The following is a 72,089-nucleotide window of genomic DNA, read 5'->3' as shown; positions in this document are numbered from 1 at the left end:
ATATGATGAAAAATGATGATGCATGCATGAGTTTTTAGTTGATTTTGCTGCTGTGTTTTTGTGGTTAATTTGTGTGATTCAAAGCTTGATTATTGATGTTGATTGAGCTGTGTTGAAAGCATCTTAGTTAGGTTGTTCAAGCTTGTAGTTTTTATGTGAAAAAGTTATGAATTTTGGAAAGAAATGTTATATTTTGTTTCTGTGAATTGCTGGATGTTCTTGTATGTTTTCAGAGGTGTTATTATGCTTAGTTAAGTAGAATTAACTAGGCTAGGATGCATGTTAGTGGATTTAACCAAGTTTGAGTTTTTGAACTCAAAGCTTGGTCTTTAATGGTGAATTTTGAATATGTGTTTTCTGGGTGAATTTGATGCTTTGGATTTGTTCTAGGGGTAGTTTAGAACAGGTCTGGAAAGTTTGGGACCAATTGGGGTTGAATTGGTCGAGTTATGGGATTTTTAGTTGGCTGCCTGCGAGGAACCGGAATTCCGGTTGTGCATCCGGAATTCCGGATGAGGGTTCAGAAATTCCCAGAACCGGAATTCCGGTTGGGCAACCGGTCTACCGGTTGGGGGATTTTTCAGAACCCTAGTTTTCCTCGTTTTTGGGTTTTTAGGGGTATTGCCATGCTTTTTATCGATAGGGAAACTTTTAGTTTCAAGTTTTAGTCCCCGGGAAGTGATTTAGCGTGTCACTTATAGCGTTGTGATTTTTATGGTTTAGGAGCCAGTAATCCGCCGTTCAGCTTCAGTTCCAGTCAGGTTGACCGGCACACCTGAAATCGGAATCCAGGTAAGATTAGTATAACAGTATGCATATGTAGATTACATGTTTAGCGTGCATGTAGGAAGCCTGCTAGATTACATTAGATATGTATTTAGGCTTCGAACCATCCAACCCTGTCACGTCGGTACAGGCTGGAGTATGACCAGCAGCCGGAGTATGACCGGTTCGACCGATCAGGCTGACACTTGGTTGGTGGTTCAGGGCTATTGACCTATCCCGTCGGTACAGGCTGGAGTATGACCAGCAGCCGGAGTATGACCGGTTCGACCGATCAGGAGGATACTTGTCAATAGTACCGTCCCCTGAACGTTCAAAACTCAGTACCATGTTGGACATGGCAGTAGTGCTCAGTACCATGTTGGACATGGCAGTAGCGGGACTCAGTATCGTGTTGGACACGGCAGTCAGTTTTATGTATGATATTATTATGCTTTTCTTACTGAGTCTGTCGACTCACAGTTTATGTTCATGTGTAGGTAAAGGCAAGGCTATAGCTGATGGACCGTGAGCGAGCTTATGAGATTGTACATGTCGGGGCGGTTAGGCCTGGAGCGTACGATCCTCGGGACAGCACGGCTGAGATTTTTGTAACTGTCGTTAGACGACTTTATTTTGATGTAAAAGTTAAACAGTTAAAACGTTTGTAAATGATTTTATAAATCGGGATCCCGAGACTTTTATAATATGGTTTATAAGTTTAATGAAAAAGCAAAATTTTAATTAATCACGTTTTTCCATAAACCTCGTTGATTAGCAACGAGCTGCACAGTACGTTTAAAAATCACGTAACACGCCTAAGATAGTTAGGGTGTTACACCCTAACTCTCACACAAGGCCCAAAAGAGAGGAATTTAACCTTAAAATGAACAATTGTTATTAATTGAATAGGCCTAAATACTAATTGGGCCTAAATAAAATCTATCAAGGTGTGACATTTTATTTAGCAACCTAGTCCATTTTAATTACAAAATTAAATGGGCTACCTATATGCATCTAAGCCCAAACCAAACATATAGGCTCACGCAAGCACATTGATTTGGATGGATAATATCATGTTACTAGGTTTATACACAGATGAAAGAAGAATGCAAAATTTACCTGTTACAAATTATTTGTTTGACCTATTGACAATTGAACCATGGGTTAAAATCAGATCATTGGATCTGTCAATAAGTTAACCATGGCAATTTAGATCAAACAATAATAGGTTTTATAAAACTTGTTTTAATAATCAAACAATATAAAACACACAAACATGTAACAAGTTGGATAGTTGGATATAGGATTTACTTAATTTTAAATTAATTAATTAATTTAATAATTTCGAAAAAAAAATCAGAATATAAAACAAATAAATAAATTAAAAAATTTAAAATTAAACCTATAAATTTGAAAAATTAGGTTTCAACTAACCTAAATATCCTTTTCAAAAAGAATACTAACAACTTTTCCAATTTCATGTTATTTAAAATAAAATTAAATATTCAATAAAATAAAATGATAATTTAATATCATTTTTCTAATTTTACAATTTAATTTAAATAGAAAATAACAAAACTTAAAAGTTAGCAAAATGTCTTACTTCAATTTAAAATTTTTTGATTAAAATAATCTTATTTTAAATTTCAAATAAGGTCAATTTTTCAAAAAAAAATTAAATAATTTAAAATATTAAATATTTGACCTTAAATTTAAAAATAAGATAAATAATCAAATTTTAAAAAATAAGATGATTAATTAAGCAAAAAGATAGATTTTTACCTATTTTCAAGCTTCAAATTTCACTAATATCTTAATTAATTTAAAAATACTAATTAATTGAATTCTGATAATTATATTCGCAATATGAAAAATAAAAATCTAAATACAAAATTATACAAAAATTTCGAAATTAATTTCATGAAAAAGCATGAAAAATGAAGAAAATTGGAAAAATTGGATTTGATGCGGATGGTATGCAGTGCATACCATCCGCGCGCGTAGGGATGGGAGCATGGCCGAGAAACCTCGGCCAGAGAGGCTGCCAGCAGCCTCGTCCGTGCACGGAGGCCCAGATTCAGACAAAAAACGGGGCTTCAGACCGAGAAAACTCGGACAACCCCATGTTTGAGGTGCGCGTGACCGAGTGATCACTCGAATCCGCGCGCGTATAAGGTGACACAACCCCTATCCTTTTTTAAAACTTCAAAAAATCATAACTAATTCAAATGAAATCGAAATTGAGTTCTGTAAAAAAGTGAATTGCTTAATTTTTTCCAAACTATCCAACAAAAATAATTCGAGAAAAAAATTCAAATTATTTTCGTAAAAAATCTACAAACATCAATCATCAAAAACACATATATCAACATGAATCACGTCCAAATCATACATATATCATTTTAAGTCCAAATTTCTTGAAAGTAAATCAATTACAATGGCTCGGAGGCCAGTTGTTGGAATTATTTTACAAGGATCTACATTTACTAAGAAGTATGTTAGTAACATCCTAAACATAAACTTCTAAAACGATATGAAATAAACACATATAAAGTTTCAGGAACCTTACAGTGGTTGCAGCAGAATATAATATCTCCTTCCACTCAGATCTCTAACCCTTGTATCCTTTCTGTAGCATAGTATCACCAAGATCTGAGTCTGAATCTCCTTCTCTTGAAACTGGATTCTTCACAGCCTTACACACTATGATTGAGTACCACTTGATGTGTGTTGGCACTCACTCTTTTCACTATATGGCTTCAGTTTTGAAGAGAGGAAGAGAGAGAGAAGGTTTCGAATAAGAGGGTGAAGGTGGCTCAAATTTTTACTGAAGGAATGAGTTGCATCATCTTTTTCTTTGAATCCATCACTACCTATTTATAGGAAACCACTTAGGGTTAGGCTAGTTTTAATTAGCATTAAAAAAATGAAAAAATAAAGTGGCAAAACCCTTCCCAGGTGGACGGCCATGGATTGTGGGTCCCACTTTGCAATTTTGCCATTTTTCTAATTTTTCATCTTATTTTCTCAAAAATGCAATTTTTCCAATTTAACCACTTAAATGCCAATTCTAATTATTTAATAATTAAAATTAATTATTAAATAATATTGCCATTTAATATATTTATTAATTAGACCTAACAAAGTCTCTTAATTAACAAATAAACCCCAGAATCTCTTTTCTTCACAATTAAGCCCTAGCTTAGTGAAAATTCGTAAACTAGACAAAGTCTAATTTAGAATTATAATTGGTTAATCAAAATCAATTAACTGAGTCTTAGAGGTAGTATTGTCTTAACTAGTATGGGGACCATGGGCCTATATATCCGAGCTTCCAATAAGTAGATCTAGAATTTATCAAGTTAACTCACTAACTTATTCATTCCTCATGGCATCCACCATAGAACTTGGAATTTCACTCTCAGTTATATAAAATGCTATATATGTTCCACGATATAGATACGCTATTAGTTATCCATTTTTATAATCTCAATAATCAATGATCCTCTATAGATGATTTACATTGTATAGGGATTAATTTACCGTTACACCGTTTGAAGTATTTTATCCTTAAAATACTTAGCCACCTATAAATGATATTTCAGCAGTGAACTAACATAATCACTAAAATGAGTACTCAACCATTTATCTCTGTTTAGCCAAGCTCAAAAGAAATCATCATTTCACTTCTATGTCCAGATAGAAGCTATGAATTCCATATCTATGATTAGCGCTCCCACTCAATTGCACTACCAAGTTCCCAAATTGTACGTATTACCCTGACCAAAAAGTAGGCTTAACTAACAAATCAACGAATATGAATAATACTCTTGAGATTGAACCTAACCATGTCAGGATTAAGATCATTTGATCTAGGACAATTAGGTGATATTGAATTGAATAGATATTACGGTAAAATTATCATATCTAATCCAAGTTCAATATCGGTCCCTTCCAATGCATACTCCATGCTGTTGGAATTTATTTTACCAGGATCTTAGATCTACTCACAAGTATGTTGATTAACACCCTAAATATGAACTTTCTAAAACGATGAAATAAACACATATAAAGTTAAGGAACCTTACATTGGTTGCAGCGGAATATAATGACTCCTTCTGTTCAGATATCTAGCCCTTGATTCCTTTCTGTAGCAGAGCATTATCAATATCTGAACCTGGATCTCTTTCTCTGATTCTTTGATGCTGAAACTCCTTCTTGCTGAAAGTCTTTCTTCACAATCTTCCTCACTATGATTGAGGTATCACTTGCTGTGTGTGGGCACTATTCTCACACTAAGATTTTCGAAATTGAAGAGGGAAGGAGAAAGAGAAGGGTTGGCCAAAGATAGGGAGAGAGAAGGCTCAGTTTTTTCTGAATCAGAAGTGTGGAAAATTTAGTGTGTTTTTCCTAAAGCCTTCACTATCTATTTATAGCATTCCACTAGGGTTAGGTTTGAATTATTTGGCATTAAAATAATGAAAATATCAGAGGGAAAAACCCTATAAAAGTGGCAGGCCCTACATAGTGGATTTGGGCCTCACTTTTTGCAATTTTGCAGTTTTATCTTTTCTGCATCTGATTTTCTCAAAAACGTCAATTTTCTAATTCAACCATTTAAATGCCAATTCTAACCATTTAATAACTATAAATAATTATTAAATAATATTGTCATTTATCATATTTATTAATTGAACCATACAAAGTATCATAATTAACAAATATGCCCCTAAAACTCTTTCTTTACAATTTCGCCCTTACTTAGTGAAAAAATTCACAAATAGACATAGTCTAATTTGAGAATTATAAATGATTAATCAAAACCAATTATATGAGTCTTACAAGCAATATTATCTCAACTAGTGAGGGGACCATGGGTCTATATAACCGAGCTTCCAATAAGTAGATCAAGAATTTATTACTAAAATTCACTAACTTATTAATTCTTCGTTGAATCCACACATAGAACTTAGAATTGCACTCTCAGTATATAGAATGCTCTATATGTTCCACCATATAGACACATCATTAGTTATCCATTGTTATAATCCTAATTTGATCAATGATCCTCTATATGAATGATCTACACTGTAAAGGGATTAGATTACCGTAACACCCTACAATGTATTTATTCCTTAAAACACTTGACCCCGTATAAATGATATTTCAGCTTATGTGAAATGAGTACTCCACCATTTATGTTCGTTTGGTCAAACTCGAAGGAGATCATCCTTTGCTTACTATTCGCCAGATAGAAGCTATAGATTCCATGTTTATGATAGCACTCCCACTCAATTGCACTACCGTGTTCCCAAAATGTACGTATCACCCTGACCTAAAAGTAGGCTTAACTAACAAATCAAAGAACACGTATAGCCTTTCAAGATTGAGCCTAATCATAACAGGATTAAGAACATTTGATCTAGGATCAACTAGGCGATATTGACTTGAATAGATATTACGGTAAGTTTAATAAATCTAAGTCAAAGTTCAATATCGGTCCCTTCCGATGCATACTCCATGCATCCAACCTGAGCTTTACTTTAACCAATGCTCTGGAAAGAACATAGCACTTCTCCAAATGCAAGTAAACTCTGTTGTAGATTATCATATCTGTAAAACCCTATGTCTGATAAATCTAGGAAACTTTATTCACATAGTCATGTTTACTTTCCAATGTGTTGACGGCACAATAAACAGGATCAAGTATGTGAAAAGGGTTTCGTATGAATTTATACATTATGTACATATAATCATGAAATAAATCATGTGAACCATGCAACATTAAATGTTATTTCTGATCTATATTAATAAGTAAATCTGATTATGTTGAAATGAGTTTTATTTAGGGCATAAAACCCAACAAACTCCCACTTGCACTAACATAAAACAAAATGTGCATTTCAAATAATCTCAACACCTTGATATACAAATCAAGTGTAGTAGTAGTAAACTCCTCGTAATAGGATCTGAAAGGTTGAATTAAACACAACCTTTTCTCCACCATTACTCTTCCTTTAATCACAAAATCATTGATAATGTGAAATTCCTCTCTATATGTCTTACTCTCTTGGGATACTGGATTCTATACCTTTGGCAACTACTTTTGGTTAATCAGGAAATTAACACTAGTAGTTTAAGGCAATTTGGAATGGTGCCAAAGATGTATAGAACTTTCCTTAGACTGAATAAGTACCTTTCCTGTAACTTTAACATTCAGTCCCTCTCTGGTAGACCTAGAGACTTCAGATAGGTTTTTACACTTCTCCAAAATCACTATTCCACCCCGAGAGTAACCACCATCTTATCAGAAAGATTTACTAGCACAAAGGCAAATTTCGAAATCTGATATGGTGTAGTCTAAGAGTTTTAAACACACCCTTATAGACTAACATATAGTTCCTCTTCTTAATCTTAGGATTTACTTGATTGTGTTCCAATGTTCTTCTCTGGATTAATCGATACCTACTCATTACTCCCACTCAACAACAGTGTCCGGGTCTAAGGCATACAAAAGCATATCTAAGACCTCTCACTGTTGATATAAGAAATTCTTTCATGGCTTTATTTTTTCTGGAATAGTTGAGACTTTTCCTTAGATAAATAAAATCTATGTCTAAGAAGTTGTGAAGCTTCTATAGATTGCCATTAGAAAGAAAATGCTTCAGCATCTTACTAAAGTAAGTTGCTTGCATTAGAGTAAGTAATTACCAGGTATACCACAAGCCATAGGTTTAGATAAACTCAAACCTATAATACTAGGAACATGAAGTTTTGTTAAGTCCATTGAATGGACTTATAAACGAAAATTTCCTTTTATGTCCTTGTAATAGAAAACTTAAGGTTATTCCATGTGAATGGATTAAACCATAGTTCTATTAGCTTTCTTCTTAGTTTCTTATCTTGACATTCCATTACTTGTTTAAACTCACAATGGATTTTAATCACTAGTATCTCCCAAGAAGGTGAGTTCCTTGAAACTCTCCCACTACGACAAGGTACCGTGAATTATGTCTAAGAAAACGAAATGGTATTAACCTCTTTGGTTGTGACAAGACAACAGAGGCAGTGGGATCATCATATGTCAAATAAGATGATAGAACACTTTTGGAATCAAGAAATAAATATCTCCTTTATTTGCTACTTTATTTTCAGACTTAGTCATTTTCTTAGAAAAGTAGTATATGTTTAAACAAACACTTTCTTATCTATTGACTATGGGATGGTCCACCCCTAATCACTTAGAACACCTAACAAACCATGGTTAACAGTTCTAGCTTTTCTTAAGATTTTGATTAGGTCATCCTGTTGGAAATTATTTTACCAGGATCTAGATTTACTAACAAGTATGTTGGATTAACAACCTAATATGAATTCTAAAACAATGAAAATAAACACATATAAAGTTAGAAAACCTTACAGTGGGTGCAGCGGAATAATATGACTCCTTCCGTTCAGATCTCTAGCCCTTGATTCCTTTCTGTAGCAGAGCATCACCAAGATCTGAACCTGGATCTTCTTTTCTCCTTCTTTGATGTAGAAATTCCATAGTCTTCCATACTATGATTGACATACCACTTGATGTGTGTGGGCACTACTCATCTCACAAGCATTTCGAATTTTTCTCTCTTTTTCTCTCTTAATTTCGTGGCTTATGGCTTCATATGATGTGCAAGAGAAGAGAACAAGGGCTGCTATATATAGGGAGAAGGGAGAGCACAACTTTCCAAATAAAACAGTTTCCTTAATTACTGTGTAATCAATTAACTGCCTTACTTAGTGTGATCCACCACTTTCCTATTTTTGCTAGGCTTTGATTAGCAATTACATGGCAATTAAAATTGAAAATAATAATTGGGAAACAAGCAAAGAGGTGCCGGCCATAGGGTGATATGGGCCTCACTTGGATTTTGCAGTTTCCTCAATTTTATTTTAATTTCTCCAAAAATGCCATTTTTCCAATTCTAATCATTTAAATACCAAAACTAATTATTTAATAACTAAAATAGATTATTAAATAATATTGTCATTTAAAATAATTATTAATTAGACATACAAAGTCTTTTAATTAATAATTAAACCTAGAAACCCTTTTCTTTACGATTTCATCCTTAAACTGTGAGAATTCATAAAGTAGACATAGTCTAACTTTTAGAATTATAATTGATTAATTAAAATCAATTAACTGAGTCTTACAAGCAGTATGGTCTCAACTAGTATGGGACCATGGGTCTATATGACCGAGCTTCCAATAAGTCGAACCGAATTTACCAAGTAAATTCCCTAACTTATTAATTCCTCATTGAATCCACACTTAGAACTTGGAATTGCACTCTCAGTCATATAGAAACGCTCTATATGTTCCACGATATAGACACGTCATTAGTTATCCATTGTTGTAACCCTAATGTGATCAATGATCCTCTATATAGATGATTTACACTGTACAGGATTAAATTACCGTAACACCCTACAATGTATTTTATCCTTAAAACACTTAACCCTGTATAAATGATATTTCACCTAAGTGAAATGAGATCTCCACCATTTATCTTCGTTTGGTTAAGCTCGAAGGAAATCATCCTTTACTTCTATTTGCCAAATAGAAGCTATAGATTCCATATTTATGTTAGCGCTCCCACTCAATTGCATTACCGTGTTCCCAAAATGTACGTATCACCCTGATACAAAACTAGGCTTAACTAACAAATCAAAGAACACGAATAACACTCTTGAGATTGAGCCTAACCATATCAGGATTTCGATCATGTGATCTAGGATCAACAGGTGATATTGAATTGAATAGATATTACGGTAAATTTCAACATATCTAATCAAAGTTCAATATCGGTCCCTTCCGATGTATACTCCATACATCCAATACAGGTAAACTTTGCCAATACCCTCGAAAGGACATAACACTTTTCCAAGGTGTAAGAATACCTATCGCTGATTATACCATGTCAGTCTAAATCCAGTGTTCTGACAAATCAGGGAATAAACTTTTGAACATATAATAAAGATTATATTCCACTGTGCTGACAACACTATAATCTTTAAACCAACTCATATGTTCTGGACTTAAAAAGAATTCATACATTATATACCTATAATCATGAAATAAATCATGTGAACCATGCAACATAAAATGTTATTTCTGATCTTTATTAACAAGTAAATCTGATTATATGAAATGAGTTTTATTTAGGGCATAAAACCCAACAAACTCCCACTTGCACTAATATAAAACAAAAAGTGCATTTCAAATAATCATTAACACCTTGATATACCAATCAAGTGTAATAGTAGTAAACTCCTCGTAATGGGATCTGACAGGTTGAATTAAACACAACCTCTTCTCCACTATTACTCTTCCTTAATCACAAAATCCTTGAAAATGTGAAATTCCTCTCTATATGTCTACTCTTTTGGGATACTGGATTCTATACTTTTGGGCAACTACTCTTTCGTTATTCAGGAAGTAACCCTAGTAGTTAAGGCAAGTTGGAACACTGCCACAAATGTATAGAACTTTCCTTAGACTGAATAAGTATCTTTCCTGCAACTTTTAACATTCAGTCTCTCTCTGGTAGACTAAGAGATTTCAGATAGGTTTTTACACTTCTCCAAAATCACTACTCCACCCCCAAAGTAATCACCATCTCATCAGCTGACTTTCTAGCACACAGGCAAGTCTCAAAATCTGATGTGGTGTAGTCTAAGAGTTTCAAAACCACCCTTATTGACTAACATATAGTTCCTCTTCTTAATCTTAAGATTTACTTGATTGTCTTCCAATGTTCTTCTCCTGGATTAATTTGATACCTACTCATTCCTCCCACTCAACAGCAGGTGTCTGGTCTAAGGCATACTAAAGCATATCTGAGACCTCTCACTGTTGATTTAAGAAATTCTTTCATGGCTTTATCTTCTCTGGAATAGTTGAGACTTTTCCTTAGATAAATAAAATCTATATCTAAGAAGTTGTGAAGCTTCTATAGATTTCCATTGGAAAGAAAATGCATCAGCATCTCATGCTTGCATTAGAGTAAGTAATTTCCAGGTGTACCACAAGCCATAGGTTTAGATAAACTTAAACCTATAATACTAGGAACAGGAAGTTTTGTTAAGTCCATTGAATAGACTTATGAACGAAAATTTCCTTTCATGTCCTTGTAATAGAAAACTTTAGGTTACTCCATGTGAATGGATCAAACCATAGTTCTCTTGGCTTTCTTCTTAGTTTCTTATCTTGACAATCCATTACTTGTTTAAATTTACAATGGATTTTAATCACTAGTGTCTTCCAAGTCATAAGAAGGTAAAGTTCCTTGAAACTCTCCCATTACGACAAGGTACCGTGAATTATGTCTAAGAAAACTAAATGGTATTGACCTCTTCGGTTGTGTTAAGACAACAGAGGCAGTGGGATCATCTTGTAACGAATAAGATGATAGAACACTTATGGAATCAAGAAAAATATCTCCTTTATTTGCTACTTTATTTTCAGACTTAGTCATTTTCTTAGAACAGTAGTATTTGTTTAAACAAACACTTTCTTATCTAATGACTATGGGATGCTCCACCCCTAATCACTTAGAATAGCTAACAAACATGCAAACCAGGGTTAGCAGTTCTAGCTTTTCTTGAGATTTCGATTAGGTCATCCATGAATCTAGTAATGATTTACATTAAGTATACAACCATTACATCATTCTGAAATTATATTTCCATAGAAGGATTTAGGCAACGACTAGTAACTAATCATCAATATGCAACTCGAATTTTTGGGGAGGTAAGTTTGGATATTATTCAAAATCAAATTAATGATCTTTGAACTGCATATCTGCTAACTTTTTCTCCACCCCTATCAGTTCGCAAGATCTTTAACCACTTTCCATTGCTAGAAATTCATGAAATTTTTCAAAAATTTCAAATTTCTTTTGCATAAGGTAAAATCTAGAGTGATCGTTTTAAGAATACAACGAAAACTCATATCCACCCCTGAATGTACATCCATCTGCGAATGAGATGAAATTACTTTCAGTGGATATAGGCATATTAATTCTTTGCAGAGAATGATTTTGTCAAAACCACTATGAACAAGATACAAATGCCTTAGATTTATAAAATATGTGGTTGTATCTTTTGATGACTTAAGTTTAGTTACATCAAAGAGTTCTTAGAATAGTGCAAGTGGATTCTGGTCACAGAATACTAAACTCATACAGTTTAAATCCATTGATAGAAAATGGTTATGAAACACTTGTGAAAGTGTAACTGTATAATTAGTAACTCTTTCTTGGACCACCACTACTAATCTAACTCTATGATTTGCCTATACAAGTAGGAGATATCTAAGATTGAGGATCTATATCATTTAGGGATAGAATTCCGGGAATATAATCATATGCGTCATCTAATTTCTTAAGAGAAAATAAGACTTTATATGATTTATAGACCATTCATCCAATGATATGTCATTAAGCTAATTCGAAATGAATAAGCTAAGAGGAATTAGGATAATTTCGTTTTAAATAAGAATCCAACGATGCTCCGATTAGCGAGAGTCAAAGTAATCTTATTTATGCAATCTTCTTGTTTCATATTGTAAAACACTAGTCTAAGGTGTCATTAATTGATGAATAGCTAGATGTTGCATATACAATATTTATCTTTCCAGATCTAACACTATTATGTTAGTCTAATGGTGAAAATCCATTAGGGATTTATCTCATTAGAAAAACAAATCAAGTTAGACCAACAATGAAGATTCGAAATTAAACTACAATTTAATAACAGAAAATAACATGGTTCAATACAAATTCATACACAATTCAGAAATTATGAAGCACATAGTAAGTAGGAATGACAAGTGAAAATACTAAAACATACAATCCTAAATAATTTCCAAGGTTTTCAACAAACTGATATCAGTGTCCCGTTTAGGCGAGAGTCAAAGCTATCATTCATTGAATAGAGTTGTCAGCTCATCTAAAATGTCAAACATTCTAGCAACCTTTTATTCGATCAAGATGTGAATCCGCGTTGTCCCATTTAGGCGAGAGTCAAGGCTATTCTATCTTATGAGCTTCCACCATTGTTTCATATTCTTGCAAGTCTTATACAGTCGCCACCATTAGGGTGGTCATAAACTATATAAAAAAACTTACAAGATTACTTATCTTTCGAGATTAAACGGTGCTAACTTGCTAATGAACGTTCCTCCATTAGGGAGGATTACTCACTAAAATAATAGCTATGTAAAACCAACAATGGAGATCGAATATCCTTATAATAAAGCTCATTATTTAATGAAGGGTTGTATTTTCTTCTAATATTTATTTCAATCCATTTATTTTAAATATATATTTATTTAATTAAAATTTCCAATTTAGAATGAAAAATTCTAAATATAAATTTTAATGTAATATTTATAAATTATACTTAGATAGATAAATAACGTGAATTATTTCCATCTTAGTAATAATTTCCATAAATATTTAGAAAATTATTCAATTTAAGTTGTTTCAAAATTAATTTGAATTAATTTACAACTCAAATTTAATTTTTCTATAAATATATATTGCATTTTCGAAAATGCTTTAAAATAAAATAAAATAAATCCTGGAAAATTACTCTAATTTTATGTTGGCCCAAAATTAATTAATAAAAATTAATTTTCAACAAAAAATATAATTTTTCTATTTAATTAAATATCTAAGAAAAATTTCAAATATTTAAGTATCATGATTAAAAAATCAACTTAAATATTAATTTTCTATTTAATTAAATACACTAGAAAAATACTTTAAGCAAAACAGATAATAACTATCTAGACTTTTCATAGACTAATTAATTCAATTTCTAATTATTATATATTTTAGTTCATTTATTTTAATTAAACATTAAATGAAAAAATCAATGATTTAAGTTGGTCCAAAATTAAATAAATAATTTTCAACTTTAATCTATTTTTCAAATAAAATTCGAAATTTCTACATTAAAGAAATGTAATTTCGAAATTTTGGGAAATGATTAATAAAATAAAATAAAATATATTTTGAAAATTATTCAAACTTAAGTTATTCTGAAATAAGATTCCAAACTTAAAATAATTTTCAACTTTAATTAAATAACATGAAAATAACAATATTTAAGTATCATGATTAAAAATCAACTTAGATATTGAATTTTCAATTTAATTAAATGTATTAAATTCAAGAAACAAATAATTAAGTAAAGAGGAAACTTAATTATTAATTCTAGTTTAATACTAGGAAAATATACTAAACTTAGATTGTACCAAAATTAATTAGGAAACAATTAATTTCACAATCTATGATATTTTCCTATTTAATATTAGAAATAATAACTAGTACTAGAAATAACTATCTAGAATATATCATTGACTAAGTGTTTTTCTAAAATTAACTTTAAAATATTACATGAAAAATAAATTTCATATATTTTAAAAGTTAATTATGTTGCTAATTCAATTTTAATTAGGTTAGACTAATATAATTAACCTAATACAATTATTTAAATAAGGTAAATGGGCCTTCACAATTGGGGTAGTTCATGTGAGGGGGAGCTGGGTTCAGTATGTCGTACCCACTTCTATGGCCCCCAACTCTCACACAAGGCCCAAAAGAGAGGAATTTAACCTTAAAATAAACAATTGTTATTCATTGAATAATCCCAAATCTAATTGGACCTAAATAAATTTCCTTATGTCAAAATTTATTTTAGCAACCTAGTCCATTTACTTAGTAAAAACTTAAATGGGCTTCCTATATGCATCTAAGCCCAAAAGCAAACATATAGGCTCACACAGGTCAAATGATTTGGATGGACCCTATCATGTTACTAGGTTTACACAGATGAAAGAAGTACAAAATTTACCTGTTACAAATTATTTATAAGATCTATCGTCAATTAGACTATGATTAAAATCAGATCATTGGATCATGATCTGTCACCAAGTTAATCATAGCAATTTAGATCAGATAAATAATAGGTGTGTTAAAAAAAAGTTTTTGAATAAACAATATAAATAAACAAACATTGTCCATGTAACAGATGTGAATCAAGATATTAATATAATTAAATTATTATTCTTAAACTAACCAAATAAAGGAAACTAATTTTAAAATATCTAGGTTTATTTGAATCAAAATTAAATATCTAATAAGATCAATGATTTGAAAGGAAAGAATCTTCAATATCACTTTCAGATCTTATAATTTAATAAAATAAACCAACTTTAAAATAGATTTGGTTAGATAATTATTATTTTAGGAATAAAATAATAAATGAATAATAATTACCATAATTATATGTCAAAATATCTCAAATTAAGCAATATTCAAATCTCTACAAAAATATCTATGTTATTTAAATATTTAAGATACGATTTATAAATTTCTAATAAGGAAAAAATGATATATATATATAGAAAAAATATCATTTTTAAACTTATAATTTATAAATAATTAAATATTTAACAAAATAACAAATTTTGAATTTGAAAATATTACGGTAAGTATATCTATAAAAATATCTATGTTAATTTCAAATTTATTAATTATTCAATTTGCCATATAAGATAATTTTAATATAATATTTTAAATAAAAAGACAAAGTTATCTTTTAATTTAAAATATCTTAAATATTAAAATATCCAATCTTATAATTAAATAACAAATAAATATTAAAGAAGTTAACAAATTTTTAAATCTGACCATAATAGGAAATATTTAAAATTGGAAACATTCCAAAATAGAAATATTTAAAATTGGAAAAAATTCTAAATTAAAAATATTTAAAATTGGAAACATTCCAATTTAGAAATATTTTAAATTGGAAAAATAAATTTTGGGAAACAATCCCATGAAAAAATTGGATTTTTGGGGAAAAACCCCAAAAATTCGCAATTTGGGAAACTGCCAACCAGGAGGCTGCATGCAGTAGCCCAGGAGGCTGCCAGCAGCCCCTTACGCGCGCGCAGCATGGGCACCCAGCCGAGAAACCTCGGTAGATGCAGGGTGCATGGGCGGGTAACCTCGGCGCACGCAGGGGAGACACGGGCGAGGCATACGGGCGCTGGCAGGGTGCACTCGGACGTGTCACGCGCGTGCGATTGAGCACCCTGCATACCCGAAATCCCTATTTTCCAAAATTCATATCTTTCTCAATTTTTATCGGAATCGAGTTCCGTAAAAAACAAAATTGCTTAATTTTTCACAAGGAATCCAAATAAAATATTTTCAAAAATTGAAAAAAAATATTTCATGGAAAAATTTCGTACAACATTAACATTCATCACATAAGCACATAAACCAACATGAAACCATCCAAATCAACACAGAAACATGCAATCATCGTTTTAATTCATATTACATGAAAGTAAATCATTACCATAGCTCTGGTGCCAGTTGTTGGAAATTATTTTACCAAAATCTAGATTTACTAACAAGTATGTTGGATTAACAACCTAATATGAATTCTAAAACAATGAAAATAAACACATATAAAGTTAGAAAACCTTACAGTGGGTGCAGCGAAATAATATGACTCCTTCCGTTCAGATCTCTAGCCCTTGATTCCTTTCTGTAGCAGAGCATCACAAAGATCTGAACCTGGATCTTCTTTTCTCCTTCTTTGATGTAGAAATTCCATAGTCTTCCATACTATGATTGAGATACCACTTGATGTGTGTGGGCACTACTCATCTCACAAGGATTTCGAATTTTTCTCTCCTTTTCTCTCTTAATTTCGTGGCTTATGGCTTCATATGATGTGCAAGAGAAGAGAACAAGGGCTGCTATATATAGGGAGAAGGGAGAGCACAACTTTCCAAATAAAACAGTTTCCTTAATTACTGTGTAATCAATTAACTGCCTTACTTAGTGTGATCCACCACTTTCCTATTTTTGCTAGGCTTTGATTAGCAATTACATGGCAATTAAAATTGAAAAATAATAATTGGGAAACAAGCAAAGAGGTGTCGGCCATAGGGTGATATGGGCCTCACTTGGATTTTGCAGTTTCCTCAATTTTATTTCAATTTCTCCAAAAATGCCATTTTTCCAATTCTAATCATTTAAATGCCAAAACTAACTATTTAATAACTAAAATAGATTATTAAATAATATTGTCATTTAAAATAATTATTAATTAGACATACAAAGTCTCTTAATTAATAATTAAACCTAGAAACCCTTTTCTTTACGATTTCATCCTTAAACTGTGAGAATTCATAAAGTAGACATAGTCTAACTTTTAGAATTATAATTGATTAATTAAAATCAATTAACTGAGTCTTACAAGCAGTATGGTCTCAACTAGTATGGGACCATGGGTCTATATGACCGAGCTTCCAATAAGTCGAACCGAATTTACCAAGTAAATTCCCTAACTTATTAATTCCTCATTGAATCCACACTTAGAACTTGGAATTGCACTCTCAGTCATATAGAAACGCTCTATATGTTCCACGATATAGACACGTCATTAGTTATCCATTGTTATAACCCTAATGTGATCAATGATCCTCTATATAGATGATTTACACTGTACAGGATTAAATTACCGTAACACCCTACAATATATTTTATCCTTAAAACACTTAACCCTGTATAAATGATATTTCACCTAAGTGAAATGAGATCTCCACCATTTATCTTCGTTTGGTTAAGCTCGAAGGAAATCATCCTTTACTTCTATTTGCCAAATAGAAGCTATAGATTCCATATTTATGTTAGCGCTCCCACTCAATTGCATTACCGTGTTCCTAAAATGTACGTATCACCCTGATACAAAACTAGGCTTAACTAACAAATCAAAGAACACGAATAACACTCTTGAGATTGAGCCTAACCATATCAGGATTTCGATCATGTGATCTAGGATCAACAGGTGATATTGAATTGAATAGATATTACGGTAAATTTCAACATATCTAATCAAAGTTCAATATCGGTCCCTTCCGATGTATACTCCATACATCCGATATTGGTAAACTTTGCCAATGCCCTGGAAAGGACATAACACTTTTCCAAGGTGTAAGAATACCTATCGCTGATTATACCATGTCAGTCTAAATCCAGTGTTCTGACAAATCAGGGAATAAACTTTTGAACATATAATAAAGATTATATTCCACTGTGCTGACAACACTATAATCTTTAAACCAACTCATATGTTCTGGACTTAAAAAGAATTCATACATTATATACCTATAATCATGAAATAAATCATGTGAACCATGCAACATAAAATGTTATTTCTGATCTTTATTAACAAGTAAATCTGATTATATGAAATGAGTTTTATTTAGGGCATAAAACCCAACACATCCATGAATCTAGTAATGATTTACATTAAGTATAAAACCATTACATCATTCTGAAATTGTATTACCATAGAAGGATTTAGGCAACGACTAGTAACTAATCATCAATATGCAACTCGAAATTTCTGGGGAGGTAAGTTTGGATATAATTCAAAAATCAATTTAATGATCTTTGAACTGCATATCTACTAACTATTTCTCCACCCCTATCAGTTCGCAAGATCTTTAACCACTTATCTTAATGATATTAACCATTGCTAGAAATTAATGAAAATTTTCAAACATTTCAAATTTCTTTGCTAAAAGGTATAATCTAGAGTTATCGTTTTAAGAATACAACGAAAAACTCATATCCACCCCTGAATGTACATTCATCTACGAATGAGATGAACTACTTTCAGTGGATATAGGCATATTAACTCTTTGCAGAGATTGATCTTGTCAAATCCACTATGAACAAGATACAAATGCCATAAAAAAAATGTGGTAGTGTCTTTTGATGACTTAGATTTAGTTACTTCAAAGAGTTCTTAGAATACTGCAAGTGGATCCTGGTCACAGAATACCTAACTCATATTCCATACAGTTTTAATCCATTAATAGAAGATGGATATTAAACACTTGAGAAAGTGTAACTGTATTGTATTCTGGAATTAGAAATATAAGAAAATTTCTGTTTGGAATCTAAAATTAAAGTCAAAGACTTGAATTTATACCAAATATTATGAGTAATTCTATCTTGGACCACCACTACTAATTTAATTCTAAGTCAGATTTGCCCATACAAGTAGGAGATTTCTAAGATTGAGGATTTATATCAATTGGGAATAGAATTTCGGGATTATAATCATATAGGTCATTTAATTTCTTAAGAGAAAATATATAATGACATGAAATGATTTATAGACCATTCATCCAATGATATGTTTTGAAGCTAATTCGAAATGAATAAGCTAAGAGGAATTAGGATAATTTCGTTTATAAATAAGAATCCAACGATGCTTCGATTAGCGAAAGACAAAGTAATCTTATTTATGTAATCTTCTTGTTTCATATTGTAAAAATACTAGTCTAAGGTGTCATCAATTGATGAACAGCTAGATGTTGCATATACAATATTTATCTTTCGAGATCTTACACTATTATGTATGTCTAATGGTGAAAATCCATTAGGGATTTATTTCATTAGAAAAACAAACATGTTAGACCAACAATGAAGATTCGAAATTAAACTACAACTTAATAACAGAAAATAACATGGTTCAATATAAATTCATACACAATTCAGAAATTATAAACATATAGCAAGTAGGAATGACCAGTGAAAATACTAAAACATACAATCCTAAATAATTTCCAAGGTTTTCAACAAACTGATACAGTGTCCCGGTAGGCGAGAGTCAATGTATCATTCATTGAATAGAGTTATCAGCTAATCTAAAATAGAAACCATTCTACCAACCTTTTATTCGATCAAAATAAGAATCCAACGTTGTCCTGGTAGGCGAGAGTCAAGGTTATTCTCATTTTATGAGCTTCCACCATTGTTTCATGTTTTTTGAGTTTATCTCTAAGTAGTCACCGTAGGGGAGAGTCTAAATAGAGATGAAAACTCACAAAACACTTATCAAATGAAATCTTACGGTGTTAAATGCGTTCAACGAATAACCATCCATAGGGGGACGAAGTCTAGCGTCTTGAGGTTATATTGAAAACATTTAACTATTGTAAGACCAACAATAGAGATCGAATATCTTATTAATAATCAAGCTCATTATTTAAAGTGAGTGGTATTTTCTTTGATTCTCTTTATTTAATCTATTTATTTTAAATATATATTTATTTAAAATTTCCAATTTAGAAAAATTCTAAATATAAATTTTAATTTAATATTTATAAATTTTACTTAGATGGACATGAAAATAACATGTATTTCTTCCATCTTAGTAATAATTTCCAATAAATATTTAGAAAAATATTCAATTTAAGTTATTACAAAATTAATATAAATTAATTTACAACTCAAATTTAATTTTCTATAAATATATATTGCATTTCAAAAAATTAAAGTATTTAAGAATACAATTTTTGAAAATACATGTTAAAATAAAAAATTAATCCTGGAAAAATTATTCTAATTTAATGTTGGCCCAAAATTAATTAATAAAATTAATTTACAACAAAAAATATAATTTTCCTATTTAATTAAATATATAATAAAAATTTCAAATATTTAAGTAAGATGATGAAAATCAACTTAAATATTAATTTTCTATTTAATTAAATACACTAGAAAAATACTTCAAGCAAAAAAAATATCACCTATCTAGATTTTCCTTTGACTAATTAATTCAATTTCTAATAATATACTTTAATTCAATTTATTTTAAATTAATCAATAAATGAAAAAAATCATTGATTTAAGTTGATCCAAGAATTAATTAAAATAAATAATTAATTTACAACTTAATCTATTTTTCAAGATAAAATTCGAAATTCCAGCATTTAAGAAATGCAATTACGAAATTTGATTAATAAAATAAAGAAAAATATATTTTGAAAATTATTTAAATTTAGTTGAAAAAATAAATTTCAACTAAAAATAATTTTCTATTTAATTAAGTGTCATGAAAAAAAAATATTTAAGTATGATGATGAAAATCAACTTAGATGTTTAACTTTCAAATTAATTAAATGTATTAAATTCAAGAAATAAATAATTAAGTTTAGAGAAGGCTTAATTATTAATCTCTAGTTTAATACTAGGAAAAATATACTTAAAATAAATTGTACCAAAATTAATTATATATAAATAATTAATTTCACAATGTATAATATTTTTCTATTTAATATTAGAAATAATAAGTAGTCTAGAAATAATTATCTAGAAAATATCTTATTTGACTAAGTATCTTTTCCACAAAATTTGAAAAAAATATCTGATTTAAGTTGTATTAGAAAAAATCTAGAACTTAAATATTTTCAAATTTAAATTTAATTAAATATCAAAAATTAAGTTGTAACCACTTAATTCAAAAATATTCCATTTTAAGTTAATATTCGAAAAGATATTAACTTAAAAAATATCTAAAATATTCCATTTTAAATTAATATTCGAAAAGATATTAACTTAAAAAATATCTAAAGAATCTTAATAACCAATGCCTAAAATTCCTCAACTTAATTTTGAAATTTAAATCCAAAAGATATTCAGATTTAAGTTGGTTAGTTGTAGATAACTAAATATCAACTTAAATAGGAATATTTAATGAAAAATTTAAATTAAGCTCCAGAAAGAATCTAGATGGTTATAATTCTATATTTAATTAAATACAAGAAAATACATATAGTTTAACTTAGAATAAACAATTCTTTAAACTATAATTTTCTTAAATTAATTTCAAAATAAATGAAATTAATTATGTTGCTAATCAATTTTATTAGGTTAAACTAGTTTAATTAACCTAGTACAGTTATTCAAATCAGGCAAATGGGCCTTCACAATTGGGGTGGTTCATGTGAGGGGGTGCTGGGTTCAGTATGTCGTACCCACTTCTATGGCTCCCAACTCTCACACAAGGCCCAAAAGAGAGGAATTTAACCTTAAAATAAACAATTGTTATTAATTGAATAGGCCCAAAAACTAAATGGGCCTAAATAAAATCTATCAAGAACTATGATATTTTATTTAGCAACAACAACCTATATGCATCTATAATAAAATTAAACACATAGGCTCACACAGGCACACTTTGGATGGGTCCTATCATGTTGCTAGGTCATACACATATGAAAGAAATTTGTAAATATACCTGTTACAAATTATTTACTTGACCAAGGGAGCCATCAGATCATTAGATCTGGCAAAAAGTTAACCATCGCTATTTGCAATCAAGCAATAATAGGTTTTGAAAACTTACACATAAGCTAAAACACATACTCCTGCAACAAGGTTAGCTGGATAGTTGGATGTAGGATTTATTTAATTTTAAATTAAATAATTAATTTCGAAAATAATTAATTAAATAAAAAATTTTCGAAAATTTAAAAAAAAATTTGAAAAAATTCGAAAATTAAAAAAAAAAATAAATTTAAAATTAAACCTACAATTTTGAAAAATTAGGTTTCAACCAACCTAAATATCATTTCAAAATTTGCTAACTTCTTTTAAAATTTAAATGTTATTTTATAAATAAAACTTAAATAAAAAATTAAAAAAGATAAATGAATATCTTTTTCAGATTTTAAATGTAATTTAAATAAATAAAATAACAAAATTTAAAAGTTAGCAAAATATCTTATATCTATTTAAAATTACATGATTATAGTTATCTTATTTTAAATTTAAATAAGGTCAAATTATTTTAAAAAAAAATTTAATTTAAAAATTTAAAATCTGACCTTAAATTTAAAAATAAGATAAGATATAATCAAATTTAAAAATAAGATAGATAATTAAGCAAAAAAGATAGATACTAACTATTTTAAATTCAAATTACACTAATATCTTGAATTAAATTTAAAAAATATTAAATTAATTCATAATGATAATTAGAATTGAATTATGAATAGTAATAGTATAAATATAGAACTACACAAAAAATCGGAAGTTAATTCCATGAAAAAGCATGAAAAATCGAAGAAAAACGAAAAAATTGTGAGCTGTACGGACAGTTTTCGCGATCGCAGGAAAATTTCAGCACAACTCCGATTTTTTCGAATCTTCAAAAAATCATAACTAATTCAAATTAAATTGAAATTGAGTTCTGTAAAAAAGTAACTTGCTTAATTTTTTCCATACTATCCAATAAAAATAATTTTAGAAACAGAATCGCAATTATTTTTCACGAAAATTCACAAACATCAATCAATTATCAAATAACACTCAATACAACATGACACCATCCAAAAATAAACAAACAATCGTATTAAAGTCCAAATTTCTTGCAAGTAAATCAATTACCATGGCTCTGAGGCCAGTTGTTGGAATTTATTTTACCAGGATCTTAGATCTACTCACAAGTATGTTGATTAACACCCTAAATATGAATTTTCTAAAACGATGAAATAAACACATATAAAGTTAAGGAACCTTACATTGGTTGCAGCGGAATATAATGACTCCTTCCGTTCAGATATCTAGCCCTTGATTCCTTTCTGTAGCAGAGCATTATCAATATCTGAACCTGGATCTCTTTCTCTGATTCTTTGATGCTGAAACTCCTTCTTGCTGAAAGTCTTTCTTCACGATCTTTCTCACTATGATTGAGGTATCACTTGTTGTGTGTGGGCACTATTCTCACACTAAGATTTTCGAAATTGAAGAGGGAAGGAGAAAGAGAAGGGTTGGCCAAAGATAGGGAGAGAGAAGGCTCAGTTTTTTCTGAATCAGAAGTGTGGAAAATTTAGTGTGTTTTTCCTGAAGCCTTCACTATCTATTTATAGCATTCCACTAGGGTTAGGTTTGAATTATTTGGCATTAAAATAATGAAAATATCAGAGGGAAAAACCCTATAAAAGTGACAGGCCCTACATAGTGGATTTGGGCCTCACTTTTTGCAATTTTGCAGTTTTATCTTTTCTGCATCTGATTTTCTCAAAAATGCCAATTTTCTAATTCAACCATTTAAATGCCAATTCTAACTATTTAATAACTATAAATAATTATTAAATAATATTGTCATTTATCATATTTATTAATTGAACCATACAAAGTATCATAATTAACAAATATGCCCCTAAAACTCTTTCTTTACAATTTCGCCCTTACTTAGTGAAAAAATTCACAAATAGACATAGTCTAATTTGAGAATTATAATTGATTAATCAAAACCAATTATATGAGTCTTACAAGCAATATTATCTCAACTAGTGCGGGGACCATGGGTCTATATAACCGAGCTTCCAATAAGTAGATCAAGAATTTATTACTAAAATTCACTAACTTATTAATTCTTCGTTGAATCCACACATAGAACTTAGAATTGCACTCTCAGTATATAGAATGCTCTATATGTTCCACCATATAGACACATCATTAGTTATCCATTGTTATAATCCTAATTTGATCAATGATCCTCTATATGAATGATCTACACTGTAAAGGGATTAGATTACCGTAACACCCTACAATGTATTTATTCCTTAAAACACTTGACAATAAATGATATTTCAGCTTATGTGAAATGAGTACTCCACCATTTATGTTCGTTTGGTCAAGCTCGAAGGAGATCATCCTTTGCTTACAATTCGCCAGATAGAAGCTATAGATTCCATGTTTATGATAGCACTCCCACTCAATTGCACTACCGTGTTCCCAAAATGTACGTATCACCCTGACCTAAAAGTAGGCTTAACTAACAAATCAGAACACGTATAGCCTTTCAAGATTGAGCCTAATCATAACAGGATTAAGAACATTTGATCTAGGATCAACTAGGCGATATTGACTTGAATAGATATTACGGTAAGTTTAATAAATCTAAGTCAAAGTTCAATATCGGTCCCTTCCGATGCATACTCCATGCATCCAACCTGAGCTTTACTTTAACCAATGCTCTGAAAAGAACATAGCACTTCTCCAAATGCAAGTAAACTCTGTTGTAGATTATCATATCTGTAAAACCCTATGTCTGATAAATCTAGGAAACTTTATTCACATAGTCATGTTTACTTTCCAATGTGTTGACGGCACAATAAACAGGATCAAGTATGTGAAAAGGGTTTCAGATGAATTTATACATTATGTACATATAATCATGAAATAAATCATGTGAACCATGCAACATTAAATGTTATTTCTGATCTATATTAATAAGTAAATCTGATTATGTTGAAATGAGTTTTATTTAGGGCATAAAACCCAACACATGCATCCAACCCAAGCTTTACTTTAATCAATGCCTTGGAAAGGACATAGCACTTATCCAAGGTGCAAGTAAACTATGTTCTAGATTATCATATCAGTTAAACCATGTGTACTGATAAATCTAGGAATATATATTTAATCACACAATCTTGATTACTTTCCACTGTGCTGACGACACAATAAACAAGAATATTAATGTGATAAAGGTTTGGATGAATTTATAAATCAAATAAACATATAAATGATAACATGAACCAAATGACATATTAAATAAGTGATGAAAATACTTCTGTCTCTTTATTGATAATTAAACGATAGAGATTACATTGAAATAGAGTTTTATTTAGGGCATAAAGCCCAATAGTAAGGAAGAGAGAGAGAGAGTCTAACACTTAGAGAGTGTGAGGTTTTTAGCTTAGAGGCGGCTTAAGCAACTTAAGTTTTCAGCTAGAGGTTAAGGCATTTATATAGGAAGCCTTAAACCCTAGGTGTATAATTCAAATCCTTAAAAATAGTATAATTAGTTAGATATTTACAAAGGACCAAAAATGCCATTGATTCTAGATATATTATTCAGCTATTCTGTTGGGTTTTTGGGGCCCAATTTGCAGCCCACCTTTGATGCCCACATGTAAGAGTGTCCTGTGGGGCCTACAGTGTAATCCTTGGCTAGTCAAGGCTTCGTGCTGGCCAGGCTGGTCGGCCATGATGATGTCACTGGGCTAGCAGGTCATGGGACCGTCCAGGAGCGGCCAGTCACTTGATCCCTGGTTGAGTGTCGGGGTCTCCCTTAGCTCGGGTGCTAACTAGCCCTTTATTTTAGTGAGTTGTACTGTTACATGGCACAAGTTTTGTCCACGTAAGCATGCCACGCCATGAGGAAAAAATTTGGGATAACAAAAGTGTTTGGGGCTTGATCTGCATCACTCAAGAACTGAGGTGGTGGATCTCGATCTTGGATGACTTTCTGTAACCTGTTTCCTCAAATTGCAACAAGAACCTGTTGTTTCTACCAAAAAAAAAAAAAAAAAAATTGTGATCATTTAGCCTAATCGACATGTTATGATTGAAATATACTAGATTGAGCTCATCTAAGTTGTTTCTCGATCGATTGAGGTTTGAGGCTCCATTTTGCTGGTTTGATGGCCTACTGATGTTGAAGCTATTCTGATTTACATCGGTGCCTGTTCTAATGTTTGCCATGTTTGTTGTCAATGGATGAAATGACTCTAATACTGTAACACCCTAACTAACTTAGGCGTATTACGTGATTTTCAAACATACTGTGCAGCTCGTTGCTAATCAACGAGGTTTATGGAAAAACGTGATTAATTAAAATTTTGCTTTTTAATTAAACTTATAAAACAATATTACAAAAGACTCGGGATCCCGATTATAAAATATTTACAAAAAGTTTAACTGTTTAACTGATACATAAAATAAAAGTCGTCTAACGACCAGTTACAAAAATCAGCCTCGCTGTCCCGAGGATCGTACGCTCCAGGCCTAACCGCCCCGACATGTACAACCTTCATAAGCTCGCTCACGGTCCATCAGCTCCAGCCTTGCCTTTACCTACACATCAACGTAGAACTGTGAGTCGACAGACTCAGTAAGAAAAGCATAATAATACTCATACATAATACTAACTGCCGTGTCCAACACGATACTGAGTCCCGCTACTGCCATGTCCAACATGGTGCGAGCCACTACCGCCATGTCCAACATGGTACCGAGTTACGAACGTTCATAGGGACGGTACTATTGACACGTAACAACCGATCGGTCGAACCGGTCATACTCCGGCTGCTGGTCATACTCCAGCCTGTACCGACGTGTTACTATATCCTCCTGATCGGTCGAACCGGTCATACTCCGGCTGCTGGTCATACTCCAGCCTGTACCGACGGGATACGTCAACAGCACGGAACCACCAACCAAGTGTCAGCCTGATCGGTCAAACCGGTCATACTCCGGCTGCTGGTCATACTCCAGCCTGTACCGACGTGACAGGGTTGGATGGTTCGAAGCCAACATACAACTAATGTAATCTAATAGGCTTCCTACATGCACGCTAAACATGTAATCTACATATGCATACTGTTATACTAATCTTACCTGGATTCCGAATTCAGGTGTGCCGGTCAACCTGACTGGAACTGAAGCTGAGCGGCAGATTACTGGCTCCTAAACCATAAAAATCACAACGCTATAAGTGACACGCTAAATCACTTCCCGTGGACTAAAACTATGAACTAAAAGTTTCCCTATCAATAAAAAGCATGGCAATACCCCTAAAAACATAAAAACGAGGAAAACTAGGGTCCCTGAATTTTCCCCAACTGGTAGACCGGTTGCCCAACCGGAATTCCGGTTCTGGAAAATTCAGAACCCTCATCCGGAATTCCGGTTCCTCGCAGGCAGCAAACCAAATTTTCCATAACTCGGCCAAATCAACCCCAAATGGTTCCAAACTTTCCAGACCTGCTCTAAACACCCCAAAGAACAAATCTAAGGCCTCAAAACCACCCAGAAAACACATAAACAAATTTCACCATTGGAGCTCAAGCTTTGAGTTCTAAACTCAAACTTGAGCAAATCCACCTAACAAGCAGTCAAACAACTTAATTCTACATAATCAAGCTTAGAATGACCTCTGGAAACTCAAGCAAACATCCTCAACATCACAGCAACAAAATATAACCTTTTCTCTCAAAAATCACCTATTTTTACATAGAAAACTTAAAGCTTTGCATAACCTATCTAACATGCTTCAACACAGCTCATTTTAACTTCAATTAACATGCTTTAAACCACATAAATTAACACAAAATCACAGCAGCAACAGCAACTAAAAATCATGCATGCATTTCATCAATTTTACTTAAAATTCAAGAAAACACAAAGGAAAGTTATAAGTGATCAAACCTTGACTAAGGTTACACAAAGATGAGTTGAAAATTACAAGCTTTGAGCAGAAAAATCCCAGCCCTAGCAGCCCAAGCTTTGGCCGAAAAAGAGAGAGAGCTTTGAGTGTGTGAGTTTTGAAATTTTTCTTCTAATTTGACTAAGTGTGGATTTTAAGAGAAAAAGAGTTTATAAAGCATTTACCATATTATTTCAGCCAACTAAAATAAACAAATAACATTTATTTTCCATTTCATAAAATCACAAAAGACAAAATACTAATGGGGCAAAAAGACCATTTTGCCCCTCCACCATAAAATCACCAAAAACCATACTAAAGGGGTATTTTTGGGAAATTCTAAATTCCCGGCCATTCCCGACATTCCCAATGTCTAAAACCCGTCCCCAAACTACTAGCATACTAAGTTGTGGTTTCTACTGAGCCAAACGCCGAGTTCCAAAATACCGGGCACCGGAATTACAAAATAGGCAAGCTACTGAATACATAAATAACAGTAATAAATTATTTAAATAGCTATAAATAATTTCATAATTAATCACATTCAACTGATAATTTCCAAATTAACTAAGCGGGCTTTACAACTATCCCCCCCTTAAAAGGATTTCGTCCTCGAAGTCTAACCTGAATAACTCTGGATATTGAGCTCTCATATCTGACTCTAGCTCCCAGGTGGCTTCCTCCACCTTGCTGTTTCTCCAGAGTACCTTGACCAATGCTATGGTCTTATTCCGAAGGACTTTATCCTTTCTATCCAGGATCTGCACTGGTTGTTCCTCATATGTCATGTACGGTGAAGGCGAAGACTCTCATAACTGAGTATATGAGAGGGGTCTGAAACGTATTTTCTCAACATTGAGACATGGAATACGTTGTGCACTGCTGATAAGGCTGGAGGCAATGCTAACCGATATGCCACTTGACCTATCTTCTCGAGAATCTCGAAAGGTCCTGTAAATCTAGGGCATAACTTGCCTCTTTTCCCGAAACGTTTAATTTCCTTCATCGGAGATACCCATAAAAACACATGTTCCCCTACTTGGAACTCAACATCCCTGCGTTTCGGCTCTGCGTAACTCTTCTGTCTGCTCTGTGAGGCAAGCATTCTAGCTTTTATCTTTTCTATCGCCTCATTGGTCCGCTGAACTGACTCTGGACCTAGGTATTTCCTCTCCCCTGTCTCATCTCAGTGGATAGGGGATCTGCATTTCCTACCGTACAACAGTTCATAGGGAGCCATCCCTATCGTACTCTGATAACTGATGTTGTACGAGAATTCTATCAACGGTAGATACTTACTCCATGAGCCTTTAAAGTCCATAACACAGGCTCTCAACATGTCCTCCAATATCTGAATTGTCCTTTCGGACTGACCATCTGTCTGAGGATGGAATGCTGTACTGAATTTTAGCTTTGTACCCATTGCCCGTTGCAAACTTTGCCAAAATTTGGAGGTGAACTTCGGATCCCTGTCCGAAACTATAGACTTCGGTACCCCGTGAAGTCTTACTATCTCTCTGACGTACAGTTCTGCCAACTGATCCACTGAAAATGTTGTTCTAACCGGCAGAAAATGAGCAGATTTCGTAAATCGGTCCATCACTACCCAGATGGAGTCAAATAAACCCGTGGTCCTAGGTAACCCGACCACAAAATCCATCGTGATATCTTCCCATTTCCATTCTGGTAGGGTTAGAGGCTGCAACAACCCAGCTGGTCTCTGATGTTCAGCCTTAATCTGCTGACAAGTGAGGCATCTCGTCACGAATTCTACCAAATTCTTCTTCATACCGCTCCACCAGAAGTACGGTTTCAAATCTTGGTACATCTTAGTGGTGCCGGGATGCAGAGAATACGGGGTAGAATGAGCCTCCTCAAAGATCTCATTTCTAAGTTCCACACTGTTCGGAACACAAACCCTGGCTTTATACAAAAGCATCCTTTGTACGACAACGAAAAGTCCTTGGCTTGACCGGCCAACACCTCATCTCGGATTTTCACTAACTCCGGATCTGTCATACGAGCGACTTTTATTCTTTCCAACAGATCAGATTGCAGCGTTAAGTTGTGAAGCTGACCTACCACAAACTCAATGCTGGATCTAACCATATCCTCTGCTAGCTGAGGTGAGATCTGAACCATACTAGCTACTTGCCCGGGACCCTTTCTGCTCAGGGCATCAGCCACTACATTGGCTTTTCCGGGATGATAGAGGATCTCACAATCATAATCCTTCACTAATTCCAACCAACGCCTTTGTCTCATAATCAAATCTTTCTGAGTAAAGAAATACTTGAGACTTTTATGGTCGGTATAGATCTCACACTTCTCCCCATAAAGGTAATGCCGCCAAATCTTCAGTGCAAAAACCACTGCGGCCAATTCTAAATCATGAGTCGGGTATCGCTGTTCATAATCCTTTAACTGACGGGAGGCATAAGCGATAACCCGATCGGCTTGCATTAATACACACCCCAAACCCTGTTTGGATGCGTCACAGTAGACTACGAACTTCTCCTTGTCCGAAGGCAAAGCTAGCACTGGAGCAGTAATCAACCTCTGTTTCAGCTCCTGAAAACTAGCTTCGCATTTATCTGACCAGATAAACCGCTGATTCTTCTTTGTAAGCTCGGTTAGGGGCATTGAAATTTTGGAGAACCCTTCCACGAACCTACGGTAGTACCCAGCTAAACCCAAGAAGCTTCTAATGTTTGTCACTGTCTTCGGTCTCGGCCAATCCCTGACGGATTCAATCCTCCCGGGATCCACCTTGATCCCATCTTTACTTACAATGTGCCCTAGGAAGGACACCTAAGATAGCCAGAACTCACATTTCTTGAACTTGGCATAAAATTTATGTTCTCGAAGCCGTTGCAGTACCATTTGAAGATGTAACTCATGCTCCTCTTCTGATTGAGAGTACACGAGGATGTCGTCGATAAACACAATCACACAGATATCGAGGAAATCCTTGAATACTCTATTCATCAGGTCCATGAATGCTGCAGGAGCATTGGTTAGTCCGAATGACATAACCAGAAATTCGTATTGTCCATACCTAGTGCGGAAAGCCGTCTTTGGAATGTCCTCCTCTCGGATTCTCAACTGATGATAACCCGAACGGAGATCAATCTTAGAAAAGACCGTCTTCCCCTGAAGCTGATCGAACAAGTCATCGATCCTAGGTAATGGATATTTATTCTTCACCGTCAGCTTGTTCAACTCCCTGTAGTCGATGCACATCCTCATAGATCCATCCTTCTTCTTGACGAACAAAACCGGGGCTCCCCAGGGTGACACACTGGGCCGAATGAACCCTATGTCAAGCAACCCTTGGAGCTGAATCTTTAATTCCTTAAGTTCAGCTGGAGCCATCCTATACGGGGCTTTGGAAACCGGATCCACCCCTGGTGCCAAGTCAATCACGAAATCAATCTCCCGCTGAGGTGGTAACCCTGGAAGTTCTTCGAGAAAAACGTCCAAAAATTCCCGAACCACTCTGATGTCCTCGGCGAGATGGTGTACGGCCGAGTGGTGTCCACCACCACGGCCAGAAACCCTAAGCACCCGCCGTGCAACAATTCTCTCGCTGACATAGCCGAGATCACCGGGATCCGAGATCCCTGAACTGAACCCACAAATACAAACGGTTCTTCACTTTCCGGTTGGAAGACCACCATCTTCCTTTTACAGTCAATGCTCGCCGAATATTTAGATAGGAAATCCATTCCTAAAATAATATCGAATTCGACTAAACTCATCTCTATCAGATCAGCGCTTAACTCTCTACCATCTATCCTGATCGGCATAGACCTAATCCACCTATTGGAGATAACCAATTCTCCGCCAGGTAACAGGGTTCCAAACCCTGATTCATATCTATCATAGGGTCTACCCAATTTACTAGAGATTCTAGCAGCCACACAAAAACAACCTTGACCCAAGCACTCACCCGGAGAATGCCTCCTACTAATAAGACACTCCAGTAGGAATAACGGGTCTTAACACTACCCTGACGATCGTCTTGATTCTGGTTCCCTCGGAACCTCTTGTTCTGCCTCGAGCCACCTGATGCAGTGGATGATTCCTCCTCCAGTCCATGGCCGAACCACTACCTCCCCTGCTGAAACCTGACGCATAAGGGGTAGGAACCCCGCCACATTCCGGAGTCCTAACTGATTCCACATACATCTAAATGCGCCCACAGCTCACCATGCTTTCTTCGCCATCTCAGCTTAGATGGTCTTATCGTCGGTAGTGATCATAAGGTCATACATGATCTTCACATTAAGTCCATCGAGATATTTTCTTTCTTACTGAAATCGGTTGGCGCAAATCCCGAGGCTAACCTCGCCAACCGGCTGAACTGAGTAATATATTCCGTCATGCTCATATTCTCTCGCTGGGTCAGGTGGGCGAACTCTTTCCTCTTGGCGCTTCTGACCGCCTCATTATAACATTTAACGCTGAAGAGTTCCTAAAACCTTTCCCAGGTCATAGAGATGACGTCATGGATCTGAGACACCATGTCCCACCATACCAACGCGTCCTCCTGGAACTGAAACGTGGCGCACACCACTCTGTCGTTACCGGTGACACCCATGAAATTCAGTATCTTGGTGATCACCGTCAGCCACTGCTCGGCTTTCATTACATCCGGACCTCCCAGGAATACCGGAGGTGCCTGCTTCCGGAACCGCTCATATAAAGGTTCCAATCTATGGGCCGCCACCACTATCTCGGCCTGGGCAGCAGGGGCAGGTGTCATTGGAACTACGGGCACTGGAACTGCAAGAGCACCCTGCTGTCTCAACCTCTGAATCTCGAGATCTTGCTCTTCTATCCGGGTTTGCATTTCCGCAAACCGTAACTTCCCAATTCTGGGCTTCCTGATTGACTTGGGCAGCCTGCGGCGAGTTAACATCACTCCAACCGCGAACCCTGCCCCTGGGACCTCTACCTCGGCCCAAAACACTTGAGGGGAACTGAGCTCCTCGACCTTGATCTGACCCGACCGAGATGCCCTGTCTCCTAATATTTCACCTGGCGTCCATCTAGTCTGAACCGCCTCGAAATCCCGAGTTGGCACTTCAGGTCACGATCATCGAGAGCTTACTAATGCCGCTTAATTTGGAAATTAAAAACGAAACATGCGCCTATTCTACTATCAGGCTACTAACATGCTTCCTAACAGGCTTTTCTTTTTCATAACTGAATAAAATAAACTACTAAAGCAATAAAGGCTTACTGAACCGTGAACCGAGCTAACTGCTGATGATGATTGTACATGTTGTGACGATCTTCGGAAGACAACCTGGCGGCTCTGATACCAAATTGTAACACCCTAACTAACTTAGGCGTATTACGTGATTTTCAAACATACTGTGTAGCTCGTTGCTAATCAACGAGGTTTATGGAAAAACGTGATTAATTAAAATTTTGCTTTTTAATTAAACTTATAAAACAATATTACAAAAGACTCGGGATCCCGATGATAAAATATTTACAAAAAGTTTAACTGTTTAACTGATACATAAAATAAAAGTCGTCTAACGACCAGTTACAAAAATCAGCCTCGCTGTCCCGAGGATCGTACGCTCCAGGCCTAACCGCCCCGACATGTACAACCTTCATAAGCTCGCTCACGGATCATCAGCTCCAGCCTTGCCTTTACCTACACATCAACGTAGAACTGTGAGTCGACAGACTCAGTAAGAAAAGCATAATAATACTCATACATAATACTAACTGCCGTGTCCAACACGATACTGAGTCCCGCCATCGCCATGTCCAACATGGTGCCGAGCCACTTCTTGCCATGTCCAACATGGTACTGAGTTCTGAACGTTCATAGGGACGGTACTATTGACACGTAACAACCTGATCGGTCGAACCGGTCATACTCCGGCTGCTGGTCATACTCCAGCCTGTACCGACGTGTCACTATATCCTCCTGATCGGTCGAACCGGTCATACTCCGGCTGCTGGTCATACTCCAGCCTGTACCGACGGGATACGTCAACAGCACGGAACCACCAACCAAGTGTCAGCCTGATCGGTCAAACCGGTCATACTCCGGCTGCTGGTCATACTCCTGACTGTACCGACGTGACAGGGTTGGATGGTTCGAAGCCAACATACAACTAATGTAATCTAACAGGCTTCCTACATGCACGCTAAACATGTACTCTACATATGCATACGTTATACTAATCTTACTCCGGATTCCGAATTCGGGTGTGCAAGTCAACTTGACCGGAACCGAAGCCGAGCGAGCGGTGCGGCTCCTAAACCATAAAAATCACAACGCTATAAGTGACACGCTAAATCACTTCCCGGGGACTAAAACTATGAACTAAAAGTTTCCCTATCGATAAAAAGCATGGCAATACCCCTAAAAACATAAAAACGAGGAAAACTAGGGTCCCTGAATTTTCCCCAACTGGTAGACCGGTTGCCCAACCGGAATTCCGGTTCTGGAAAATTCAGAACCCTCATCCGGAATTCCGGTTCCTCGCAGGCAGCAAACCAAATTTTCCATAACTCGGCCAAATCAACCCCAAATGGTTCCAAACTTTCCAGACCTGCTCTAAACACCCCAAAGAACAAATCTAAGGCCTCAAAACCACCCTGAAAACACATAAACAAATTTCACCATTGGAGCTCAAGCTTTGAGTTCTAAACTCAAACTTGAGCAAATCCACCTAACAAGCAGTCAAACCAACTTAATTCTACATAATCAAGCTTAGAATGACCTCTGAAAACTCAAGCAAACATCCTCAACATCACAGCAACAAAATATAACCTTTTCTCTCAAAAATCACCTATTTTTACATAGAAAACTTAAAGCTTTGCATAACCTATCTAACATGCTTCAACACAGCTCATTTTAACTTCAATTAACATGCTTTAAACCACATAAATTAACACAAAATCACAGCAGCAACAGCAACTAAAAATCATGCATGCATTTCATCAATTTTACTTAAAATTCAAGAAAACACAAAGGAAAGTTATAAGTGATCAAACCTTGACTAAGGTTACACAAAGATGAGTTGAAAATTACAAGCTTTGAGTAGAAAAATCCCAGCCCTAGCAGCCCAAGCTTTGGCCGAAAAAGAGAGAGAGCTTTGAGTGTGTGAGTTTTGAAATTTTTCTTCTAATTTGACTAAGTGTGGATTTTAAGAGAAAAAGAGTTTATAAAGCATTTACCATATTATTTCAGCCAACTAAAATAAACAAATAACATTTATTTTCCATTTCATAAAATCACAAAAGACAAAATACTAATGGGGCAAAAAGACCATTTTGCCCCTCCACCATAAAATCACCAAAAACCATACTAAAGGGGTATTTTTGGGAAATTCTAAATTCCCGGCCATTCCCGACATTCCCAATGTCTAAAACCCGTCCCCAAACTACTAGCATACTAAGTTGTGGTTTCTACTGAGCCAAACGCCGAGTTCCAAAATACCGGGCACCGGAATTACAAAATAGGCAAGCTACTGAATACATAAATAACAGTAATAAATTATTTAAATAGCTATAAATAATTTCATAATTAATCACATTCAACTGATAATTTCCAAATTAACTAAGCGGGCTTTACAACTATCCCCCCCTTAAAAGGATTTCGTCCTCGAAATCTAACCTGAATAACTCTGGATATTGAGCTCTCATATCTGACTCTAGCTCCCAGGTGGCTTCCTCCACCTTGCTGTTTCTCCAGAGTACCTTGACCAATGCTATGGTCTTATTCCGAAGGACTTTATCCTTTCTATCCAGGATCTGCACTGGTTGTTCCTCATATGTCATGTCTGGCTGAAGCTGAAGACTCTCATAACTGAGTATATGTTGGGTTTTATGCCCTAAATAAAACTCATTTCAATATAATCAGATTTACTTATTAATATAGATCAGAAATAACATTTAATGTTGCATGGTTCACATGATTTATTTCATGATTATATGTACATAATGTATAAATTCATCTGAAACCCTTTTCACATACTTGATCCTGTTTATTGTGCCGTCAACACATTGGAAAGTAAACATGACTATGTGAATAAAGTTTCCTAGATTTATCAGACACAGGGTTTTACTGATATGATAATCTACAACAAGAGTTTACTTGCATTTGGAGAAGTGCTATGTTCTTTCCAGAGCATTGGTTAAAGTAAAGCTCAGGTTGGATGCATGGAGTATGCATCGGAAGGGACCGATATTGAACTTTGACTTAGATTTATTAAACTTACCGTAATATCTATTCAAGTCAATATCGCCTAGTTGATCCTAGATCAAATGATCTTAATCCTGTTATGATTAGGCTCAATCTTGAAAGGCTATTCGTGTTCTTTGATTTGTTAGTTAAGCCTACTTTTAGGTCAGGGTGATACGTACATTTTGGGAACACGGTAGTTCAATTGAGTGGGAGCGCTATCATAAACATGGAATCTATAGCTTCTATCTGGCGAATAGTAAGCAAAGGATGATCTCCTTCGAGCTTGACCAAACGAACATAAATGGTGGAGTACTCATTTCACATAAGCTGAAATATCATTTATACGGGGTCAAGTGTTTTAAGGAATAAATACATTGTAGGGTGTAACGGTAATTTAATCCCTTTACAGTGTAGATCATTCATATAGAGGATCATTGATCAAATTAGGATTATAACAATGGATAACTAATGATGTGTCTATATGGTGGAACATATAGAGCATTCTATATACTGAGAGTGCAATTCTAAGTTCTATGCGTGGATTCAACGAAGAATTAATAAGTTAGTGAATTTTAGTGTTAAATTCTTGATCTACTTATTGGAAGCTCGGTTATATAGACCCATGGTCCCCCCACTAGTTGAGATAATATTGCTTGTAAGACTCATGTAATTGGTTTTGATTAATCAATTATAATTCTCAAATTAGACTATGTCTATTTGTGAATTTTCACTAAGTAAGGGCGAAATTGTAAAGAAAGAGTTTATAGGGGCATATTTGTTAATTATGATACTTTGTATGGGTCAATTAATAAATATGATAAATGACAATATTATTTAATAATTATTTATAGTTATTAAATAGTTAGAATTGGCATTTAAATGGTTGAATTAGGAAATTGGTATTTTTGAGAAAATCAGATACAAAAGGTGTTAAAATTGCAAAATTGCAAAAAGCAAGGCCCAATCCACTAAGTGTAGGGCCAGCCACTTTTGTAGGAAATTTAAACTGATTTTTTCATTATTTTAATGTCAAATAATTCAAACCTAACCCTAGTGGAATGCTATAAATAGATAGTGAAGGCTTCAGGAAATTTACACTTAAATTTTCTATTTTTCCTTCAGAGAAAAACCTGAGCCTTCTCTCTCCCTATCTTTAGCTGCCACTTCTTCTTTCTCTTCCCTCTTGAATTTCGAAATCCTTAGTGATTAGAGTAGTGCCCACACACATCAAGCAATACCTCAATCATAGTGAGGAAGATCGTGAAGAAAGATCATCAGCAAAGGAGTTTCAGCATCAAAGATTCAGAGAAAGAGATCCAGGTTCAGATATTGATAATGCTCTGCTACAGAAAGGAATCAAGGGCTAGATATCTGAACGGAAGGAGTCATTATATTCCGCTGCACCCAATGTAAGGTTTCTTTAACTTTATATGTGTTTATTTCATCGTTTTAGAAAGTTCATATTTAGGATGTTAATAAACATACTTGTGAGTAGATCTAAGATCCTGGTAAAATAATTTCCAATAACTGGCCTCAGAGCCATGGTAATTGATTTACTTGCAAGAAATTTGGACTTTAAAACGATTGTTTGTATGTTCTTTGGATGGTATCATGTTGTATTGAGTGTTATTTGATGATTGATTGATGTTTGTGAAATTTTCGTGAAAAATAATTGTGATTTCGTTTCTGGAATTATTTTTATTGGATAGTATGGAAAAAATTAAGCAAGTTAGCCTTTTACAGAACTCAATTTGGATTTTATTTGAATTAGTTATGATTTTTTGAAGATTTGACAAAATCGGAACATTTGTCTTTGATAATTTCCTGCGATCGCAGAACTGTCCGTACAGTTTCGAATTTTTTCAATTTTCTTCAATTTTTCATACTTTTTCATGGAATTAACTTCCAATTTTTTGTATGGTTTTGTATATATACTATTACTATTCCTAATTCAATTCTAATTATCATTTTGAATTAATTTAAATTTTTTTAATTTAATTCAAGATATTAGTGTAATTTGAATTTGAATAGAATTAGTATTTATCTTTTTGCTTAAAAATCTATCTTATTTTTAAATTTGATTATATTTTTTTTTAAATTTAAGGTCAGATATTTTAAGATATTTATAATATCTTTTAAGATATTTATAATATCTTTTAAGATATTTAAAAATATCTTATCTTTTAAAGATATTTATAATATCTTTTAAGATTTTTTTAATTAAATCTTTTTAGATATTTTGACCATATTTAAATTTAAAATAAGATATTTATAATCATGTAATTTTAAATAGATATAAGATATTTTGCTAATTTTTTAAATTTTGTTATTTTATTTATTTAAATTATATTTAAAAATTTGAAAAAGATATTTATTTATCTTTTCTAATTTTTATTTAATTTTTATTTATAAAATAACATTTAAAATTTAAAAGTAGTTAGCAAATTTTTGAAATGATATTTAGGTTGGTTGAAACCTAATTTTTCAAAAATTGTAGGTTTAATTTTAATTTTTTTTAAAAATTTCGAATTTTTTTTTAAATTTTTTAAAAATTTTCGAAATTATTTTTAATTTTTTTTTATTTATTTAATTAATTAATTTCGAAATTAAATATTTATTTAAAATTAAATAAATCCTACATCCAACTATCCAGCTAACCCTGTTGCAGGAGTATGTGTTTTAGCTTGTTTGTAAGTTTTTTAAAACCTATTATTACTTGATTGCAAATAGCCATGGTTACTTTTTGCCAGATCTAATGATCTGATGGCTCCCTTGGTCAAGATAATAATTTGTAACAGGTATATTTACAATCTTCTTTCATCTGTGTATGACCTAGCAACATGATAGGACCTATCCAAAGTGTGCCTGTGTGAGCCTATGTGTTTAATTTGATTATAGATACATATAGGTTGTTGTTGCTAAAATAAATTATCATAGTTCTTGATAGAATTTATTTAGGCCCATTTAGTTATTGGGCTTATTCAATTAATAACAGTTGTTCTTATTAAGGTTAAATTCCTCTCTTTTGGGCCTTGTGTGAGAGTTGGGAGCCATAGAAGTGGGTACGACATACTGAACCCAGCACCCCCTCACACAAACCACCCCAATTGTGAAGGCCCATTTGCCTGATTTGAATGACTGTACTAGGTTAATTACACTAGTTTAACCTAATAAAATTGATTAGCAACATAATTAATTTCATTTATTTTGAAATTAATTTAAGAAAAACATAGTTTAAAGAATTTTTTTTATTCTAAGCTAAACTATGTGTATTTTCTTGTATTTAATTAAATATAGAATTATAACCATCTAGATTCTTTCTGGAACTTAATTTAAATTTTTCATTAAATATTCCTATTTAAGTTGATATTTAGTTATCTTCAACTAACCAACTTAAATGCGAATATCTTTTGAATTCAAAATTTCAAAATTAAGTTGAGGAATTTTAGGCATTGGTTATTAAGATTCTTTAGATATTTTTTAAGTTAATATCTTTTCGAATATTAACTTAAAATGGAATATTTTCAAATTAAGTGGTGTTACAACTTAATTTTTGATATTTAATTAAATTTAAATTTGAAAAATATTTAAGTTCTAGATTTTTTTCTAATACAACTTAAATTAGATATTTTTTCAAATTTTGTGGAAAAGATACTTAGTCAAATAAGATATTTTCTAGATAGTTATTTCTAGACTACTTATTATTTCTAATATTAAATAGGAAAATATTATACATTGTGAAATTAATTATTTAAATAATTAATTTTGGTACAATTTATTTTAAGTATATTTTTTCCTAGTATTAAACTAGAGATTAATAATTAAGCCTTCTCTACACTTAATTATTTATTTCTTGAATTTAATACATTTAATTAATTTGAAAATTAAATATCTAAGTTAATTTTTATCATCATACTTAAATATTTCTTTTTCATGACATTTAATTAAATAGAAAATTATTTTTAGTTGAAATTTATTTTTTCAACTAAATTTAAATAATTTTCAAAATATATTTTTTCTTTATTTTATTAATCAATTTTCGAAATTGCATTTCTTAAATGCTAGAATTTCGAATTTTATCTTGAAAAATAGATTAAGTTGTAAATTAATTATTTTAATTAATTCTTGGATCAACTTAAATCAATGATTTTTTCATTTATTGATTAATTTAAAATAAATTGAATTAAAGTATATTATTAGAAATAGAATTAATTAGTCAAAGGAAAATCTAGATAGGTGATATTTTTGCTTGAAGTATTTTTCTAGTGTATTTAATTAAATAGAAAATTAATATTTAAGTTGATTTTCATCATCATACTTAAATATTTGTAATTTTTCTTATATATTTAATTAAATAGGAAAATTATATTTTTTGTTGTAAATTAATTTTATTAATTAATTTTGGGCCAACATTAAATTAGAATAATTTTTCCAGGATTTATTTTTTTATTTTAATATGCATTTTTCGAAAATTGTATTCTTATATACTTTAATTTTTCGAAATGCAATATATATTTATAGAAAATTAAATTTGAGTTGTAAATTAATTTAAATTAATTTTGTAACAACTTAAATTGAATATTTTTCTAAATATTTATTGGAAATTATTACTAAGATGGAAATAATTCATATTATTTCATATCCATCTAAGTAAAATTTATAAATATTAAATTAAAATTTATATTTAGAATTTTTCATTCTAAATTGGAAATTTTAATTAAATAAATATATATTTAAAATAAATAGAATAAATAAAGAGAATCAAAGAAAATACAACTCACTTTAAATAATGAGCTTGATTATTATTAAGATATTCGATCTCCATTGTTGGTCTTACAAAAGTTAAATGTTTTCAATATAACCTCGAGACGCTAGACTTCGTCCCCCTATGGATGGTTATTCGTTGAACGCATTTAACACCGTAAGATTTCATTTGATAAGTGTTTTGTAAGTTTTCGTCTCTATTAGACTCTCCCCTACGGTGACTACTTAGAGATAAACTTATGAAACATGAAACAATGGTAGAAGCTCATAAAATGAGAATAACCTTGACTCTCGCCTACCGGGACAACGTTGGATTCTTATTTTGATCGAATAAAAGGTTGCTAGAATGGTTTCTATTTTAGATGAGGCCGACAACTCTATTCAATAAATGATGCTTTGACTCTCGCCTACTTAGACACCGTATCGTTTGTTGAAAACCTTGGAAATTATTTAGGATTGTAAGTTTTAGTATTTTCACTTGTCATTCCTACTTGCTATATGCTTATAATTTCTGAATTGTGTATGAATTTATATTGAACCATGTTATTTTCTGTTATTAAGTTGTAGTTTAATTTCGAATCTTCATTGTTGGTCTAACTTGGCTTGTTTATCTAATGAGATAAATCCCTAGTGGATTTTCACCATTAGACATACATAATAGTGTTAGATTTCGAAAGATAAATATTTTACATGCGACATCTAGCTGTTCATCAATTGATGACACCTTAGACTAGTATTTTTACGATATGAAACAAGAAGATTATATAAATAAGATTACTTTGACTTTCGCTAATCGAAGCATCGTTGGATTCTTATTTTAAACGAAATTATCCTAATTCCTCTTAGCTTATTCATTTCGAATTAGCTTTCAAAACATATCATTGGATGAATGGTCTATAAATCATTTCATGTCATTTTCTATGACGCATATGATTATAATCCCGAAATTCTATTCCCAATTGATATAAATCCTCAATCTTAGAAATCTCCTACTTGTATGGGCAAATCTGACTTAGAGTTTGTATTAGTAGTGCTGGTCCAAGATAGAATTACTCATAATATTTGGTATAAATTTAAGTCTTTGACTTTAATTTTAGATTCTAAATAGAAATTTTCTTATATTTCTAATTCCAGAATACAATACAGTTACACTTTTTCAAGTGTTTAATATCCATCTTCTATTAATGGATTAAAACTGTATGGAATATGAGTTAGGTATTCTGTGACCAGGATCCACTTGAAGTATTCTAAGAACTCTTTCATGTAACTAAACCTATGTCATCAATAAACACTACCATTTTTTTTTATCTATGGCATTTGTATCTTGTTCATAGTGGATTTGACAAGGTCAATCTCTGCAAAGAGTTAATATGCCTATATCCACTGAAAGTAGTTCATTTCATTCGTAGATGGATGTACATTCAGGGGTGGATATGAGTTTTTCGTTGTATTCTTAAAACGATAACTCTAGATTATACCTTTTAGCAAGAAATTTGAAATGTTTGAAAAATTTCATTAATTTCTAGCAATGGTTAAAACCATTAAGGTAAGTGGTTAAAGATCTTGCGAACTGATAGAGGTGGAGAAATAGTTAGTAGATATGCAGTTCAAAGATCATTAAATTGATTTTTGAATTATATCCAAACTTACCTCCCCAGAAATATCGAGTTGCATATTGATGATTAGTTACTAGTCGTTGCCTAAATCCTTCTATGGTAATACAATTTCAGAATGATGTAATGGTTGGGTACTTAATGTAAATCATTACTAGATTCATGGATGACCTAATCAAAATCTTAAGAAAGGCTAGAACTGTTAACCATGGTTTGTTAGCTTTTCTAAGTGATTAGGGGTGGACCATCCCATTGTCAATAGATAAGAAAGTGTTTGTTCAAACAAATACTACTTTTCTAAGAAAATGACTAAGTCTGAAAAACAAGTAGCAAATAAAGGAGATATTTAATTCTTGATTCCAAAAGTGTTCTATCATCTTATATAACATATGATGATCCCAATCGCCTCTCGTTGTCTTGTCACAACCGAAGAGATCAATACCATTTAGTTTTCTTCGACATAATTCACGGTACCTTGTCGTAGTGGGAGAGTTTCTAGGAACTCACCTTCTTATGACTTGGGAGACACAAGTGATTAAAATCCATTGTGAGTTTAAACAAGTAATGGATTGTCAAGATAAGAAACTAATAAGAAAGCGAATAGAACTATGGTTTAATCCATTCACATGGAATAACCTAAAGTTTTCTATTACAAGGACATAAAAGGAAATTTTCGTTTATAAGTCCATTCAATGGACTGAACAAAACTTCCTGTTCCTAGTATTATAGGTTTGAGTTTATCTAAACCTATGGCTTGTGGTATACCTGGTAATTACTTACTCTAATGCAAGCAACTTAAGTAAGATGCTGAAGCATTTTCTTTCTAATGGCAATCTATAGAAGCTTCACAACTTCTTAGGCATAGATTTTATTTATCTAAGGAAAAGTCTTAACTATTCCAGAAAAGATAAAGCCATGAAAGAATTTCTTACATCAACAGTGAGAGGTCTTAGATATGCTTTTGTATGCCTTAGACCAGACACCTGCTGTTGAGTGGGAGTAATGAGTAGGTATCAGATTAATCCAGGAGAAGAACATTGGAAGACAATCAAGTAAATCTTAAGATAAAGAAGAGGAACTATATGTTAGTCTATAAGAGTGTGTTTAAAAACTCTTAGACTACACCATATCAGATTTCGAATTTGCCTTAGTGCTAGAAAAATCTTCTGATAAGATGGTGGTTACTCTGGGGGTGGAATAGTGATTTTGGAGAAGTTTAAAAACCTATCTGAAGTCTCTAGGTCTACCAGAGAGAGACTGAATGTTAAAGCTGCAGGAAAGGTACTTATTCAGTCTAAGGAAAGTTCTATACATCTTTGGCACCATTCCAAATTGCCTTAAACTACTAGTGTTAATTTCCTGATTAACCAAAAGTAGTTGCCAAAGGTATAGAATCCAGTATCCCAAGAGAGTAGACATATAGAGAGGAATTTCACATTATCAATGATTTTGTGATTAAGGAAGATTAATGGTGGAGAAAAGGTTGTGGTTAATTCAACCTTTCAGATCCTATTATGAGGAGTTTACTACTACTACACTTGATTTGTATATCAAGGTGTTGAGATTATTTGAAACGCACTTTTTTGTTTTATATTAGTGCAAGTGGGAGTTTGTTGGGTTTTATGCCCTAAATAAAACTCATTTCAATATAATCAGATTTACTTATTAATATAGATCGAAATAACATTTAATGTTGCATGGGTCACATGATTTATTTCATGATTATATGTACATAATGTATAAATTCATCCGAAACCCTTTTCACATACTTGATCCTGTTTATTGTGCCGTCAACACATTGGAAAGTAAACATGACTATGTGAATAAAGTTTCCTAGATTTATCAGACACAGGGTTTTACTGATATGATAATCTACAACAAGAGTTTACTTGCATTTGGAGAAGTGCTATGTTCTTTCCGAGCATTGGTTAAAGTAAAGCTCGAGTTGGATGCATGGAGTATGCATCGGAAGGGACCAGATATTGAACTTTGACTTAGATTTATTAAACTTACCGTAATATCTATTCAAGTCAATATCGCCTAGTTGATCCTAGATCAAATGATCTTAATCTTTGTTATGATTAGGCTCAATCTTGAAAGGCTATTCGTGTTCTTTGATTTGTTAGTTAAGCCTACTTTTAGGTCAGGGTGATACGTACATTTTGGGAACACGGTAGTTCAATTGAGTGGGAGCGCTATCATAAACATGGAATCTATAGCTTCTCTCTGGCGAATAGTAAGCAAAGGATGATCTCCTTCGAGCTTGACCAAACGAACATAAATGGTGGAGTACTCATTTCACATAAGTTGAAATATCATTTATACGGGGTCAAGTGTTTTAAGGAATAAATACATTGTAGGGTGTAACGGTAATTTAATCCCTTTACAGTGTAGATCATTCATATAGAGGATCATTGATCAAATTAGGATTATAACAATGGATAACTAATGATGTGTCTATATGGTGGAACATATAGAGCATTCTATATACTGAGAGTGCAATTCTAAGTTCTATGCGTGGATTCAACGAAGAATTAATAAGTTAGTGAATTTTAGTGTTAAATTCTTGATCTACTTATTGGAAGCTCGGTTATATAGACCCATGGTCCCCCCACTAGTTGAGATAATATTGCTTGTAAGACTCATGTAATTGGTTTTGATTAATCAATTATAATTCTCAAATTAGACTATGTCTATTTGTGAATTTTCACTAAGTAAGGGCGAAATTGTAAAGAAAGAGTTTATAGGGGCATATTTGTTAATTATGATACTTTGTATGGGTCAATTAATAAATATGATAAATGACAATATTATTTAATAATTATTTATAGTTATTAAATAGTTAGAATTGGCATTTAAATGGTTGAATTAGGAAATTGGTATTTTTGAGAAAATCAGATACAAAAGGTGTTAAAATTGCAAAATTGCAAAAAGCAAGGCCCAATCCACTAAGTGTAGGGCCAGCCACTTTTGTAGGAAATTTAAACTGATTTTTTCATTATTTTAATGTCAAATAATTCAAACCTAACCCTAGTGGAATGCTATAAATAGATAGTGAAGGCTTCAGGAAATTTACACTTAAATTTTCTATTTTTCCTTCAGAGAAAAACCTGAGCCTTCTCTCTCCCTATCTTTAGCTGCCACTTCTTCTTTCTCTTCCCTCTTGAATTTCGAAATCCTTAGTGATTAGAGTAGTGCCCACACACATCAAGCAATACCTCAATCATAGTGAGGAAGATCGTGAAGAAAGATCATCAGCAAAGGAGTTTCAGCATCAAAGATTCAGAGAAAGAGATCCAGGTTCAGATATTGATAATGCTCTGCTACAGAAAGGAATCAAGGGCTAGATATCTGAACGGAAGGAGTCATTATATTCCGCTGCACCCAATGTAAGGTTTCTTTAACTTTATATGTGTTTATTTCATCGTTTTAGAAAGTTCATATTTAGGATGTTAATAAACATACTTGTGAGTAGATCTAAGATCCTGGTAAAATAATTTCCAACAGTATATGAGAGGAGTCTGAAACGTATTTTCTCAACATTGAGACATGGAATACGTTGTGCACTGCTGATAAGGCTGGAGGCAATGCTAACCGATATGCCACTTGACCTATCTTCTCGAGAATCTCGAAAGGTCCTGTAAATCTAGGGCATAACTTGCCTCTTTTCCCGAAACGTTTAATCCCCTTCATCGGAGATACCCATAAAAACACATGTTCCCGACATTCCCAATGTCTAAAACCCGTCCCCAAACTACTAGCATACTAAGTTGTGGTTTCTACTGAGCCAAACGCCGAGTTCCAAAATACCGGGCACCGGAATTACAAAATAGGCAAGCTACTGAATACATAAATAACAGTAATAAATTATTTAAATAGCTATAAATAATTTCATAATTAATCACATTCAACTGATAATTTCCAAATTAACTAAGCGGGCTTTACAAATACCATGTTAAACCTCTTGGCCATTGTTGAATTAGAGAAAAAGAAAGTGAAGCAGATAAAAAAGAAAAAGACAGAAGAAAGAGTAATGAAAGAAAAATTGAATGAACATAGGGCAACCTTATTGCTGAGTGAATAGAGTTATTGACTATATATAGTCAATAAATATAAAGAGGATATTAGTTAGTTAGGGCCATAATTAGTTACAAATACACAACAGTTATCGTAACAAACATTACAACTAATTAACATACATAATATTTCTAACACTCTTCAACAAGCCTTTGTGACCCAAAAGAGATTGAAATAAATGGATAAGAAAATTTAATTCTATCGTATATTACAATTTTAGTTAATATTATTTTTTTGGAAAAAAAAAAATTGTTCCTTCTTTCCCAATATATTCTTAATTCTTTTTGCCACAACTGTTTTTTTTTTTTTCCTTTTTTTTATTATTTTATCAATCAAATGGTTCAAACAAGACCTACGATTCCAACATTTGTATATTTTGTTTCAAGGCATGCAAAAGTTACTGGGAGTGATTTTATTAGTTTTGCCTAGTAAATAATTAAGAAGGTTGACTTTTTATTCACAAGAATTACTCGAGAAAGCTGCACAAAATAACAAGGTGTGTTTATTAACCCAAGTAAATAAGAACACTTGGCCGTATTAATGGCTGGTCACACATGAATGCCACGCACAGTTTTAGAGCCAACTAATGCTAATTAAAGTTACCAAAGTTCTTGAGATTCCCAATAGTAGTATTAGCAAAACTAATAAAACCACAACATTTTCATCTTAAAATTCAAAAAACCCATCATCAGAATATTTCCAACGCATAATCAAAGTTCTTGGGATTTTAACAATAATTATGATTATATTTTTATATGATAATTAGTACATGTAGAGACAATTGTTTTCACTCTAAATTTTAACAAAAAAACAGTCTGGGAAATCACAAGTCAGATTTTGAATACAACAAACAAGATAAGCTTATATTATTTTGGTTCATTTCTTTCTTGAGTTGAAAGAGAATCAGCAGAGTTCATCACCACTCGCCGTTTACATTGAGAAGAGAAGCTGAACAACTCCTTCACATGCATGAGTCATGCCTCACTGATGGAAATGCAGCATAAAAAATCATGCAATAATATATCAGCATGAAATGAATGTAGCAGAAACAAACACTTGAAATAAATATATATAGATATAAATATATATAAATATATACATAGAAAAAAACACAGCATACATGAACCATGTTTTGCAACCTTTCTATTTGCAACAGCTATGTAAGTAGATGCCAACCTGTTCAGCAGCTTAAACTCAGAATAAGGTATATACAATAAATAAATAATCCTACATCAAATGATTATGCCTCACTAACTGATTCAAGTACTTTACTTTGTATGTGAGAGATACTTCAACTTAGTCAAGCCCTAGAAAAAACAAGGGAAGAGAACAGCTGAAAGTAGTTTCAGTAACGCAATTATAAACATCAACCGTACATCTCTTCCATAAGTAAAAGTAAACTTAAAAGAGAAAATATATATATATATATAAAAACCAAACAGGGACATGTAGAATCTAACTAACTAAACTCAATCAGCAGTTGCTAACAAGATACCTTAGCCAATATAAAACATAGTACTAGTAACAACTTCTGCCTATGTGCCTATACTGTATAAGGACTAAGCAACATATCTATAAATCTGCATACAGTAAATTTCTACTAAATCTTGTTCAGCATCTTAAATTGAAATTAAAATTCAACAGTGACATTAGTTTATATCCAATTCATAAGTACTTCTTAGTTCCCTATATATCATAAGATAAGATTCATCAAATTCTCAGGTCATAGTGAAAAGCAAATGAAGCAGAAATTGACACTGGCAACGGCAACATCATACAATCAAACTAAATGCAATAGCTTCTGTTGTATAATTCTAAACACCAATCCTACATATCCTCAATAGATAAAAGTCCCCAGCAAATAAAAAGTACAAACAAAAAAATAAAGATTAAAAAAAGAAAACTATATAAAAACATACTACTTCGAAATCAGGATATTACGCAAAATTCCAAACAAGGAAAATGAAACTAAAGACACAACAAGTACCAACAGGGGAAAAAATGGAAGAAAAACTCTAACAGGGAATCACCGCCCTCTTAAAAGAGCTTCATCCAACTCCTCATGCGATGATGGAAACAATTCTATATATCGACTACCAAGAGTCATTCTATCCTTTGCCATTGCTCCCTTAGAATCTTCAGCTGTTGGAAACTCAACAAATGCTTCCCCAGTTGGCCTCCCTTCTGAATTCAAGGTAAAATGAATAGAGTCTTCTATCAACATAAAATCCTTAAAAAACTCAATAATATCATCTTTGCCAGCTGAAAATGGCAATCCCCTCAACCTTAATATCCCTGTATGTTCAGCGGTATCCTTCCCTTCATCATAAGATTTAGATATTGGGACACTTCGGCGAGGAGATCCACCACGAGAATCTAAAACTTCACCAGCAATTGCCTTGTAATACTCCTGCCTCTTACTTCTGAACACTTCAACATATCGCCTGCCCATGTTCTGTCTATTCCTTTGAAGTGCAAAGTCAACTTGAAGAGGATACCCAAAAACACAGAAAGCTTCCCCCGTGAACTTTCCATTCTTGTGGACAAAGAGAACATCAACTATGTCCAGACCATGGAAGAATTCAGCCACATGAACTTCTGTACAATCAAATGGCAGACCACGAAGTTTGACCACTGGGAAAGGTGGAGGTTGGCCTACATACCCAAAAGGAGTAGGGTTGTACATAAAACTTGGACCAGGGGAAGTCCCATAAAATGAAGAGCCCTGTTCAACTACCCGCTGACGCTTTGCACCCATTTCACGCCCATCCCCACCATCAGCATAGTTACTTTATGTTCCATCAATCATCAATCAACAGCAAAAACAGTGGAAAGCATTAATAAATAGTGCTTACTCTAAAGAGATCAATAAAATGGAACTGCTGGACACTGAATTGTATCAATACACGTTCTTCTTTTTTCCATATGAAACATCTAAAACTCATAAAACAAGTGAAGGAAAAAAGGTATTCCCAAGTAAACATGAAACTTTTCTAGAGATCTAAACAATCTAAAAGATAACTTTAGAAGCAGATGACACTGATGAAAAGTACTCGTATAAATTTCAAAATAGATTATTCGTGCTCCCTCATATCAAATTGAAACGATTATAAATGAATTTATTGATACTTTTGTTTCTCTTAAACATGTGGATGTGAACAAGAAAGCAAGAAGACCACATTACAGCTGAAGCAACCATTACCACCACCACAAATAACAGATATTCGAAATGCTTCACAACTTGGTTACAGGATACGTTGGTTTTGGCTCTAAAGCACGTATGGATATTAAAAACAGACAGATTCTACAGCCACTCACTAAAGTCCATAGGATATATCACAACTCTATTCGTTTTTTCATGACTTAAAAAAAAAAAAAAAAAAAGAGCTCCCATTTCCCATGGCTATAAGGGTTTCACTTAGTTCCAAATCATCATTATTACACAACTAAACCCACTGAAATGAAAAATACTAAAATACCCACAATAATTTTAATATATGTATCCTTATGCGAAGAAATTATCCCTGAAGAAGGCCAAGACCTCCCAAAAAAAACTCGGTTAAAGTTCAATCATTTCTAAAATACCCTATATTCCCAATATTCGAATAAAAATCGATGATGAGCTAACCCAAAATTAACAACAATATATGAACTTAATTTCAACTTTAATCGTTTACAGGTGATTAATTCCAAATTAACCCTAAAAAAGTTAATACGGAAAAAACGTCACCATAATGAAAGTAAGAAATCCAAATCTGGGTACAGTTAACATCAAAGAATAAGAAAAAACGAAAAAAGAAAAAGACATACCCTCTATAGAACATTGTAGTTGTTTCAACTTTCAAGTTTGAGAAACGGGTTTGCGAAGAAAGCACCTGAGATGAGAGCTCCCTTCTAAGTGTGTATTCGTGTCTGTATTCAAAGAAAAAAAGTAAAGAGAAATTAAACTTAGTCGAATACTGTAGTTCTATCTATGGGTTTTTGCGTCAAGTCGTAGTCTCTTTATGCGAACCCCAATTTAGGCCCATTTTTTAGTAGCTTCTACGGATGTAAGGGGTGTACAGATTTTTACCACTTAATCTGACGTTTTCGTTTTTTTTTTTTTTAATTTTATTTTCTTAATTTTTTAAGTAACTTTTTGGTTACTGTGGATAAGAAATTAATTAGTTACATTTATATAAAAAAAAAATAAATAAAAAAAAAACTTTATAATTATATTATATAATGTGAGATATATTTTGGTTATCTTTAAAACTTATTTGTATAAATAGCAATTAATTTCTTATTTTTATAGTAGCTTATAATTTAAAATATATTTAAGTAATTTTAAAAACTATTTTTGAAACTAATGAGTTGACATGTAATATAACAAACTTATAAAAAAAATGTTAATTAAGATTTAAAAAAAATTATAAAACAGTAACTAATCACTATATTAGTAACCAAATAGTTTCTTTATAGAAATAGCAAAAAAAGAATATATGCTTCCTACATTTTGAAATGTTCACATTGAAAAATATATCACAATGGTACTTTTTAGAGTCAATCGAGTAACAACGTGACCGGAAATTATTTTTAAAGTTAACAAAAAGAGAGAAAGAGAAAAGATAAAAAGAGATGCTATGAAAGTTTGCTAAGAGCATATGGAGAATGTTTGTTATGTGGATTGCTTATTTAGTAAAATACAAATATATTAAACCATTGGAGATATATAGGTTCTATGATATAAAATTGTATTGACGCTATATCTTTTTTTAAAAAAATTAAAGGTAAATAAATAGTGTGACAATATTTACAGTTAATACAAATAATATATTAAATAATAATGTGTGGGATCATAATTATAGCATTTTTGAATGGTGTTATACCATTAGAGTATTTTTAAAAGTAACAACTACAAGAAATATAAGTTTTAGCTACTACAAAGTTGGTAGCAAATAATCTATATTTGGTAGCTAATACTTTTTTTGCTACCAAATTTTTTGGTAGTTGTATCTCGGTCGCTGAAAGTTTTTTCCTACCAAATGTTTGGTAGTTGATACTATTTTTTTAGCTTCTAATTTTTTGGTAGCAAATAATATTTATTCTAGTAGAAAAATTATTAGCTTTTAATATTCAATATAATTATTTTGCTACCAAAAATTGGTAGCAAAACTAATAAATTATAATGTCCAACTATTTATTACCAGTTTTTGGTAGTAAATTATATAAAATAATTATATAATTAATAATGATATGATTAATAATGGTAATAATTTCTTTTTTCTTTATATAATGAAATATATATTATAGTACAATCTTTAAGTACAACAAACTATTTTTAAAAAAAAAAAACAACAAATGGTTAAAGTTATTAAATTTGTACATGCATCAATTCATAAATATTGAGTCACATTTTTAAGTGCACACATGAGCAAATCTAGAAGTATAGCTGCATCTCTTTGGTTCACAACTTCCATAGCCATGTGTAGTTTGTTATTGTTGGGTGGGAAGTTAACAGTGGCAGGATCAAAACCTTTTGGTAGAGATAGAGCTTCTCTGCTCTTATACTTCTACTCCCATATTCCATCACATGAGATCCACCGTTGACGAAATCGTTGGCATTCGCAGTCCGTTCCTTCACCTACAGAGCAAAACACATTTGTTCATCAAACTCAGCATACAATGGAAGCAAAAATTAGTTGTTTTGAATGGCTTAGTTGTTCTCACATACCATTTCATATTGTTGTTTAATAGTTTCTCTCTTCAAATTGTGGCCCTGGCTGAAATAGAAAGTTAAGCAAGAATAAGCAAAGATCGAGTAATCTTTTGAAGAAGACTATAAATCAAGGTGTTCGTTTGTATTGGTTTGCATACCTATCCTCCATCCAAGCAACACTATATAAATCCCGATGTACTCTGGGGGTGGAGGAGGCTCCATCTCAGGACAATAGGTTCCCCAACTGTTTTCTTGTGCATTTGAAGCTGTAGTTACATAAATGTTCATATCTTTAGGCATTATACCTTCAAAAATGCTCCCACTCTCACATGCTTCCACATATATGACCTGCAATATTTAATTACAGAACACAAGTTGATTATTTCAGTTAAAATTTCAAGTAATTTCTGGAGTGAGAATTTAATAATATTACCATCTTTCTATAAGTCCCTGCTGCATGTTTCTTCTTCAAAACTTCTATGAAATCCATGCCATAAAGGAAAGGCATGTTTGGCATCCCTACAAACACAGCATGAAGTTGATAACAATGGTCAAGCTTGCTCTTGACTAACCCAAAAGCCTAATGAGCCTATTGGTTATGATGATAAATGGTTAAACTCACTTGGAATTTCTTCCAAATGGGCTTATGTCTATACTAAAGCCTCTTTGGTTTATCACAACAGTTTTGACATCAAAAATTTCGACACAAAATAACATAAAAGGAACTCTTAAGTGATTATAAGTTTGTAATTAGTTACTAAGCCAATCTAACCAAGAACTACAGGGCCTCCATGATCTGAGTAGTATATGAAGATCCTATATCATTGGGTTTGCTGTCTATAACCTTGCCACTTCCACCTTTCACTGCTTTCTTATCCCCAAGAAGTACTGCATACAGATTCTCTGTGGTCACTTGGTGACCAGTATAATCCTGCCACAATCACATTATCAATATCATTAAACTCAGTCTAGTCGTGTTCACTAAAATTAATTAAATCATAACATATATATTAAGAACTTGCACAAACCGATTCCCTATGGATGATTTTCATGAACCATTTATTAATTAAGGAGCATTGCGATTGACACATAGTTATCTCTTAATTAAAATAAAATAAATAGTGTGTAGGACCCCCAACATCCCACTTGTCCTTCCTGTGCAAATATTTGTTTATTATATTAATAATATCAGCCAAACATTCTCACAACCTGACAGCCATTATCATAATAGTCCTGATGACTCTCATTGCCACATTAATATGAATGATTATACATGCTTTATGTATTAAACATTAAGGAATATACCTTCACCACTTTGATAAACTATTATTTGACTCCCAAGGGTCAAAACGACCAGCTGCTTTTTCATTTCTAACCAAGACCAATAGTACAAGAAAAACACATAACAGAGAGACCATTGGCCATTGAAAAAAATAAAATAAAAAAATAGAAACTTTTAAGTGAGAGAGAGATTTATATATATATATATATGTATGGCAGAGAAAGAAACTTCTACCAATATTTTTTTAGACTCATTGACAACGATGGTAACTCAGCAGCATAATAGTTGTAACCTACTCATTTTTTTTCTCTTCAAAGAGATCGATTGATGTATATAAATTTATAATATATAAATAAATGTGAGAGAAATGTAGAAGAATAGAAGAGAGAAAGAGTAGTAGCATTTGTAGTTGTGAGGATGTTTTGTTGTCAGAGATGTACGTATATATTAGGTAGGTATAGAACAGAACTAAATATATAAATATATATATATAGACACAGTCATGAGTAAGTACATGATATTTTTTTACTGATTGAAAGATTTACTGATTTTAATATATATGGGAAGGTTTTAGAAATTTTAATTGTTTTATTTACTAATTTTTATTGACAATAAATTATTATACTTAAACAAACTGATACGTTATTTTCTAACTAACTAACCTATTTTAAAGCTAGATATTAGGATGAATTTGAATTTGAATAACAATAAAATTGCCAGATGAAAAAAAAAAGAAGAATAAAAAAGAGATTATATATCATTAAAATATTTAAGATATTTATATTTAAAAATAATAAAACCCTAAATAAAACCTAAATATCTCCCCATATATAGTTCTGTCGATCTATCCTTCCTTCTGTCAATATATTTCTGCCAAAAAAAATAGAACTCATCCGAAACCTCAATATCTATATCTATATATTATTATGAAAAGTAAAGATTTTTGGATTGAAGAGCTTTGAAAAACAAGGACTGAAAGACAAAAAGGTATAATGTATATTTATATGTTTAGATTAGATATAGTAATGTATGTATGATATGTGTGGATACTGATTGAAATTTATGATGAATAACATAAATTTCTTTATAATAGGTGTGTGAGGCCATTTTTGAAGGAAAATTTCCAAATCGAGGCAATTGGAGGACTTGATCACAATAAGGTATATTGTTTGTTTATTTAAATGTTTTGATAAATGGATACTGTTTTTTTTTTTTTTTGATACTGTGTAGACTATATACAAATAATTTTTATTTTTTTTTTGAAAAAAAAATTTGCAATCTTATAATTAGTTAACACACATTATTCCAATAAAAATGACCTAATTTTTCTCAAGTGAAAGATTGAATAACTATACTAAATATGCATCTTTCAATATGGAATCAAAAACTAAATATCTTCGAAAACTAAACAGCATGTAACCAATATAAGACCACAAGAAAAACTAGACTAACATTTTTCTTATAATTTAATTTCAGGACAAACACATAATTAAATATATTTATAATCAAACACATATAAACATTTTTTATGGCATTGTCACAGTAATAAAAAACAGATTTGCATTAATGCAGTCATATATATGTAATATCAAAAATAACTAAAAGAGAGGGATATGGTCTATAAATAATATTATAAATTTTAACATATTCTCACCTTGTTTAGGGAAAAGCCTACTTTTGGTGATTACTATCAAGAATCTTAGAAATAAAAAAAAGGACTCTCTTGGTAAAATTGGTGTATCCCTAAAAAAAACTAGTCACCAAACCTAAAACATACATTGGCATACTATATATATATATATATATGTTTATATGAAATTTTAATATTGCAATATAACAGAAATATATTCCTTTCTAAATATTATTATGAATCAATTAAGTCATTAAACTTACAAGAATGTTGACCTTTCCTTGGAAAATTAATGAAACAGCTTTCATAAGTTTTTCTCTTTGATCTCTTTGTGAAACATTGAACACTGAACCAGTTACCTTGAAACCCTTCTATTTCCACTCTTCCAAACACACTTCTCCAAATCACTTTCCTTGCGACAACACGTGTGACAACTATCATGAAAGCAAAATAGTAATAAAGAAAACGAGTCATGTTAGAATCAAATAGAATGCATATCACCATAAGGGTCCCAGAAGAAATCGATAATTGCTTCACAGGAAATGAAAAGGTAAAGCCCAGCTCCCTTTGCCTACCTGGTGCAGGGTGAAAACCCTCACCTTCTTCAGAAACAAACTTTGCAAGTGTTGCGGCTATAAAGTCAAATAAACCCTGAAATATTTGAACATTTTTCTTAGTTTAAAGCCAATGTAACAAGCTTAGACCTTAATACATTTGCTGAATCAAATTACTAACCTCTGAAGATCCAGTCATCACATCAGGTGGAATTGAAACCTCATCAAATTCTTGTCTAACAACATGGTGATCTTTACCACCTAGCTGTACGCGTAGCACGCGGAAATTAGTACCATCGAGATCTAAAGCATAGAATAGACCTTTCTCATCACTGAAAATAAGAAAAAATTCAATTAAAATGAGCAAAAACAACTAACCAATTTACAATAACAAAAAAAGTGAAGCAGGTAATCAATATCACAAACTTGGTGTTAAAATAGCCACCAAGATATTTTCCAGACATCATGATAACAAGCAAAATACCTCATTTTTTACATGTATAAAAGAAATCCTGGTCTATATAAATAGACAAGTAATCAATGAATAGCACGACAAATTCATACAAAATCCAAATTCAAAAGGAAATTTATACAATCTAGACTCAGGATCAAACGAAACAGTAAAAAACAGTTAGAAAGCTATAACGGCCAGCAAGACTAGATAACATAGAAAACAAAAACAAAAACAAAAACTATACGAGAAAAACAAAAGGAGACCTCACCAAAACACGAGCGAAAGAAAGCATAAAAAAAAGTCCCAGTATCTCAATCAAATAAAATTAATAACGGCACAAAAGCTTAGCAGATAATAGAGTCTTCACAAACATATATATATTACTAGTAGTGGCAGCTAATGTTTTTACAATCTTTGCAACTTATTAGTCAGCAAAAGAAATTTACCCTTTCGATTTGGATACTGTTTATACCACTTGGACAGAAAACAAAAATAAAATAAACGAAAAAAAAAATTGTACGAGTAACATAGACAATAAAAAATTGTAGAGAATATTAATCTCCATTTATGAAACACTAAATACAAATTGAACAGAAATTCAAGAAATGGAGATCTGAACTTGAAGGCAGAAAGAAAATAACAATAGATAAATTATTTAAAGACAAAACAAAAGACATCAAACCCATATATAGATGAGCGGATAGAACTTGTAGGCAGCGTCATTGTCGTTTGCAAGGAAGGAGCTATCGTCGTCGACTGTGAGTAGGGGAGAAGCTGCGCCATCATCGTCTGCGAATGGGGGAGTTGGAGTCATCTTCTGCGAGTCGTCTATTGTCGTCGACTCTTCTGGGCTTGGTCAGAGATGAGCGGATAGAACTGGAGAGTGATACGATAGAGGTAAGTACTGGATCTGATCCCTGAGAGAGTGCGAGAAGGAGAGGAAACGAGAGAGAGAGAGAGCGACTGATCAGATCCATTCGCACAAAGTAAGCTGCGGTTGAAGAAGCTGATAGCTGGATCGAGGTGGAAGAGGGATAATGATGAAATTAGGGTTTCTTTACCCAAATTAATGTACTGAGTTTTTGCCAATTGGTACTGAAAAAAAATTAAAAAAAAATAAATAGTGTTTAATAATAAAATTTTATTAATATTTTATTTTATATAAAATTTATTTATTTAATTGTATAAATTTTTTTAATTTTTTTTCTCAATTTATATTTTTAAAAAGACTTAAGTTTTTTTAATTTTTTTTTTCCAATTTATATTTTTAAAATACTTATTTATATATTTTTGAAAAATAATTCTAGTGAAAAATCTTTTTTTTTATTAATTAAAAATTAAAAAGTGTTAGTAGTTAATATTTGAATAAAAAAATATAATTTTTTTTTATAATATAATTACTTTTAAAAAATATTCAGTAATATTATTTTTTTATTGTTTTTTTTTTAAATTTGGTCATATTGTTTCTTTGGATTTTTTTTTTCTAGTGTAACACATCATCCTCACACCTCTGAAAAGGAATAAACAAGCTATGGATAAGAGTTGGATTTCTAATAACAATAGATTGTCTGCCAAGTACAATAAGGGATTGCAAAAATTCATTAGATTATCAAGTAGTCATCTGAATGAGGAGAATAAGATTCGGTGCCCATGTGTTATGTGTATGAATTTATACTTTCATGACTTACAGACAATTGAGCGTCATATCTACGTAAAAGGGTTTTATACTCGATATGTTAACTGGGTACATCACGGGGAAGATATTTTAGAAGAAAGTGATCATGATAATGATGATGCTACTGATGTCGAAGATTTCAGTGATATTGGCGATAATAATAATGACATTGACCATGATGACAAAAATGATATGATCCCAGCAATTGAAGACTTGGCTCAAGAAGTTCCTACACATAATGCTTCTGAGAATTTTGAGGATTCAAGTCATAAGGAGAAATGGAAAAACTTCCATAACTTATTTGATGAAGTAGAAAAAGAATTGTATCCTGGATGTACAAAGTTTTCAAGTTTGACTTTCATGGTTAAGCTAATGCATATAAAAGTATTGACTAGCTTGAGTATTAAAGGCTTCGACATGATTCTTGAGCTTCTTAAGGATGCATTTCCTGATGATAACAAAATCCCAAATTCTTATTATGAGGTTAAGAAAATATTGAGTGGTCTTGGTTTAGAGTGCGAAACAATAGATGTATGTAAGGATGATTGTTGTTTGTACCGGAAAAACAATAAAGATGCTACAAATTGTCCTATATGTGGTCATGAAAGATATGAGTACCAAGGAACTGAAGAAAAAAAAATACCACATAAAAAGATGCATTATTTTCCAATAACTCTCCGTTTACAACAACTTTTTATGTCAAGACACACCGCAGCAGATATGAGGTGGCACAAAGAAAAACGTGTGGATACTGAAGGTGTACTTAGACATCCGGCAGATGCAGAGGCTTGGAAAGATTTCGATAAGCAATATCCTGATTTTGCCAAAGAGCCTCGAAACATTAGGTTGGGATTTGCAACAGATGGGTTTAATCCGTTTGGTGATTTATCAAACTCATACAGCATGTGGCCAGTAATACTAATGCCATATAATATGCCACCATGGATATGCATGAAACGAGAATCCTTAATGATGGCAGTACTTATTCTTGGACGTCATGCTCCAGGTAAGGACATAGATGTCTATTTACAACCCTTAATTGAAGAACTAAAAGAATTATGGGAGAAAGGAGTAAGAACTTTTGATGTTGTTGATAAAACATATTTTACAATGCGTGCTGCTGTGTTATGGACAATTAATGATTTCCCTGCATATGGTACTGTGTCCGGCTATAGCACTCAAGGGTATAAGGCATGTCCAGTTTGTGAGGATGACACATCTTCATTTCGAGTTAGGGGTAAGATCTCTTACATGGGACATCGTCGATATTTGTGTGCTGAACATCAGTGGCGCAATGATAAGGAATACGATGGTACAATTGAAACACGAAATCCCCCTCAAGAGTTAACAAGTGATGAAATTTTAACTAAATTAGATGGTATGTGGAAATGTAGGCCGGGTAAAAATGTTGATATTGTAAAAGATGATCAGAATCAGATGAAGAATGCAGGCTATGAAAATAAAACAAATTGGAGGCGTAAAAGTATTTTGTGGGAGTTAGCATACTGGCCCAAACTTAAACTAAGGCATAATTTGGATGTGATGCATATTGAGAAAAATATATGTGACAGTGTGGTTGGAACAATGTTTAGCATCGACGGCAAGTGTAAGGATACCGATAAGGCACGACTTGACTTACAAGATTTGAAAATTCGTAAGCAATTGCAAATGAAGAAACGGGGGAACAAGTGGGTGAAACCTACGGCTTGTTATACATTATCGATGAAGGAACGACAAACTATTTGTAAGTTCTTCGAGTCTGTTAAATTTCCAGATGGATATGCAGCAAACTTGTCTCGAAATATAATTATGAAAGATGGGAAGATTACTGGTTTAAAAAGTCACGATTGTCATATATTATTACAGATATTGCTACCTATTTGTGTAAGGCCATACTTGAAAAAAAAAGTGATGAGTGTAATTGCTGAATTATCCTTATTTTTTCAAAAACTATGTGCGAAGACATTGTATGTGAAAGACTTAAATGATTTGGAAGAAGGCATCGTGTTCACACTTTGTAAGATGGAAAGTATTTTCCCCCTGCCTTTTTCGATGTGATGATTCATCTAGCGGTCCACTTGCCAAAGGAAGCCAAGTTAGGTGGTCCTGTCCAAATGCGATGGATGTATTCAATTGAAAGGTAACAAAATTTTTGTTACCTTAACAAATAATGAATTTTAAAAATGTGCACTAATGTATATATTAATTATATAACCTTTTATAGGGAAATGGGTCATTTGAAAAAATATGTAAAGAACAAAGCTCGGCCTGAAGGTTCCATTGCTAAAAGGATATATAATTAGTGAGGCATTAAATTTTTGTTCTATGTATCTTCATGGGATAGAAACTCGTTTCAATCGTCCAAATCGAAATCCAGATGATGTCAGAGTAAGAAGAGAATCAACATTATCCATATTCAACTTACCAACTAGACCATTTGGGAAACAATCATCAATCAGAATAAGTGAAGATGAACGAAATATGGTTCATCAATTAGAGCCATATTTGGAGTAAGTTTTCTTTAATTCATCTTAAATATATCCTAAAAAATTTATGTTGTCGTAAATAAAATAATTCTTATCTGAGAGTTACTTACTTTGAATCAGAGAACACAGATTGTTTTTACAATCTAAAGGTGTTTTGGATATTGACGAATCACAGAAAAAAAAATTTCCATCTTGGTTTGAAAATAAAGCAAGTTCGTAAATTTGTATATCTTTCAAATGGAATATGCATATTTATTCTCATTTTAACTATACAAATTATTATCTCAGGTTAAAAGAATGAATGAATGCTCATATTCTACATCCCAAGATGATTTATATGCCATTGCAATTCAGCCTAATTTTTTAATTTGCAAGTATGCTGGTTGTATGGTTAATGGTGTTAGATATCACACAAAAACTCGAGATGAAAAACGAGTCACTCAAAATTATGGAATTCGAGTTGAGGCAGAATATAATGGGAACCTTTGTGATTTTTATGGTGTCATCGATGAAATATGGGAAGTACATTACATCTATTTCAATAAGGTGATATTGTTCAAATGTTCTTGGTATAACACCAGTGAGAGTCCACGTAGAATCTATACGGAATATCATATGAGTAGTATAAATATTAGCTCATATTGGTTTGAAGACGACCCGTTTCTTCTTGCAAATCAAGTTAATCCAGTATTCTATTTAGATGACATTAAAAAAGGAGAAAATTGGAAAGTGGTGCAAAAGGTAAACCATCGTCATATTTGGGAAATACCATCAGAGCCTGAAGTTAATTATGGAGAACGAGTTGTCCAGAATCGTGAAGCATATCAAGAAGATTCCTCAAACAACATTAATCTCACATTGGATTCTTCAAACAACATGGACGACGTTCTTATTCGAAAAGATATTGATGAAGTTGAAACTGATGAGTTATTGATTGACTCCCCAAAAGATCAAAATAATCAAGTTCAACACGAATTAAACATTGATGATATTGATGAAGAAGCACTACTTAGTGGTTCAGATTCTAAAACTGACTGTGATGAAAGTGATTAATATAAAGGGTGTGTAAATAACTTTATTTTGTTAATGGGATAATTTAATATTAGCTACTAATAATTTATCATTTTAGATTTTATTATGTTAAGTAGTACGAGAAAAGGTAGCTCAAAACGGGGACGCACTGATACTTCAGATCAACCCTTGAGTAGTACGAGAAGATTTAGCTCTAAACGGGCACACAATGATACTCAATCACTATCAGATTCACCGCAATCCTTGACACCTTCTACTGATGACCCTTCAACAGTTCCATTACATGATGAACAACGTCAATCTTCAAAAGGTACAAAATTTTATCATCACTCTTATTTTGGAAAAAAATACATTTATAAATACTTATTAATTATATATTTTTCTTACAAAAAATAGAAATATAAAAGAAATTACGGGGTCCTACTCGTGGAGATCGCTTAAGCCGTGAACTGAAGAATGACAAAATAACTAATTTAACTATTACCTATAATAAGGGCGAGCTTCAAGTTTATGGTGATAATGCTTCTGATTTTACAACTAATGTTGGCGTAAATGTACGCCATCATGCTCCATTGCAATATAGTGGTTGGAGCAAAGTTCCACCTGCAGAAAAAAAAAGCTGTATATGCTCGTATACAGGTACATTTGTTAATATATTCATTTTTCAATATTTTTTTTAATTAGGTAATTTTATATTTATTTATTCAAAACTTATGCAGGATGTATTCAAATTGGACTTTGCAAAAGATCCATATCTTGAGGTAATTTGTGATGAATATTGCAAAAATGCATACAGCAATCATCGTCATAATTGTCACCGACATTATAAAAAAATGATCGAGGAAGGAAAAAATCCATTAGAGCATCGACCTACGGGTTTGGTGATGAATATTGCAAAAATGCATACAAGAATCAGATGGGCTTTTACAGGTTGCAAAGATATAGTACGAGTATCCCTTGCCCACTAGTCACACGAGGCACATGCGTGACTTTAAGAATTACTACTTCTTCACCTTTGGCTTTCCATTAAGGAGGGTTCCCACCCTCAATTTAGACTGCCGTCTTGAAAGTAAGTCTTGACTCCATTTTGACTCAAAAAATTCTATTTTTCCCCTATACTCATTGTATTATGATTCACCACTATTTTAGTGTGCTAGACCGCCTTCCTCAATCCACCTAGACTCCAAAATTGGAAGAGAGAATCAACTTTTAGAAATCCTTCTCGCCCAAGGAGTTGCAAGTGGAGGATCTGCTGACCATGGAGAATCTTCCGGAAGTGGGTCTCATTGCCCCACACCAGGATATAACTCATCTCTCCGTGAAGGAGTCAGTCCAGGAATCCTTTAAGGGGGACTTGGAAGAAGTTAGAGAAGCCATCGTAGTCATTACTGCTAAGGAGGATTTAAAGGCGGTGAAGGCCAATGAACAATGGCTGGAGGATTGGAGAAGGCGATTCCCAAAAGGCCTGAGCAAGGCTGAAGAGCTTTCCATCCGCTTCAAGGATGTGATTCCTAATGAAGGTGCTCCGAGAGCGAGCACTTTCAGTAGTGGTGAGATGCCTTTTCATATAATTAGGGCTCCCACTGTGTCTGACTTCAAGACGGTCAATCAATATAGATTTGATCCATACTTCTTGAATTTCGATCCACATAGGTATTCTTTCAGTAGATATGTAGATAAGGTAGATTGTATTATCCAAAGTCCTGACCACTTCATCCCTCCTGTGCACCATCATGTTCGAGTGGATGCATTTAGCAAAATCTATTTCCCAAGATTCTTCTAATACAAAACCAATTTAGGTCAGGAAGATATCGCTCTATTTGCTGGGGAAAAAGTCAATTATGCTAGGATTAATGGTTTGGACCCTCTTGAAGTCTTCCAGGCTTATGTGTTGTAAAATTCATGCCTTTTGCTACAATTTCTTTTAATGGATATTTTGTGTGTCTTATTCAGATCAATCAGCCACTCTCCAGATGGGGCTTCTAAACAAGTTCTTGGGTAGCATCCATGCTCGATTTGACGAGATTAGGGAGATCGCCTAAAGCGGTGGTGATGATGGAAAGAACCAGGCCTCCAAAAGCAGATCTCTTGAGTCAGCACCCCCGGTATCGAATCCAAAAGCTGCTCCAAAGGCTCCAGGTATGGACGCGACATCTACTACCATCATGGACTTGACCGAGCCCTTCTTGTTAGTGGAACCTCTAAACCAAGTTCCCTTGGAGAGCTCTGGAGGAGATAGTTCTTACTACAACGGACCTGTCGTAATTAATCAAAAGCACACCGATTCATCTAACTGTGTCGCCAACAAGAAGGAGAGGGTGGAAACCAAAGAGAATGTCCTATAGCTGGCAGCCTCGAGGAGGCAAGTAGCAAACTCTCAATCCCAGAAGGGAACAACTGTTGGGTTTTGTGCCCTAAATAAAACCCATTTCAATATAACCAGATTTACTTATTAATAAAGATCAGAAATAACAATTTATGTTGCATGATCCACATGATTTATTTCATGAAAATATATATAATGTATGAATTCTATTTAAGTCCAGAACATATGAATTTATTAATGATTATAGTGTTGTCAGCACAGTGGAATATAATCTTAATTATATGTTCAAAAGTTTATTCCCTGATTTGTCAGTTCAGTGGATTTAGACTGGCATGATAATCAGCGATAGGTATTCTTACACCTTGGATAAGTGTTATGCCCTTTCCAGGGCATTGGCAAAGTTTACCAGTATCGGATGTATAGAGTATACATCAGAAGGGACCGATATTAAACTTTGATTCGATATATTAAAATTTACCGTAATATCTATTCAATTCAATATCACATGTTGATCCTAGATCAAATGATCTTAATCCTGATATGGTTAGGTTCGATCTCAAGAGTATTATACATGTTCTTTGATTTGTTAGTTAAGCCTACTTTTGGGTCAGGGTGATACGTACATTTTGGGAACATGATAGTATAATTGAGTGGGAGCGCTAACATAAATATGGAGTTTACAATTTTTATAGGAATTTAGAAGTGAAACGATGATATCCTTCGAGCTTGGCTAAACAGAGATAAATGGTGGAGATCTCATTTCACTTCGCTGAAATATCATTTATACGGAGCTAAGTGTTTTAAGGATAAAATACATTGAAGGTGTAACGGTAATTTAGTTCCTATTCAATGTAGATCATCTATTAGAGGGTCATTGATTAAATTAGGATTATAACAATGGATAATTAATAGCGTATCTATATCGTGGAACATATAGAGCGTTCTATATGACTGAGAGTGCAATTCCAAGTTCTAAGTGTGGATTCAATAAGGAATTAATAAGTTAGGGAATTTACTTGGTAAATTCGGTTCGACTTGTTGGAAGCTCGGTTATATAGGCCCATGGTCCCCATACTAGTTGAGACCATACTGCTTGTAAGACTCAGTTAATTGATTTTAATTAATCAAATATAATTCTAAAGTTAGACTATGTCTAGTTGATGAATTTTCACTAAGCAAGGGTGAAATTGTAAAGAAAAGAGATTCTAGGTTTTATTTGTTAATTAAGAGACTTTATATGTCTAATTAATAAATATATTAAATGACAATATTATTTAATAATTAATTTTTAGTTATTAAATAATTAGAATTGGCATTTAAATGGTTAAATTGGAAAATTGACATTTTTGAGAAAATTGGATTTAAAAATGACAAAATGGCAAAATTACAAAGTGAAGCCCATTATCCTTATATGGCCGGCCACTATGATTAAATTTTACCATTTATATTTTTCATTATTTTAATGCCATACAATTCTAACCCTAAACCTAGATGGCTTTCTATAAATAGAAAGTGATGGCTTCAGGAAACTATGACTTGCATATTGTCGATGTTGACTACTTTACCAAGTGGGTGGAAGCCGAACCCATGAATATAGTAACTTCCAAAAAGGCCCCGGGCTTTCTATAAATAGAGAGTGATCACTTGTCACATGATAGAACTTTTAAAAACCAAATATGAAATGAAAATCTTCTTTTTATTCAAATGGTTCTTGCCCTAAGGCGTACATGGAAATTAAAAAAGGCAAAGTAAAAATTAAAAAGGAACTTGACCACCCACAGTTAACTAATAGTATTGGCGCAGGTGGTTAGTGTTTTAGGCTCTTAGAATTCTTGTTCCATCTATTCTCTTCATATGGTGAATTCCATCACCAATCTTGTTAGTTATTTCATACGGGCCTTCCCGCTTTGGACCTAAGACCCCCACTTTGGGCTCTTGAGAAGCAGGGAAAACCCTTCTCAAAACAAGATCACCGATTTTGAATTTTGTAGCTCTTGACCTTTGAGTTAAAATTCTTGGTAATTTATTTTGATACATGTGGAGTTGCACCTATGATTGTTCCCAGAGTTCCTCAATTAAATCTAAGGATTCTTGGAGTAGAGCATGATTATGAGTTGGGTCATAGGTATCTCTCCTACGTGTAGACACAGTGGATTTGACTAGGATTACGGCCTCGCATCCATAGGTCATGGAATATGGAGTGTGGCCTATAAAAGTTCTCTCAGTTGTTCTGTAGGCACAAAGAACTCTGGGAAGTTCTTCCGGCCGGTGCGATTTACAAGCCTAAAGCTTCTTCTTCGAAGTAGTCTTTAAGATTTTATTGACAACTTCCACATGTCTGTTTGCTTGAGGTCTGGCCACAACAGAAAAGCTTTGCATTATTTTGTGCTTGGCATAAAAATCGGTGAACTGATCACTATCAAATTATTTTCTGTTGTCAAACTCTATTTTGTGTGGAAGTCCACATCTACGCACTATATTTTTGATTACGAAGCCATGGCCTTTTTGGAAGTTACTATATTCATGGGTTCGACTTCCACCCACTTGGTAAAGTAGTCAACATCGACAATGGCAAATTTGACTCCTCCCTTTCCAGTTGGAAGTGATCACACTAAATCTATTCCATAGATTGCAAAAGGCCAAGGACTACCAATGAGGGTTATTTCTATTGGCAGAGCCCTAGGAACTTTTGAATAACATTAGCATTGTTCACACTTGCGGACATATTCAATGCAATCCTTCTTCATGGTAGGCCAAAAGTAACCTTGACGAATGATCTTCTTGGAAAGATTGGGTTCAGATGTATGATTTCCACAAAATCCCTCATGGATTTCGTGAATGACAACGCTTATTTTTGTTTTGGCTATGCACAGAAGGTACAACATCGATAACCTCTTCAGTATCACCTTCCATCCATGATTACATACCTGGGGGCCTAGTACTGGACTTTCCTTGAGGTAGCTCTATCTTTCGCAAGTGTACCATTTTTTAAGTACTAGAGTATTGGTGCCATCCAAGAAGTTGAGTGGTCGATGGCAGAGACCCTCATTCCTTGTGTGCTTGAAGTTATCAAATGTGTAATGGGGACTAGTTCGTATTTTTCTATTTTTGGATATGTTGCTAATTTTGCCAGCATCTCAGCAAAAACATTCTTATCTCTAGAGATTCGCTTTACAGAATAATGTTTGAAATGCTGCAATAGCTCTCGAGTTTTAGCTACATAATTGGCTATCTTTTCACCTTTTGTCTGATATTCTCAAGACACTTGATTGACCACCAGCTGTGAGTCATTGTAGAGTTCGATGTACTAAGCACCAACTTCCTTTGCCAGTTGTAAACCAGCAATCATGGCTGCGTGCTCAATTTCATTGTTGGATGCCTCGAATTCAAATCGAAGTACACTCTGAAGCTAGAGGTGTTGCAGGAATATTAGTATGATTCTAGCACCGACACCTTTTTCGTTTGATGCTCCATCAATGTATACCCTCCAAACTTCTCTTTTCGGGGTCAAAGTTTTAGGGTCATCATTTATTCTAGTGCATTCTACTGCGAAGTCAGTTAAAGCCTAACCTATAATCGAAACTCTGGGTTGGTATTGTATGTCGAAATGACTCAATTCCAAAGCTATTCAGGTTATTTGAGGACGAAATCCTTTTAACGGGTGGATAATTATAATGACCGCATTTTAGAATATGAATTAGTAAAGGCAATTAGCGTTAATTATTGATATTTCTATAAATGTTTATGAATTTACTATATTGTGGGTCCCATTTCTAGAAATGGGCATTAGAGTTATAATTTCTCAATTCATATTTTATAGGCTACATTTGTGCATTGATAGTTGGCATTCTCTGTAGTGTTATGGGTGGAGCTAGATTACACTCCATCCTTGTTTGCTCATTTCTAACATGCTCATTAAAGTACTTATGGAATGTATGTTCTACAATTGCAAATTTAGCTGATGCCACCATGGAATTACAATTTTCATTTAGTTTTTGTTTTCCCTCCTTTCTTTAACTAAAATTTATTTTCCTTTGAATACTTTCACTGACTGATTTATAATTTCTTTTTTAGAGTTCTGTGTTATTGCCAGGCTACATTTGATCTGTTGTCTGTTGAGGATCTGACCCACTCGTTTGCTCAAGCTCCTAATGAATTTGAGTTCTATCTATTTTGGCTCCCATATCAATCATTTGAGCAATGAACTTCTGCATAGTGCGATGAAAATCCTCTTGATGCTGCCTAATTTCATCTTGATCCTATTGATGCTTTTCTTTGCTCCTGGTGGAATCTTTCTGTAAAGCCCGCTTAGTTAATTTGGAAATTAGCAGTTATTTATGTTAATCAGGAAATTATTTATAGCCATTTAAATAATTTATTATGGAATTCAGATATGCATGAGTATGTTATCAGCAGTTTTTATATTTCGCATTTCCGGTGTCCGGTATTTTGGAACGCGGCGTTTGGCTCAGTAGAGATCACAACTTAGTATGTTAGTATTTTGGGGACGGGTTTTAGACATTGGGAATGTCGGGAATGGCCGGGAATTTAGAATGTCCCAAAAATACCCCTTTAGTATGATTTTTATGGTTTTATGGTGGAGGGGCAAAATGGTCTTTTTGCCCCATTAGTGTGTTGCTTTATGTGATTTATTAAATGGAAAAATAAGTGTTTATTTTTTTAAATGTTGGCTGAAATAAATGACTTATGTGATTTATATTACCTTTTCTCTCATTTTCAAACACTTAGTCATTTTTGAAGAAATTTCCAAAAACACACACACACAACTCTCTCTCTCTCTCTTTCGGCCAAACCTTGAGCAGCAAGGAGGGGATCTTTTCTCCTTGGATTTTGGCTAGTTGTTCATCATCTCTTAGGGTTCATCTCAAGCTAGGTTGGTTCATGTCTCTACTCCTTTAATTTCTTGAAAAACTATGTGAAAAATGATGATGCATGCATGAGTTTTTGTGAGATGTTTCTGCTGTGTTTTGTTGTTGATTTAAGTTGTTTAAAGCATGATTTTTGATGTTAAATGAGCTGTGTTGAAAGCATATTAGTTAGATTGTTCAAGCTTTTAAATTATATGTGAAAATAGGTGATTTTGTGAGAAAAATGCTTTGCTTAGTTTGTGTTATTATTTGGATGTTATTGTTAGTTTGCAGAGGGTGTTTTAATGCTTAGTTAAGTATAATTAACTATGCTAGGGTGCATGCTAGTGGGTTTAACCAAGTTTGAGTTCTTGAACTCAAAGCTTGGTCTTCATGGTGAAAATTTGCTTGTGAGTTTCTGGGTAGGTTTGAGGCCTTGGAATGGTCATTTGGGACTATAGAGGAGGTACGGAAAGTTTGGGACCATTTGGGTTCGAATTGGTCAAGATATGGGAATTTTTGGTTGCTGCTGCGAGGAACCGGAATTCGGTTGAGCATCCGGAATTCGGATGGGGGTTCGATTTTCCCAACCGAATTCCGGTTGGGCAACCGGACTTCCGGATGGGGGATTTTACAGAACCCGAGTTTTCCTCGTTTTTGGGTTTTTAGGGGTATTGCCATGCTTTTTATCGATAGGGAAACTTTTAGTTTCGAGTTTTAGTCCCCGGGAAGTGATTTAGCGTGTCACTTATAGCGTTGTGATTATTATGGTTTAGGAGCCGCAATCCGCCGTTCGGCCTTCGGGCCTAAATGTTGACCCAAGACACCCGAAATCGGAATCCGGGTAAGATTAGTATAACGGTATGCATATGTAGATTACATGTTTAGCGTGCATGTAGGAAGCCCGCTAGATTACATTAGATATGTATTTAGGCTTCGAACCACCCAACCCCGTCACGTCGGTACAGTGGAGTATGACCAGCGGCGGAGTATGACCGGCTTGACCGATCGTGCCGACACTTGGTTGGTGGTTCCGTGCTATTGACGTATCCCGTCGGTACAGCCGGAGTATGACCAGCGGCCGGAGTATGACCGGTTCGACCGATCGGGAGGATATAGTAACACGTCGGTACAGCCGGAGTATGACCAAGCGGCCGGAGTATGACCGGTTCGACCGATCCGGTTGTTACGTGTCAATAGTACCGTCCCCTGAACGTTCAAAACTCAGTACCATGTTGGACATGGCAGTAGTGCTCAGTACCATGTTGGACATGGCAGTAGCGGGACTCAGTATCGTGTTGGACACGGCAGTCAGTTTTATGTATGATATTAGTATGCTTTTCTTACTGAGTCTGTCGACTCACAGTTTAGTTTCATGTGTAGGTAAAGGCAAGGCCGATTCTTGATGGACCGTGAGCGAGCTTATGAGATTGTACATGTCGGGGCGGTTAGGCTGGAGCGTACGATCTCGGGACGACACGGGCGAGATTTTTGTAACTGTCGTTAGACGACTTTCATTTTGATGTAAAAGTTGAACAGTTAAAAACGTTTGTAAATATTTTTATAAATCGGGATCCCGAGACTTTTTGTAAAATGGTTTATAAGTTTAATGAAAAAGCAAAATTTTAATTAATCACGTTTTTCCATAAACCTCGTTGATTAGCAACGAGCTGCACAGTACGTTTAAAAATCACGTAATACGCCTAAGATAGTTAGGGTGTTACAATTTGGTATCAGAGCCGCCAGGTTGTCTTCCGAAGATCGTCACGACATGTACAATCATCATCAGCAGTTAGCTCGGTTCACGGTTCAGTAAGCCTTTATTGCTTTAGTAGTTTATTTTATTCAGTTATGAAAAAGAAAAGCCTGTTAGGAAGCATGTTAGTAGCCTGATAGTAGAATAGGCGCATGTTTCATTTCTAATTTCCAAATTAAGCGGCATTAGTAAGCTCGCCTTGAATACGACCTGATATGCCAACTCTTGGTTTCGCAGGCGGTTCTAACTAGATGGACGCCAGGCGGACTACCAGGAGTCGAGGCAACTCAGTGGGGTCGAATCAGGGAGAGGGAGCTCGGTTTCCCCCACCTGCTAGGGGCCGAGGTAGAGGTCCCCGAGGCAGGGCTCGTGGACGGGGTGATGAGAACCCGCCACAGGCTGCCCGAGCTCCCCCGCCCGATCGGGGAGCCCCGAATCGGGAGTTGCGGTTTGCGGAGATGCAAGCCGGGATCGAAGAACAAGACCTCGAGATTCGAGAGGTTGAGACGGCGGGGTGCTCCCTGCCGGTTCCGGTGCACCGGTAGTTCCGGCGGCACCTGCCCCTCGCCTGTGCCGAGATGGTAGTGGCGGCCCATAGATTGGAACCTTTGTATGAGCGGTTCCGGAAGCAAGCACCTCCGGTATTCCTGGGAGGTCCAGATGTGTCAAAAGCTGAGCAGTGGCTTACGGTGATCACCAGAATCTTGAACTTCATGGGTGTCACCGGCAACGACAGAGTGGTGTGCGCCACATTTCAGTTCCAGGAGGATGCCCTGGTATGGTGGGACATGGTGTCTCAGATTCACGATGTCACCACCATGACCTGGGAAAGGTTCCAGGAACTCTTCAACGCGAAGTACTACAATGAGGCGGTTAGAAGCGCCAAGAGGAAAGAGTTCGTTCACCTGACCCAGCGGGAGAACATGAGTGTCACTGAGTATACTACTCAGTTTGACCGGTTGGCGAGGTTAGCCTCGGGAATTGTGCCGACCGACTTCAGCAGGAAGGAGAAGTATCTGGACGGGTTGAATCCAAAGATCAGGCATGACCTGATGATTACCACTGACGACAGCACCACCTACGCTCAGATGGTGGAGAAGGCACTGCGAGCTGAGGGCGCAGTGGGGTGTATGTCAGATCCTGCCAGTACTCCGGTTGGTGGCGGAGCTCCTACCCCTCCTGCATCAGGCTTTAGCAGGGGGAGTAGTGGTTCGGCCATTGATCAGAGGAAGAGGGCACCCACTGCTTCCGGCGGCTCGAGTCAGAACAAGAGGTTCCGGGGGAACCAGAACAGAGGGAGTCGTCCTGGTGGTAATGAGACCCGATTCTCCTATCCCGAGTGCCCTATCTGCAAGAGGCACCATCGGGGAGAGTGCAAGGGGCAGGGATGCTTTCATTGTGGCATGCCCGGGCACTTCAAGAGGGAATGTCCCCAGCTTCGGCCAGAGGCACCGAGAGCTCCAGCGATACCCACTCCAGCCAGGGTATTCGCGATCACGCAGGCTGATGCAGATGCCAGCCCATCAGTTGTTACAGGTCAGATTCTTATTAACGACTCGTTTTATTCAGTGCTGTTTGATTCTGGGGCTACACGTTCTTATGTGGCGGCCAGAGTCTTTAGTAAGTTGGGTAGACCCTTTGATAGATTTGAATCAGGGTTTGGAACCCTGTTACCTGGCGGAGAATTGGTTATCTCCAATAGGTGGATTAGGTCTATGCCGATCAGGATAGATGGTAG

General features: G+C 33.7%; 3 protein-coding genes across 3 annotated transcripts; all 3 read right to left on the bottom strand.

The window, feature by feature from the left end:
• Nucleotides 1–48,341: 48,341 nt before the first annotated feature.
• On the bottom strand, nucleotides 48,342–50,573 carry LOC115719473 (uncharacterized). Its single transcript, XM_030648534.2, has 2 exons — nucleotides 50,401–50,573; nucleotides 48,342–49,379 (listed from the first exon to the last, which is right to left on the bottom strand). The coding sequence occupies exons 1-2, from the start codon at nucleotides 50,412–50,414 to the stop codon at nucleotides 48,617–48,619; spliced, it is 777 nt and encodes a 258-aa protein (XP_030504394.2). The 5' UTR covers nucleotides 50,415–50,573; the 3' UTR covers nucleotides 48,342–48,616.
• A 1,263-nt stretch (nucleotides 50,574–51,836) lies between these two features.
• On the bottom strand, nucleotides 51,837–53,036 carry LOC133034967 (vacuolar-processing enzyme beta-isozyme-like). The gene is made up of 4 exons (XM_061110546.1): nucleotides 52,722–53,036; nucleotides 52,447–52,636; nucleotides 52,304–52,352; nucleotides 51,837–52,213 (listed from the first exon to the last, which is right to left on the bottom strand). Exons 2-4 carry the CDS (start codon nucleotides 52,455–52,457, stop codon nucleotides 52,037–52,039), a joined length of 237 nt encoding a protein of 78 aa, XP_060966529.1. The 5' UTR covers nucleotides 52,458–52,636; nucleotides 52,722–53,036; the 3' UTR covers nucleotides 51,837–52,036.
• Nucleotides 53,037–55,373: 2,337 nt separating this feature from the next.
• On the bottom strand, nucleotides 55,374–56,991 carry LOC133034316 (hexokinase-5-like). Its single transcript, XM_061109374.1, has 4 exons — nucleotides 56,891–56,991; nucleotides 56,384–56,411; nucleotides 55,936–56,127; nucleotides 55,374–55,851 (listed from the first exon to the last, which is right to left on the bottom strand). The coding sequence occupies exons 1-4, from the start codon at nucleotides 56,989–56,991 to the stop codon at nucleotides 55,435–55,437; spliced, it is 738 nt and encodes a 245-aa protein (XP_060965357.1). The 3' UTR covers nucleotides 55,374–55,434.
• Between the last annotated feature and the right edge of the window lie 15,098 nt (nucleotides 56,992–72,089).

This window comes from Cannabis sativa, chromosome 2, assembly GCF_029168945.1.
Source record: "Cannabis sativa cultivar Pink pepper isolate KNU-18-1 chromosome 2, ASM2916894v1, whole genome shotgun sequence".
Lineage (NCBI taxonomy): Eukaryota > Viridiplantae > Streptophyta > Magnoliopsida > Rosales > Cannabaceae > Cannabis > Cannabis sativa.
This window is presented reverse-complemented; position numbering and strand designations above follow the sequence as displayed.

Excerpts from the sequence above, each read along its gene's own strand:
- LOC133034967 (XM_061110546.1), bottom strand. Across the intron at positions 52,214-52,303 it reads TTAAACAACAATATGAAATG|GTGAAGGAACGGACTGCGAA; the intron begins GTATGTGAGAAC and ends TTTGCTCTGTAG.
- LOC133034316 (XM_061109374.1), bottom strand. The coding sequence starts at position 56,991 with ATGGCGCAGCTTCTCCCCTACTCACAGTCGACGACGATAGCTCCTTCC. Across the intron at positions 56,412-56,890 it reads ATCCGCTCATCTATATATGG|TCTTGCTGGCCGTTATAGCT; the intron begins GTTTGATGTCTT and ends TATGTTATCTAG. Across the intron at positions 56,128-56,383 it reads GCCGTTATAGCTTTCTAACT|TTGTTTTTGCTCATTTTAAT; the intron begins GTTTTTTACTGT and ends TAAATTGGTTAG.